General features: G+C 38.4%; 2 protein-coding genes across 4 annotated transcripts; one reads left to right on the top strand and one right to left on the bottom strand.

Annotated features, from left to right (window-relative positions):
• The first annotated feature begins 17,172 nt into the window (after positions 1–17,172).
• LOC110778547 (thiamine phosphate phosphatase-like protein) lies at positions 17,173–24,509 on the top strand. Of its 2 annotated transcripts, XR_008927432.1 has the most exons (5): positions 17,173–17,437; positions 18,201–18,322; positions 18,473–18,674; positions 22,349–22,667; positions 23,882–24,017. XR_008927432.1 is itself a non-coding variant. In XM_021983098.2 (4 exons), the coding sequence occupies exons 1-4, from the start codon at positions 17,300–17,302 to the stop codon at positions 24,164–24,166; spliced, it is 747 nt and encodes a 248-aa protein (XP_021838790.1). In that variant the 5' UTR covers positions 17,183–17,299; the 3' UTR covers positions 24,167–24,509. The 2 variants fall into 2 exon arrangements, 1 of the variants encoding a protein (XP_021838790.1); XM_021983098.2 differs by lacking the exon at positions 22,349–22,667 and having other exon boundaries at positions 17,183–17,437; positions 23,882–24,509.
• A 14,111-nt stretch (positions 24,510–38,620) lies between these two features.
• On the bottom strand, positions 38,621–43,363 carry LOC110778546 (protein NDL1). 2 transcript variants are annotated; one of them, XM_021983097.2, is made up of 11 exons: positions 43,032–43,363; positions 41,636–41,735; positions 41,135–41,232; positions 40,898–40,986; positions 40,351–40,411; positions 40,149–40,235; positions 39,964–40,041; positions 39,826–39,882; positions 39,649–39,704; positions 39,390–39,525; positions 38,621–39,167 (listed from the first exon to the last, which is right to left on the bottom strand). In XM_021983097.2, the coding sequence occupies exons 1-11, from the start codon at positions 43,095–43,097 to the stop codon at positions 38,946–38,948; spliced, it is 1,050 nt and encodes a 349-aa protein (XP_021838789.1). In that variant the 5' UTR covers positions 43,098–43,363; the 3' UTR covers positions 38,621–38,945. The 2 variants fall into 2 exon arrangements, with proteins under 2 accessions (XP_021838789.1, XP_056692372.1); XM_056836394.1 differs by lacking the exon at positions 43,032–43,363 and adding an exon at positions 42,052–42,105.
• Between the last annotated feature and the right edge of the window lie 28,726 nt (positions 43,364–72,089).

Raw genomic sequence — 72,089 nt, 5'->3', positions numbered from 1 at the left:
GCTGAGATCGTCACAAGCAAGAAATGAATACTCCGGAAACGATGATATTGCCGGAAACGGAAATATGGATCGTATCGGAAATATAAATATTATCCAAGTCGTAGATGTTGCCGGAAACGGAAACATGGTACGTATCGGAAAATATTATCGGAAATGGAAATATTGCCGGAATCAGAAATATTGCCGGAAACGGAAATATTGTCAGAATCAGAAATATTATCGGAATCGGAAAATAATTCCGGAAACGGAAATATTAAATATTTGTTCGAAACGCAAATTCATTCCTGAATCGGAAATATTAAATATTGTTCGTATCGGAAATGAATTCCGGTATCGGGAATTTAATCGGAAGCGTATCGTACGAATTAGCATCGGACGAGGCCCGCTAGACGAAGGCCCAGCACGAAGCCAGGCCATCGCCCAGCGAGCCGCACGCACCAACGCACGCCTCAACCAGGCCCAGCGCAAGGCCAGGCCCAGCCAAGGGCACGCGCGCGCGAGAGCACAACAGCGTGGGTTGTGCGCCTGTCGTGGGCCGCAAGGCTTGCGCGGGTGCACGGCTTGTGCAATGCTTGTGCGGGAAATCCTAATCCTATTAGGATTTGTGCAAAGATTAAAATCCTAATCCTATTAGATTTGTTTTGTTATTTAGAGTCCTAATAAAGTTCTAACTAGCAAATCCACATCCTAGTAGGATTACAATTCCTTTTCCATACTCCTATAAATAGGTGCCTAGGGTCACAATTTATGGGTACGATTGAAGTATTCAAAGGGTAAGTTTTTGAAATAAAAATCAGCCATACACTTGCAAACACTAGCCGAAAATCCTAAGCACCTTAAGGGCGATTCTAGTTGGTCTACTTTGAGGCGGATCCGGACGTACTGTGGACTATCTACGGAGGGACGACATTTGGAGTCCTAAAGACTTGTTCTTGTTCGGTTCGGGCGCAGCTAGGGAAGGCACGCTACAACAAGTATGCATCTATTCTATGCTAAATGATTATGTGTAAATAATATGCTTTCCTGGCATTATGGTTTTTCCGCATGATTTATGAATTGTCATATGTATCATAACCTAACAGTGGTATCACGAGCCTCTTATTATTTTCATAATCTAAATTGCATAAACATGGTTAAATATTACAAATTTGCAAGAATTAAAAGGGGTGATTAATTTTCGTAATTGTTAATTAATTGCAAATTGCGTTTATTTAATTATACGTACGCAGTTTTTCGGCAGTTTCTTCATTACTCATCCAAATCGAGTGATTTTTGTGTCAATTCCGCATGTAAAAGGCATTCTAAAATTTTGACAAAAATACAAATTTTTGCCCGAACCCAGAATTCTCTAATTCGAAGCCTAACTATGACTTTTCGGAGGTTTTAGTTTTTCGAACGCAATATTTCGTAAATTTAAGATGTTAAATTAAATATTTGCGATTCTTGTTGATAAATCTTGAATTTTTGATTGACCTACTGTATATGTTTAACAAGTTTGAATGCCTAGCCTTGTTAATTATGCAATCTAATTCGTAATTATGATTAATTTGTTGAAAATAGGAATAATTTAGAATTAATTTGATTTTCATAATTAGTTATAATTTAATTAGATACCTATGATTAAAAACCACCATAAAATTGTAAATTTATGTTAAATTTTAAATTTTTATGACCTAGACTTGAATCCATGTTAATCGGAAATCAATAAATTAATAAATTTTCGATTTTTCGCCCTAAAATTATGAAATTAATATGATTTATTAATTTGTCATTAATTTTGAAAATAAAATTTTTAATTTTTATGCGATTCGCTCATATAACTTGCACGCACAAAGCAATGGACGCTACGTGTTACCCTTAAAGGGCGTTTATAGTGCGGGCATGCGACGACGAGCAAGGGAGCTCGTCCCCCATGCGGTAAGAATGCAGCGAGCAAGGGCATGGTGCACGAGCACAAGGCAGCAGCCCTGCCTTGTGTCGTGGGCTGTGTGCGATGGGAGCTTGGGCAAGGGCGAGAGCAAGGCACGAGCAGTCGCGTGTGGGCAGCAAGCGAGCTGCGCCACAGCGCACTGCCTCGCGCAAGCGTGCGACGAGCGCTGCGCCCAACGATGGTGAGCAGCGAACGCGTGCGACGAGCGCTGCGCCCAGCGATGGTGAGCAGCGTGCGCCTGCTACGAGCGCTGCGCCCAGCGATGGTGAGCAGAGTGCTTGTTGCGACGAGCGCTGGCGCGCGCCTTGCTATGGTGAGCAGCAGCGATGCAACGCAGCGCATGGGCTGCGCGCACATGGCCAGCGATGGCTGTGTGCGTGTGGCCCATGGCTGTGCGTTGCGTGGGGTTGTTGCGTTACGATTAGATCGTTTTAAAATTTTAATTTGAAATTTTCAGTTTTCGTAATTTTAATTAATTTTAAAATTAATAATTTAAATTTTTTTCTTGGATTTTAATTTTGAATATTATAACTATAATAAATTTTATTTATTCTAATTATTTTACTAAAATTAAAATCATGAATTAATTTAAATACGACTGAAAAATAAATTAAATAAGCGGATTCAATTATAAATTTATATGAGCTTTAAATTTTAATTAAATTTGTATGTTTCCGGTTAGACTAGAAATACATTTTTATGTTTAAAATTAGTAAAGCATATGAATTTATTGGTTTAAGTGGGAGCCCTTTTAGTCATAAACTCTTGATTAGGTCTACAAATCCTTAAGGTTAAAACAACTTGATTAAAATTAATAAGGACTGAATAATTTGTAGATTATTGGTGCCCTTGATTAATTGCTGCAAATATTTATGTGATGCATAACATGTTTTACTAACCAGCTATGTGGGACATTCATGATAATGAATGGGTGAATGGTATATATTGTATATGTACTGTTTTGCAGGTTATGAAGTGACTAGTATGGCCCAAATAGGATAGAAAATATGGTCTGCGTACCATTAATTTGAATATAATTGGTCTAAAGTACCAAAATTGTTTTTCAATTCAAATATGGTCTGCGTACCATTAAATAGTTGTAATTAGTTTTAATTATAGCTTATCCTATTTGAAGAAAATGGTGCCTCTTACGGAGATTTTCAAGACGGACTTTGAAGTTGAAGCTTCAAGATGAAGTCGGGCCATACTAGATCACATTTATCTTATGCATGTTTTAAGTCATTTATTGCTTTTAAATATGTCTTAAATATGCATGAGATCAAAGCTTGATTATGTTTCATGATTAAGGATTTTAGTTCACTTAAAATCTAACCAACATAGTAAGAGCCTTAAGTTCCAAACTTAAAAATTGAGTTAAAAGGTGCCATGCCAAAATATACACTTGCTTGGATATCCTTTACATCAATCTAGTAATAGTTTTCGCTCAGCGAGGTGTTACTTATTGGTCCTAAAGGGGCAAGGTACACAAATAATTGTGAGTACATGTTAGTTTTGGTGAAACTCAACGATATAAGTAAGGAGTCCTTTTATGTCGTGGCAAAATCGATAGGTTTACCTAATAAGTTCTTAGACGTACCTATCAACCAAGAATAGTTTCTAGACTATTAGCAAAAGGCTTTTTCTTACCTAAGATGTTTTAGGATTAAGTCGACAAACTGTGCTTAATTCTTCAATGATTTTAGGATCTTGGAATCTTTTTATTCACACCTGCCGGAACACATAACTTGAATAAAATGCTTAATGAACATTGAATTATGCATGTATGCTAGAATTTAAGTTTATTAAGAGAAACTGTGAATGGTTATTTATTTGTTTATTCTTTTCAATTGTAGTTTTAACTATGGCAAACAACAATTCATTCAACATTCGGTCAATTCTCGAAAAGGAGAAGTTGAACGGAAAAAACTTCCTTGACTGGCAAAGGAACTTGCAAATAGTTCTTATGCAGGAAGAAAAGGAGTATGTCCTAGATGAGGCGATGCCCGAAGCCGCAGGCGACGGGGTCACTCAGGCAGCCCTCAATCGTTGGATTGATGCCAACAAGGATGTGAAATGTCTAATGCTCGCCACCATGAGTGCAGATCTGCAGAAAACGTTCATCAACTCAGATGCTTTCACAATCATCAGTGAGTTGAAGAACATGTTCCAAGATCTGGCTCGAGTCGAAAGATTCGAGACTCATAGGCAAATTCTTGAGACCAAGCTTAAGAAAGGCGAGCCCGTAAGTCCACATGTTCTCAAAATGATTGGACTCGTTGAGAATATGAGTCGGCTGGATCAACAATTCTCTCAGGAAATGGCTGTAGACACCATCCTCCATTCTCTTCATAACGGGTATGATCAGTTTAAACTGAACTACAGTATGAATAGTCTGGATAAAACGCTCACTGAGCTTCACGATATGCTGAAAACCGCTGAAAAGACGCTCAAAAGTGATAAGCAAGATGTGCTTATGGTGCGTGGGGGCAAGTTCAAGAAATCTGGAAAGAAGAGGAATGCTAAGAAAGGTGGCAACAAGGCCAGCCCAACTAAGAAAACTGGCGCCAAGTCTGAAAAGAGGAAGGTCAGTCAACCCACTTCTGAATCCGAATGCTTCTACTGCAAGAAGAAGGGGCATTGGAAGAGAGATTGCTTGAAGCTAAAGGAAGATCAGAAGAACGGAACAGTCGTTCCATCTTCAGGTATTTTCGTTATAGACTGTATACTTGCCAATTCAACTTCTTGGGTATTAGATACAGGTTGTGGCTCACACTTATGTTCCAATCCACAGGGACTAAGAAGAAGTAGAAAGTTAAGCAAGGGTGAAGTCGACCTACGAGTGGGAAATGGAGCACGGATTGCTGCATTAGCTGTAGGAACTTATTATTTGTCGTTGCCCTCCAGGCTAGTTTTGGAACTGGAAGAATGTTTCCATGTTCCAAGTCTTACTAAAAACATCATTTCAGTTTCTTGCTTAGATGCTAAGGGATTTTCCTTTTTAATAAATGACAATAGTTGTTCGTTTTATTTTAAAGAGATGTTTATGGATCTGCTAGATTAGTCAATGGACTTTATTTATTAGATCACGACAAACAAGTTTATAACATAAATACCAAAAAGACCAAAAAGGATGATTCAGATCTCACCTATCTGTGGCATTGTCGATTAGGCCATATAAACTTGAAACGCTTAGAAAGACTTCAAAAGGAAGGAATTCTAGAACCATTTGACTTAGAGGATTATGGTAAATGCGAATCATGTTTACTTGGCAAAATGACAAAGCAACCTTCCTCTAAAGTTGGAGAAAGAGCAACTGAACTATTGGGTTTAATCCATACAGATGTATGTGGACCAATGAGTACAAATGCTAGAGGTAGTTTCAGCTACTTTATCACTTTCACTGATGACTTCAGTAGATATGGTTATGTCTACCTAATGAAGCATAAGTCTGAATCCTTTGACAAATTCAAGGAATTTCAGAGTGAAGTAGAGAATCAATTAGGCAAGAAGATTAAGGCACTGCGATCTGATAGAGGCGGTGAATATCTGAGCTATGAATTTGATGACCATCTGAAAGAATGTGGAATACTATCAGAATTGACTCCTCCTGGAACACCACAATGGAACGGTGTGTCGGAACGGAGGAACAGAACCTTGCTAGACATGGTCAGGTTAATGATGGGTCAGGCCGAACTTCCATTAGAATTTTGGGGACATGCACTAAATACAGCTGCACTCACTATAAATAGAGCTCCGTCTAAAGCTGTCGAAAAGACTCCATATGAGTTATGGTTTGGAAAGCCTCCAAATGTGTCTTTTCTTAAGATTTGGGGATGTGAAGTATACGTCAAACGATTAATTTCAGACAAACTTCATCCGAAATCTGACAAATGTATCCTTGTGGGCTATCCAAAGGAAACAAAGGGGTATTACTTCTACAATACATCTGAGAACAAGGTGTTTGTTGCTCGAGATGGTGTCTTTTTGGAGAAAGATCACATTTCCTAAATGACAAGTGGGAGAAAAGTATACCTCGAAGAAATTCGAGTCGAACAACAAACTCTAGAGAATGCTCAAGATGACATTCAGGATGAAACTCAGAGATCTTTAGAAGAATCTGGTGAGAATCATGGTCAATCTAGAAATGTTACCCCGCGTAGATCGCAAAGATATAGATCTCAACTGGAAAGGTACTTAGGTATTTTGATGAACGAGAGCTATGACGTTCTATTACTTGAAAGTGATGAACCTGCGACTTACAAACAAGCTATGATGAGCCCTAGCTCCAAGCAATGGCAAGAAACCATGCAATCTGAATTAGACTGCATGTCTGAAAACCAAGTATGGGACTTGGTCGATTTGCCGGATGGCTACCAAGCCATTGGAAGCAAATGGGTTTTCAAACTGAAAAAGGACAAGGATGGGAAACTTGAAGTTTTCAAAGCTAGATTGGTTGCAAAAGGTTACAGGCAAGTCCACGGCGGGGATTACGATGAAACCTTTTCACCAGTTGCAATGCTAAAGTCTATTCGGATAATGTTAGCAATCGCTGTATATTACGATTACGAAATATTGCAGATGGATGTCAAAACTGCTTTCTTAAACGGCGTTTTAACAGAAACTGTGTTCATGACACAGCCTGAAGGTTTTGAGGATCCAAAGAATGCTAAAAAGGTATGCAAGCTAAAGAAATCAATCTACGGATTGAAGCAGGCATCCAGGAGCTGGAATATACGTTTTGATGAAGCAGTCAGTGACTTTGGTTTCATTAAGAACGCAGACGAATCTTGTGTATACAAGAAGGTCAGTGGGAGCAAAATTGCTTTTCTAGTATTATATGTCGACGACATATTACTTATCGGAAATGACATTCCTATGTTGAACTCTGTCAAGATTTGGCTTGGGAAATGTTTTTCGATGAAGGATCTAGGAGAAGCACAGTACATATTGGGCATCAAGATTTACAGAGATATATCTAAAAGATGATTGGACTTAGTCAAAGCACTTATATCAATAAGGTGCTTGATAGGTTCAAGATGGCAGACTCCAAGCGAGGCTACCTACCCATGTCTCATGGAATAACTCTAAGCAAGACTCAGTGCCCAAAAACACTTGATGAGTGTAGACGAATGAATGGGATTCCATATGCATCATTGATTGGTTCAATAATGTATGCTATGATATGTACACGCCCGGATGTTGCGTACGCACTCAGTGCTACGAGCAGATACCAGTCAGACCCAGGAGAGGCGCATTGGACTGCTGCCAAGAATATTCTGAAGTACCTGAAAAGGCACAAAGATGACTTCCTGGTCTATGGTGGAGATGATGAATTAATTGTTAAAGGCTATACGGACGCAAGTTTCAAAAACCGACAAAGATGATTTCAGATCACAGTCTGGGTTTGTCTTCTGCCTCAACGGAGGTGTAGTAAGCTGGAAAAGTGCTAAGCAAAGCACCATTGAGGATTCTACAACTGAAGCGGAGTACATTGCTGCACATGAAGCAGCAAAGGAAGCTATATGGCTAAGGAAGTTCATAGGCGAACTTGGTGTAGTCCCCTCCATTAAAGGACCAATAGCCCTGTATTGTGATAATAACGGAGCTATTGCACAGGCAAAGGAGCCTAGACACCACCAGAGAGTCAAGCATGTACTTCGTAGATTTCACCTTCTACGAGAGTTCGTTGAAAGAAAAGAAGTCGAGATAAGCAAGATTGGAACTGATGACAACATATCAGATCCATTGACTAAACCTCTGCCGCAGGCGAAGCACAACTCGCACATTGCAGCTATGGGAATCAAGCATATTGGAGAATGGCTTTGATATCCTTGTTTAATGTTTTAAAGTTTTAGAGTTTAAATCTTTGTAAAACATTATTGGTTAATCATTCACAATAAATGAATAGAATTCATTTTTCCATTTAATTTGTGGTTTATCAAATGATGAGTCCCTTCAATTTGACAATATATTCAAGATTGACTGTCAGGACCAGTCTTGTGACTAAGAAATGTCTATCAAGTGAACTTGAATGTCAAAAGTTGAAAATGGTCCCTAGTCGGAGTTTTCTATAAAATTGGACGCATAGAAAACGTTAGACGACTAGAATGCAAGATGACTAGTAGTTCTGTTTCTTGAACTATGTGGACATGGCAATGTCATAATCATTTGCATAGATACTTACTTTGGGAAGACTAGTATCGGACAGACCTATGAAACTTTACTGTAAGAGATGAAAATCTGTCATAAGTAAATTTCATTAAAATTATTAGACACTAAATCCTCAATACCTGAGTGATTTGAGATTACTTGTTTGAGAACTGGTTGCTTTGACGTTGACCAACCGTCGCACCGTAAAAGGAGGCTATAAAGGCAACGCTCAGGTAATCACCTATCAAACGAAGTCTAATCTCAAGATCGCAAGATTGGGATTGTCCTCCCATAAATCGGGATGAGATGCTTAAAAGTTGTACAAGGCCACTCGGAGAGCTAGAAACTGTGAAATGCATGGCCGTGCTCGGATGAATCATAGGCTATGATTATCTGTTAATTTGATCAGTTGAACTCTGAAACCGAGAAACACCTCTGGACATAATAAGGATGACAACTCTTACCTTATGTTCAAGAGCGAGCATCGAGCGACAAAGGAATTAGGAAATGCACACTTGTCCCTAAGGACAAGTGGGAGACTGAAGGAAATAATGCCCTTGGTCCAAGTATGCATTCTATGTCAAGTCTAATAAATGCGGTTCAGTATTAATTAACAAGCTAATAATTCAGTGAGATCAAGTGAGCTGAATGCCTAGCTAGAGGCCGCTTCAGTTCAAGTGGAATTAATGATATTAATCCACAGCTTACTCTTGACTGAACCCGTAGGGTGACACAAATAGTACGTAAACGGATCAAGTATTTAATGGCATTAAATACTCTATCTATGGATATTCGGAATCGACGGATCTTGGTTTCAGTGGGAGCTGAGATCGTCACAAGCAAGAAATGAATACTCCGGAAACGATGATATTGCCGGAAACGGAAATATGGATCGTATCGGAAATATAAATATTATCCAAGTCGTAGATGTTGCCGGAAACGGAAACATGGTACGTATCGGAAAATATTATCGGAAATGGAAATATTGCCGGAATCGGAAATATTGCCGGAAACGGAAATATTGTCAGAATCAGAAATATTATCGGAATCGGAAAATAATTCCGGAAACGGAAATATTAAATATTTGTTCGAAATGGAAATTAATTCCGGAATCGGAAATATTAAATATTGTTCGTATCGGAAATGAATTCCAGTATCGGGAATTTGACCGGAAGCGTATCGTACGAATTAGCATCAGACGAGGCCCGCTAGACGAAGGCCCAGCACGAAGCCAGGCTGTTGAGTAATATAGTATTTTGATGATTATGAACAAATGATGATTATCTGACTAATGTGTGTATTGTTTAGATGTGCATGAACAAGTAATGAAGGTCAATAAAGATCATTTAGTTGGAAATTTCTGAAGATATATACAAGAAGAAGTGAAGTTCCTGAAAGGAACTCAAGAAGTGAAGGGAACTTCAGAAGAGAAGTCTAATTATATAAGTATACCATTAGACTTAGAGTTTGTGTCCTTAACTACTGCATACTTGTTTATTAGTTTAGTTTTCTTCATCTTGCTTGTATTGGTTGTCATCACTGACTTTATGGTTTTGATGACAACTAGCAAACGACTAACCTATGTTTGAGTTCCAATATGTATACGAAACAAATATAGGTTTGATGAAGAAACAAACATGAAGAGTTCAAGTCAATAAATCAAGTATCCAAGCTGCAACAAAGTTCTTCAAAGGAACACAAACAGATCAGTTCCTCAGCAGATCCTACGAGGAACAACGAGTATAAAGTTCCTGAGTAGGAACAAGCATGGAGAAGTTCCAGAGGCGGAACTATCAACATGAGGCTCTTGAGTTGGAGCATCATGAAGCATGAAGAAGAAAATAAGAGTTTATTTTCTAGGATTCATGTAAGTATGTAGAAACTTGAATAATTGAGGAACACGGTGCCAAAAGGAACTTGTCGGAACTTATGAGAAATAACGTCAGTTTATCTTCCTAGAATACTCCTAGTTTTAAGGTAATTTTAAGTGTCAATAACGTGGCTTTTAACACTCCTAGTTGTTAGGGATTTACCTTTGACTTTGAGTATTTATCTCCTAGTAAAACTCTATTTATTTATGTTTTTAAAATAAAAGATAATTTTTATAAAATCTTATTTTAGTTAGGATTCTGATTTTTATATCATATATTTATTTATTTATTATTTAAAATTCGTTTTTAATAATGTCCTATTCATTCTAGGATTTGTTTTGAATATCTTTTGTAGTTTAATGTGTTTAAAATTTTATTTTTAATAAATAAAAAATAATTAATCTTTTTGTAAAATAAAATCTGATTGTTAGTTATTTTATTTTAATAAAATTTATTTTTCTATTTTATTAAAATCAGATTTAAAAGGTTTTGTTTTAGAAAATTAAAATCATTGTTTTACGTTGTTTTGGAAAAACTACATTAGTGGAGAAATAATAGGAGATCATGGAAAACCTGATTATGCTTAGCCCTAACTCCATGATTTTCTCTACTGACTAAAGTCATGGGATCATGCCTAAATTGAAGGGCTTAATGGTTGTTAGTGGAGAAGATTATGGAGAAAGTGGTTGAGGTTTCTTCCTCTATAAAAGGAGAGCTTTCTCATTCATTCAAGAGTGTCTGACTTCTCGGTCATTCCACAGAGTCTGGTTTACGTGGAAGGTAATTAAAGAAGATATATTTGTTCCACGTTTTTTAGTCAGTTCCTGCAGTTCCGAGTTCCTGTCAGTTCCGAGTTCCTTTACAGTTATTCACTCTCTACATATTAGAGTTTAATCAATTATCAAATGTCTATATTTTAAGAGTTGTTCAAGGGTTGAGTGAGCTCTTGTAATGGGTAATTTGTCAAGGGTTTGAGTGAATTCTTGTATAAGTTTTGGGCAGGAACTTGAGTGAGTTCCTGATGTGTATGGGGTAGGAACTTGAGTGAGTTCCTGTTGTATTTGGGGAGGCTTTGAGTGAAGTCTATGAGAGAGAAGTTGATAGGCTTTGAGTGAAGCAAAAGAGTCAAGAGAGACTTCTAGGGAAGTCAGTGAGAGCTTAGTTGTTTGAGGAACAACTATTGGAACTTGAGTTCGTAGAGGAACTCAAGTAATGCCCGAGTTCCTTATAGGTTTGTAACTGAGTTGTTGCCCTATAGTGAAAAGAGTTTAAGTTGAAATCCCTAGTGGGTCGAGGTTTTCTTTCTAGTTGGGCGTAGAAAGTTTCCTCGTAAAATCTCTCTTGCATTGTTTCTCTACTTGCTTAAAGTTTCTTTATAATTCCGCAAAATTGGCTAGAAAGTTCCATACTACAATTCACCCCCCCTCTTGTAGTGTTCCATCCGAATAACACAGGCCATCGCCCAGCGAGCCGCACGCACCAACGCACGCCTCAACCAGGCCCAGCGCAAGGCCAGGCCCAGCCAAGGGCACGCGCGCGCGAGAGCACAGCAGCGTGGGCTGTGCGCCTGTCGTGGGCCGCAAGGCTTGCGCGGGTGCACGGCTTGTGCAATGCTTGTGCGGGAAATCCTAATCCTATTAGGATTTGTGCAAAGATTAAAATCCTAATCCTATTAGATTTGTGTTGTTATTTAGAGTCCTAATAAAGTTCTAACTAGCAAATCCACATCCTAGTAGGATTACAATTCCTTTTCCATACTCCTATAAATAGGTGCCTAGGGTCACAATTTATGGGTACGATTGAAGTATTCAAAGGGTAAGTTTTTGAAATAAAAATCAGCCATACACTTGCAAACACTAGCCGAAATTCCTAAGCACCTTAAGGGCGATTCTAGTTGGTCTAACTTGAGGCGGATCCGGACGTACTGTGGACTATCTACGGAGGGACGACATTTGGAGTCCTAAAGACTTGTTCTTGTTCGGTTCCGGCGCAGCTAGGGAAGGCACGCTACAACAAGTATGCATCTATTCTATGCTAAATGATTATGTGTAAATAAAATGCTTTCCTGGCTTTATGGTTTTTCCGCATGATTTATGAATTGTCATATGTATCATAACCTAACACTTTTACCTAGGGATCTGCACTATTTATAGTGCTAGGGTGTAACACCCCGACCTCTAAATCACTTATTAAAGCATAATTAGCAGCGGAATTAACCTAATTTGGTCGGGACATTACCTGCCGTAATTCCCTCTTGGAAATTACAAGGCAACATCATACATAAGCCATAAAAACCTCCAATTTAATATAATAATCCTTTATATTCCCAAAATACAAGTACATAACTTACTAGAAGTCTTTAATTAAACTACTAAAACATTAAGCATAAACTCGGTGATTAACATTAAAGCGAAATTCCTCGCCACTACTCGTTTCCATCGTTCCCCGCAGTACCTAAATCAGAAAACAAAACGGTGAGCCGAAGACTCAGTAACGACTACCCTAGCAACGTAAATTCATTTCAATTCATTTTATTTAATAACACAGGGAGAATAGAATAGGTAAAACATTTAATAAAACATCACATTTAATTCATTCATAAACTTTTAATTAACATGCTAGTTGTCGGCAAGTACGAACCGTGAAAGAATTCTCCACTGGGCCTGGGCCCATAAGAGCCTGGGCTCATCATCGTAACATGGGCATGGGCCCTGAGCCTGGGCTCATAAACCATGGGAGTCTGGGCTCGTAATCCATGGGTAGACAGGTGTCCGTGGTGCATGCATGACCGATAGATAGGAAGATGGTAATTTATATACCGCCAGACAAACCAGGTCTTTCACTTTCATTTATCATGTTGTATGTAATTTTACCAAGCCTTGGCTTGTATTTCAGTTGAAACAACATAACTCTTTTTAGATCATAAAACATCATTTAGATCCTGGGATCCATAAAACATCAATTCTTTCGTAGCATTGCATAAACATCATTTTATGAGAAAACTCAATCAAATCATATTATAGGAAACAATTCAATCAAATCATATTTCATCCCACAATCCATAAAACACATCAAAACATTTAATTCATAAATTCAATCATAACGTCATAATTTCATAAATCATATTTATAAGGGGATTGCGGGTACTAGCAATAGCCGTTACCTCAACCGTAGTTTTATACTTCCTGTCTGATGGATCGTTCTTCCTGAGCTCCAAGTCCGGTTTCTTTCAGAATATTAATTTATTGAATTAGTACTACAACGATAAATAATCTAAAATCGATATTTTATAAATGATAAATTTTATAAGTAAAGAATTTATAATTAACGAATTTTAACAAAAAGAATAATTCCGAAATTTAATAAAAATATTACTCCCTCCATTTCTTTTTGTTGTATCCGTTTCCATTTTAAGCGTTTCTTTTTGTTGCATCCGTTTCTATTTTTGGACATACATTTTATCCTAAAATACCCTTACATTTCTATCTAATTACCAAAATACCTAAAGATTCTACCCATATTCCCACCTAAATTTCTCCACCCCTATTATTTAATTCTTTTCCCTTCCCCATATACCCACTATCTCACCTCCTTTATCACCCATCATTATCACTCCTCTCTCTTACCTTATTTCTTTATTATTTTCTCTCTTCTTTTTTTATTATAATCTCTTACATACAATCATTTTTCTTACACCCAATCATTACACTTATACCAATACAAACCAAGATTCCAATTTTCTTAAAAACTCCCCACTTTCTGAAATGGATACATCAAAAAGAAATAGAGGGAGTATTATTAAACGAAATTTTAATCGAAATATATATTTAGTTTTTCTTAAAACCGGTTTTCATGAAAATATTATCTAAACTCCATTTTTATAAATAAAACCAGTAACTTATTTTAGGAAAATCGATAATTAAACTTGAAAATAATAAACAATTTATTAGTAAATAATAATAAAAATTTATTAAAACATAGAGATTAATAAGTTACAAAATCTGAAATAGCTAACTAGTTTCTTACCAAAAGCCCAAATTAGAGTGGCCCAATTAATGTGTGGGTTTTAAAGGAGAATAAAAACCAAAAAAACTGCTTTTGATTTCTGGAAGCAAGAGCACGAAACAGGGGAAGGGGGAAAGAACACGAAGAGGAGAGAAGAGGAGGGAGGAAAGGGAGGTGGCGGCTGGCTGGGCGACGCATAGGGGTTGTGCCAAAGGCGACGGTGGTTGTGGTTCGCGGCGGCAGCGCACGGGGAAGGGGGGTAGGGGTTGCGAACCGATGAAACAGGGGAGATCGAGGGGGGTGTTTTTCGATTGGTGCTGGGCGGAGGGAGGGAAGCTCGCCGGGGTTTTCGAGGCGGAGGTCGGTTGATAGAGTGATGGGGTGGCTGGAGGTGGTGGTGCGAGACAGTGGTGGTGCAGGCAGGGCCGAGAAAGGGAGAGAGTCAGGGGAGAGAGGCAGGGGAGCGACGAGGAGAAGGAGGCAGGGGCTACGGTGGGTGTGCGGTGGTTCTGGGTGGTCGGGTGATTGAGTGGTGGTTGTAGCGAGGTGAGGAGATGGTGGTAGTGGTGGTGTGTGTGTGGCGTTGGTGTGCAACGGGGCAAAGAGAGGGAGAGGCAGGGGAGTTCGAAGGAGGGGAGGCAGGGGATGCGCGAAGAGCAAGGGAGGCAAGGGTGGTGCGTGCGGTTGTGGAAGGTGGTCAGGGTGGTTGCAGGCGGTGCTTGATGGGTGGTGAACGGCGGTGATACAGTGGTCGTTGGTGGTGGTTGCTCGAACAGAGAAGATGAAAATGAGAGAAATTGGTTTTTGGTTTTGGTTTTTGATGTTGAATTTCCTGAAATGGAAATGAAATTTGTATATAGGAAGAGTGAAGAACAATGGGAGGTGCTTAGGGTCCAAGTATCTGAATTTGGACTGAATTGAGGGAAGGAAGGAAATTCTTGACTTCCTGCTTTGTACGTGGAGAGCAAGGGAAGAGAGCAAAATGGAATTTTGGTTCATGGAGGGTATTTTCGTAATTTCACTAAGTTAGGCATAATTTCTGTAATTGTTGCTATTTTAGGAAATTAATTAGAATAGTAATGTTTAATTAAAATCAAGTTTTCAAACAATTCTTTATAAACATATTGTTAACGAAAAATAAATTTAGTTTCCGAATAAAAATAAGAACCTTAATAATTAATTTAGTTTCCGAATAAAATAAATTTAGAAATCCGAAAATAATTAAAATTTAAAAAGGTCGTTAAGCTCGTGAATATGAAAATTAAATTATAAACTGAAAAATAAATTGTGTAGCAATATTAAAAATTCAAGTGAAATAAAACTTCGCTAATTAAAATAAAGTTCAAATTTAGGATTTAAAACGATTTTAAGCTAAATAAAAATAATTAAGCATAATTAATCGAGTTTTAAAAATTCGGGGTATTACATAGGGTTTATTGGGAACTGGTCCTGTATGATTGGATGTTATGCAAGAAGAGGACACGTGTCCTGCTAAGTTTTGGAGGCTTAGTTTAGACCAAGTGGGCCTCTTAAGTGTTTGGGCCTTTCTCTTTGGGAAAGAGCAGAATGGGCTCCTTCCTGAGCAGGTGGGTCCCATGACTCACTGATGGGTCTAGGCCCTGCGTGTGCATGTGAGTTCGAGATTTGCCTGCTGATGGGCTTTTGGGCCTTCTTTTTGGGCTTTAATGGTACAGCCAGGTGGCGTTCTTTTAGGCCACATCAATTGCCATAAGTTATAAACTAAATTTTGTTTCCAAACATAAATAGTTTATAAAAAAAAGGTAGAGAATAAAAATAAAATAAAACAGATATTTTTTTGGAAAGTTGTTTTTAACGGAAAAAAAATCGCACCAGGAATTGACACGTGTCATTCCTGGTGTCTCTTTTAGTATATAGTAATAGATTAGATCTACGGTGTATAGGGGATGGTCAGAATCTCACTGCTTGGTATATAGGGGATGGCCAGAATATTAATTTGTGGAATGATAACTAGTCAGGGAAAGGAACCCTTAGAGCATTCCCAGCAAGACAAAAAAACCTTGTTCACGAGTGTTTTTTGGTGAGTAATTAATACTCACGGACATCATTCCCGTTAGTGCTATTATGTCAACAGACATCATTCACTAGATCCATGCCATACCAATCCCAAAGTTTGGTAGTGATACCCCATTCTGCACCCTATCTAAGGGCCAACATTTTGATTCTAAAACTGACTACAGTCACATTTGGAGCTCCAAGTTCCCTGATATTATCCTAGATAGAAAATGGAGCTCCATATGGAAAGCAAGATGCCCTCCAAAGATTAAGATCTTCCTATGGTTGTATTTTTGGAACAGACTCCCCACTGCCCAACACTTAGCTAGTGACAGATCATCCCAATGGGAAACTGCCATTTTTGTCCCAACTCCCAAGAGGACTTGGAACACATTTCCTTACTTGCCCTAGAGCAATTGATTCCTAGTCAAATGTAAAGTTTATCCCCAAAATCAAACAACGACTCCACTTTTAATACCTGGTTTTTGGATAATGTATCTGATAACACTGTTTAAAATGATTTTGATACTAATCATGCAACTATTATTAGTTTCTGTATTTGGAGAATTTGGTTGAGAAGGAATCTTTGGATTTTCCGCATTTTTCCGCTATCTATTTCCTTTTCTCATCACCTTTCTTCAATTTGTCCCACAACAAAGGGAAATTATAGCCTAATATCAGGGATTGGTCAATTCCCCACTACTCTCACAATCTGAGTACCAAAAAACTGATATTAACTAGGTATCCCATACACTCATAGTTCTTATTAGTACAATTATTTAACCCAAGCAAAATATGATTAGACCAAACTTGAAGTTATCCGCCACAAACCCGACTCAAACAGACTCAACAAAATTACAAAACCCGTACATTAAATTAAACCCAAACAAAATATGACTCGATCTAAACCCGACCTGAACCCAAAATGAAGAAACAACCGACATTGCCCAACCCGATCTAGGATAGAAAAGTATCGACATTGCTCAACCCGATCTAGAATAGAAAAGTATTGACATTACCCAACCTGATCTAGGATAGAAAAGTATCCGGCCTGATAATAACCCACGACCCAAAATGACCAAATCTAAAACGGACTCGAGTAACCATTTTGACACCTCTACGGTCTAGCCGTCTAGCCCTCTAGGTCCGAGTTTTAAAATTGGGTATAAGATGAAAAATTATGTTTTGGTTGACTTTTAAAAGCTCCATTAATCGGTTAACCGGTTAGGTTTGGTTGGTTTCCCCAAATAACCAACACCCCTTCAATCACCGGCGATTGAGCGAAGTAATTCCGATCCCCTCTGAAAAAATGTTGAAAAGAATGGTGATTTTCGACTTCGATCGAACAATAATTGATGGAGATAGCGATAGATGGGTTGTAACCCAGATGGGTCTTACTCCCTTATTCGATCAACTTGCTTCCACTTTGCCATGGAACTCTCTCATGGTCAGTCCCCTTCCCATTCTCAATTTTATGTTCTGTTCATCCATAAAGTATATGTACTTCATAGCTTTGTTGGTAATGTTTCTAGGGGTATACTCTAGCTTGGGATTTAAGCCATTGAATTTACTTGCAATCACTTGAAATTAAGTTGTGGGCTATGTTTTTAGGGTTTCTTTTTTTGATTACCAAAATGTTTAGGGATTGTTTGATAGGTCATAGTACCAATCAACTTAATTAGCTGGTTAAGTCGTGAGGGTGGTACTCGAGACATGGGATTGAATCCAATCTAAATTATTGACCTTTAGGCTCCGTTTGGTTCGGCGTACCTCTATTTGGTTTGGCGTAAAACATTTTCGGATAAAAATGATTTTCTATGAAAAACGCCCTTTAAAACTAGTTTTCCTTTGTTTGGTTTCTTACAAGAAAAATAATAGACAAAAGGAAAATGGATGAAGATTGATGGGAAGAAGGAAGGGAGGTAAGGAAGTAAAGTAGAGAAGTGGTTTCCCTTCCTATCAAATGGAAAAATTTCCATCTTTGGGTGAGATATGGATTTTCTTTTTATTCCTTGTCAAACCATGCAACGTAAAATAATTGAAAAGGGGAAAATCATTTTCCACGAAAACATTTTACACCAAACCAAACGGAGCCTTAGTTTGTCGAATTTATGATTTTGTATTGCTTGCAATAAGTTTTTGTATTGGTGTACCATTAAATTCCATGAGTTAACAAATGATTAAGGTTTATAGTATCTAAATTTATATAGAATAAGATGATGGAGGAGCTTCATTTACGAGGGAAAACAATTCAAGATATTGGAGAGTGTTTAAAGCAAATGCCATTACACCCGAAGATTATTTCAGCGATTAAATCTGCTCATTCTATGGGGTAGAAGACTGTTATATAATAATAATGCTCGTATAATATTGAGTTACCCTTTAAGTGGGGTTTTCTTGGTTTAAATTTGATTATTAACTATGGATTTTTAAGTATAATGTGAAGCTTACAAACTTATGGTTGTTACATTTGTGACCTTAGATGTGAATTGTGGATAGTAAGTGACGCGAATCAATTTTTCATCAAGACGATCCTGGAACAATATCAGTTGTTTGGGTTCTTCAAAGAAATAATAACAAATCCAACTTCTGTTGACAATGATGGAAGGCTTAGGATTGCGCCGTATCATGGTTTTGAATTATGTCCTCATGGGTGTACACTTTGCCCTTCCAACATGTGCAAGGTATGTTTTTTGTTAAACAACTTAAGTTGATAACTTGCATAGAATTGTTTAATACGGAGTATAAAATTACACTATGAACCTTTGGTCCATACTTCGTTAATAATCCATGGACAGCTTGTGGAGTCTGGGTTTTATAAACTGGGAATAATATAAATTTGCTTGTATGCCAATGAATGGAAGACTCTCAGGCTCTCAGCCAAATATATATATATATATATATATATATATATATATATATATATATATATATATATATATATATTTTTAATTTGGTAAGTAAGTAAGAGAATTTATTAGAATCAATCAAGCACAAACACATACAAACAACAAACAGAGTACTTGAGGGTGAGAAAACCTTCTAGGAAGGACCCCTCCTACCTCAAGCGTCAAAAGAACAAAAATACAACATAGCCAACAGGCCTAACTAAACCAGACTTAACGGGAACCAGAAGCTAAACACTCATTTTTAGAAAGAATCAAACCATTCCTTGTTGTGATGAGAACCTTCTTACTCATTATACTTCTTATCCTGGCTCTCTTGATCCCCTTAACCTTTTTAGCTACCGTGTTCACACTAGCCACCTTAAACTCCCATAAGGCGTCATTCCTAGCACACCAAATCCCGTACACAGTGGCAGCAACTGCAGCACTAGCTACATGCTTCCAAAATTGAGACTTTGTAATTCTCTTGTTTATCCGCCGAAGAAGAACAAAGAAGTCAGTAGCCATAGCATTAAATCTGCAACCAACCTTTAGCTTCTTGAATGATTTGCTTTTGTGACTCCACCTCCTTATCACAAATAGTACGTAGCTCAGAGTCGTTAACCTGAAGGTGGCGCAACCTTTGTCTTGTCAGCAACCTCCTAAGCATAGCCAGCCACAAAAGAACCGGTGTTTAGGAACATAAAATCCGCACCACACCATTTTACACCATTGCACTCTTTGCCCCTGCACATTTAGCTCAGAGTATATGTTGCTTATGTTGTATTTAGGCCCTGATATCCACCCATTACCTGATAACATCAAGCTCAAATCATGTTTAGCATTGCAAACGCACTTCTAAGCCCAACTAGAGCTACTAGGAGCTTGGTAGTCCTTCCAATCTTTTCCTTTGATGTAAATGTCACTAACCCATGTGACTCATAAGTTGTCAGCTTTCCTCTCAGTGTTCCACACTTGTTTACCCAAGGCTGCTGTATTCCAAAGCATCACATTTCTTAGGCTTACACAGGTTATCCCATGCCATATACCCAGGCTTCGAAGTATCATGATTCCGACCTGCAGATAGCATTAATCTTTTTGTAAACCGACTTAGGCAAAATAAAAATTTGAGTCCAGTACAGAATGATACTCATCAACACCGAGTCCAGTCCTTCAAAATATTCTTGATATGGAGAAGGATGTAATTATGATAAAAGTGTGGTTGTGTCTCTTTGCTCTGGATTGGTTTCATGTCATTCCTCAAGTTGCAGCTAGTGCTTCACTATATTCTTGAATAGCCAAACAAATAGATATTGTCTCTACTGCTACATTGCTATAATTACCGGAGAGCTTTATGTTAATAGTACTGTTATGAGTGTTATCCACTTCTATAGTTTTAGGGTAATCTAGGAATCACTTTAGTAATAAGTAATGACCATCACTCTGTATAATACAAACATATTGACTCATAAGTCATAACTTCAATACCAACTTTCAAGTTTTCCATTTGGGGAAGCCTATTGGGACGCTGGAGTATAACATGAAATTTTGGAAGTAACTTTTATGTGTGTTCGCTACTCATATAGGAGATGTCAGTTTTCTCTTATCCTGCTAATTTTTCTATTTTCTTTAACCTACTTATTTTGCTAAACTAATAAAGCAATAGGCTCAGTAAAACAATACCCTCGATATTTTTTAAAATAAATACATGGGAATAAAAGAAGATACAAACAATGTGACTAAAAGGAAAAGAAACTGACAAAGATGAAAGACTTAAAGTAAGCACAAAATGTAAGGAGGCTGCGGGGGGCAGTAGAACTGTAGAAGACAGAGGTGGTGAAGCAAATTAGAGATTTGAGATTTTTCTGAGCATAGAATTTACATAATTTATTTTAAGAAGAGCTGCCATTAGATCACTAACTTAGAAGCTTAGAACCTGTCACTTCGGCATACCTTATATAGTTATATGTGCATTTTCAAAATCATACGAGGTGGCATGGGCTTTTCTAGCCTCTCCATAGCTCCACCCCTGTTTAGAGTTGTATATAGGGGAGTAAATACATACGGAGTACATGCTGTTAGTTTGTTGGCGAGGATGGAGCCATGCAATGGTATTTTTTTCTTGTTTCTCCTTCACCAGGATGATGTTTCTCTGTCTTTTCTGAGGAGTATTTAGCTTTTGCTAATTTTAGCATTAGGCCATGGGCATAATAGTAACTCAGGCTCTAAGTTAGTTTACAAAAATACTACCTCGTTTCGCAATACATGCATTATTTCTCATTTGGGCACTATTCATCAATCAACTTTGACAAAAAAAATCACCATTATTTAAGAAAAAACATACTCCGTAGTCAAGTGAGATCTTGTTAAATTCGTAACAATGCGAGGATTTCAAATATCAACTTTTTATAATTTTTACTTCTACACGCATTTAGAGATATTAATGTCCAAAGAAGCGTGTTGGAATACGTGCAAAGAAATGTTGCATGTATTGTGGAATGGAGGTAGCACAGCACAGTGAAATTCGATATATATCATAGCTTACCTCAGAACTGTTCCTTTGTTTTTGTTCCTTTGAGTGAGTAAGAGAGTATATATTTCCAACCAAGAAATTACAACCTAAAGGAGCATCAGGTAACAAGCTTCCTCAACAGATCTTTCTTCATCTACAGCCATTCGGGCTCTGTAAAAACAAATTAAAACACGGGAGTTGCAGAATCCAGGTATACAAAACAAACTACAGATCATTTAACCAATCTATGTCAACCTGAGACACCTTCTTTCCTATAATGCTTTTGATTCTACTCTTTATACTGCTTTTAATCTCTGAAATCACTGACTTATATAATCCACCTTCATGCTCTAAAGTGCCGCATTCGTAGTAATCCAAACCATGTTGGCTGTTGCAGTCGCTGCAGCCAACCGAACATTCTTCATGAACTTGGATTGTGTTTTTCTGTGGATCCATTTTACAGAATATACACATTTGTGGTTTCGGCACCAGCTCTCATCTACCCGTTAATCATCTGAATACACTTTCTACTGAATTTACAGTCAAATAAGTGATTGTGTAACTTGTAATCTCTGCCGTCTCAACTAGCACAATTTTTATTGTCACTTATGTGCAATTTGAATAGCTTTTGTCTTGTCTGCAGTCTTCCTAGCATGAAAAGCCCTAAGATAAAAGCCTAAGCCACACAAGCTTGGTCCATTGTTGTGTTTGATTAGGACCCACGAGCTTGGTGAACATTCTGGCAATTTTGTATATATGCTCACACGTTATCCACTTTCTTGGCAATATCCCATACTTGTTTCCCAATGGCTGCCTTATTCCATAAGAAAATATTTCTCACTCCTAAACCACCACTCTTCTTATGCTCACACACTTTATCCAATGCCACATAGCCTGGTTTATTGCTATCACACTGTCCTGACTATAAGAATGCCCTTCACACAACATTTATCTTTTTCAGGACACCCTTGGGCAGAGTAAACAGAACTGTTCCTTTCAAAGCTGTAAACGTGCGGAAATAGTTACTGAAGAAAAGAACAGCTTCAGAAAAGAATGGTGCTTTTGGTTTCTTTTTTCTATGATGGTTGAAGGCTTGAAGGTCTCTTTTCAGTTCTAATGCACTAGGCATAGGGCAAGGGGTACTATTGGTGGGGGATAATTAGTTTGTTATAATTAGCTTGAAGAGGAAGGAAGGGAGTTAGTTCAGAGTAGGAAGGAGGTAAAAAGAAGATCTGATCCTCTATTAGAGAGAAGAAAGGATGAAGACAACAAGAAAATAGGTTGAGTTTATTTTGCTTTACTTAGCATTTTGAGTGTCCAGCTACTCGGAGGTCTGGGATTGTATGCTCAATTTGATGATTTGTTGACTTGTCGCATCAAATTACAATTGAACAGCATCATCCCAAAGTTCTCTTATCATTGCTCATTTCTATATTTTGAATTTCCAGTCTATTTCAGTGTACTACTGTACTCTGATTCTGAAGCAAGAGAATATGAATAGTGAGGATTTAAATGCCAAAGCAGTACTACTCGCATTGAACGTAAAAGATAACACAACAAAGTGAACAAATTTACACCATATGGTTTTATTTGGATGGTTGTCAGTTGCCACACATTAAAATTTGATTTATCTATCCTCTGTCGAATGTATGATTGTGTAGTGATTTGCTCTTACCTTTATGGAAATTCCTAGCCTTTATAAGTGAAGGGAGACAGAGAGAGATCTCCAATTTAACATTGGGATTCTTTGGAAAAAGTGAAAGCTAATTTTCTGAAGTCGATTTCTTGCTTCTTTGGACGAGGAATTGATGATGATGGCTGGTCTTAAACTTTTTCTCCATTTCTGAGTTTCTGAAATCGGCTTTTTTACAGACATAACCATGTACAGTTTGGAAGTTGTTTTAAAACTCAAGGTATTGTAGTTGAGAGTATTTGTGTTACCTGGACTCTTCATTTTTACCTCAAACACCTGTGTCAGATCCTCGACACTTGGACACTTCATTTTGGACCAAAATCTTGCAACTTTTTCACAAAATAGGTGTCGGACACTTGGACATGTAACCGTGTCCAATATGGGTATCCGAGTCCGGGTAACTTTATAGATGGGTTGATTTTTGATATGTTCTTGTCATATTATGCACTCAGGAAATCTTTTCGCCTTTGTTGTCAGTAATCTGAACTTCCTTTTGCTTAGATGTAATTTGCAGCAATGGCTTAATGGCTTGTGCCTTGTATTATAGGAGGCCCTTTGCTGCCTTTTGCTTGGTCTGTACTAAACTTTATGGTACCTTTTCGGGTTACCTCTTAACCTAATGTAATATATCTCTCCGTTTCTGCGTAAAAAATGTGTAAAGACAGACAGTAGAATTACATTAACAGCATGTGTTTTATTTTGTAGAATTACAGACAGTAGAGTTAACTGATATAGAGAATCTTCCTTCAAAAGATAAACTACTGAATTACTGATCTATTAATCTTTTGGAACTTTGTGTAGGGAATGATTCTCAAGCACATACAAACTTCTGCTGGTGAAATTGGAATAAAGAGTACAGCCATCTATATTGGAGATGGTGGAGGTGATTATTGCCCTAGTTTGAAACTTGGAGAAAATGATCATGTCATGCCCCGGAAAAAGTTTCCGTTGTGGAAGCACATTCACGGCAACCCTTCTCTCGTCAAGGCCACCGTCCATGACTGGAGCAACGGAGAAGAGCTCGAAACTACCCTACTCCGCCTTATTAGTGCTGCAACTATTGAATTACGTCAAAGTATATCATAGCTTATGACCCTCGAATAGTAGACATATTCAACGGGCTGGGCCGAGCCAAGCTTAAACGGGGCGGCTGGGCCTCGAATATTGATGCTTTGTTTTATTTTATTTTTATTTTTTATATAATCATCAAATGTAAAGTATAACGAGCAAGATCCAGAATCAACCTGTTGCAACTATTGAAGTACGTCTAAGTATATATAGCCCATGACCCTCGATTAGACCTGTTCAATGGGCTTGGTCGGGCCAAGCTTAAATGGGTCGGGGGCCTTGAATATCGATGTTTTTTTTTCAATTTTAATTTTTATATAATCATCAAATGTAAAGTATAACGAGCAAGATCCAGAATCAACATGCTGCAAATGTTCAAATACGTCAAAGTATATCATAGCCTATGACCCTCGAATAGTAGACCTGTTCAACGGGCCGGTTTAGGGCTTGTTGGGGCCAAGCTTAAACGGACTGGCTGGACCTTGAATATCGATGTTTTTTATAAATATAATTATCAAATGTAAAGTATTTGCAGAAAATCCTTAATGAAGTGATAAAGCTTGTGTATTCTATTATTGCAAGGTTGTTCCCACTACATAACAGAAAGAAAAACACATTGTATGGCTTATTACCTTATTCTGGCTATATCCGCCGCACGATTAGTTTCTCGATATATGTGGTGCGAAGTAAGCAGATGTGTAACGTCGTCCATCTATTACTATATACTAAAAGAGACACCAGGAATGACACGTGTCATTTTCTGGTGCGATTTTTTCCCGCCAAAATGTTTTTTTTTTTTACTTTAAAATAAATAAATTACATTACATTTTTTTAAGGAAACTAAGATAAAAATATATTTTAGTTACCATATATGTGTACTGCATAATATATTATTGGAGGAAAGCTAAATCAATATTATTTTTTCCTTTATGATATAATTTTATTTATGTATTATTATAACTTTTTAATCTGATAAGAAATATAAAAAATATTGATAAATGAACTTCTAATGTTAGTCTACTATTAATAATATATTACATGGTAACTGGTAAGTAAGAATGTTAATTAAAATAATAATACATGGTAAGTAGACTAACATATAAGTTTATTTATCAAGATTTTACTCAATTCAAAATATGTTGTATTTGACTAACTCGGTTATGTTCGGATCTTTTCGAAAATTAGTCTTGAGTCATTCGGGTTTGAGTAACGTTGTTAGATCGTTCTACATACAAGTAAACGACTATAATTTTTAACTTTGTATATAGTAATATGCAAATTTGGTTCAATTGAATATTTTTTTACACAACTTTGAATTTATACTTTTTCATATATCCTTTTTACTTTCATGTTTTCCTAATATCACAAGTGTTTTAGTTACTATTAAAATAATAAATTATTTTAGTAGTAGTCGTGCGTTGCACGGGCCCTAAACTAGTAAACAACTAAATCTTTCACGGACAAGATAAAAAAAAAATTAAGAAATTGGAATAATTAAAGAAAAAGAAAAAAGAAATGACTAGGTCATAATTGATGCCAACTCAGCCAAAAATGAAAGCAGAAAGATGGACCCACCAAAGACAACAAATGATTGGTGGCTACCAAATAAATTCTCCCTCAAAAGAAATAAAAAAGAAATAAATCCATGAACACCAATCACGGCTTTGCCAAAAAGGACAACAATGACAACGCACATTCATACTCCTTATTACTGCCTTCCATGTGAAATATGATGATCAATATTCCAGATAAACCCAAAAAGGGAAATTTTCAAAAAACAAAATTTAAGGAACCTAAATTTTGCATTCATTTCAAAGGTTACAATATTACTTCATCCAAATTAACTTTTGGGACCTACATTTTACTGAGTAATTCCCGTTTATAATATTTGCAACAATTTGACTAATGTTCCGGGTATGGAACTGGAGGAGCCCTGCTTGGTGATGCTGCCCTGTCAGACAGAACGAACGTAAGCTAACCTCGGGGGTTTAACCGAGGAAACCCCCTCCGATGCCTAAGTCAGCAAATGAGATAATGTTCTAGAGAGAGAAAGTAGAGAGGGTTAAGAATTGTACTTGTATTGAACGTGTCCGCAAATGAATGGGGACGGCAGTATTTATAGGCGTACTATTCAGTACTTTGGCCTATTCAGATGTTGCCGCGTGTACGCTAGTGATGTACTTGTTTGTTTGTCCTTTTGCTTAACGACGTATCTATGTTGTCGTCTAGCAGGTCGTTGCCCCGCAGACCTAAGGGTCTGCGCGGTTCTTGAGGACTTGTGGTACTTTCAATAGGTACTTCCTGCGGTTGCTTTGCTTGATCTGTCTTATCTGACGTCCGATGGTCTGCTGTGACATGAATGATCTGCTAGGTCACTTCTACTCCGTACAACTAGTCCCCAAGAGTAGGGCTGACTACTTGGAGTTAGACCTGCTCTTTCAGTGTCCTTTGGCTGCATCCTGTATAACTAGTCCCCAAGAGTAGGGCTGACTACTTGGAGTTAGACCTGCTCTTTCCGGTCGTAACTTGCGCGATTGTCTGTACGTTTTTTTTTTTTTTTTTTTTTTTTTTTTTTTTTTTTTTTTTTAAACCATCGTGGTTTTACTGTAGTTAGCATTTGGAAGGAAAATAAACCGTCATGGTTTATTGCGCCCCACGTGTCCTTCATCCAGGTAGGTGACTTGAAGGGTCTTCAAATCTTGGCCGTTTAATTCTCCTTTTAAATACGGGTTTCAGTTACTTTCTTTTTCTCTCTCCTCTTTCTTACCTTCTTCATTTTCTTACTCTCCTCTAACTTTACTTTGCTTTGAACTTAATTTCGCCATTTCCCGAGCACTCTAACTCCAAGTTCTTTGCTTTCTTGTGTTTTCGTATTATTCTGGTGATTTCGCATCCGCTGGTGGTGGTGTTTTCTTCTGAAATTGTCGAGATTTTCTGGGTTCGTGTTTTTCTTCGAGGGTTTCTAGTCCGCCATTGTTGAACCTTTTTCTTCGCCCTTCTCTTTTCCAGGTAATTCTTTTGCTTTTTCTTTGCTGCATTCTTTGGTTTTGCATGTACATTCAACTGTTTTAGTAATTTTTGTGGGTTTTTTGTGGTATGTGTTCTTTGAATGAAATGTGGGAGTGTTTGTGTTTTTTTTTTTTTTTTTTTGCTTCGCCATTTCTGCGTTTCTTGGAGTTTTTCGTCTTCTTCTTCCTTTTCTCTTCTGTTTTTTTTTTTTTTTTTTTTTTTTTTATTTATTTTTACATTGCATGTATATTTTTGTGTCGTTTTGCTCTTTTTTCTCTGTCGTTTTGCCTTGACTTTTCTCCTTCTACCCTTTGTTTATTCTTCTTTCTTTCTTCTTTTTTCTTTCAGTCAACATGTCTGATACCTCTGATAGTGCCAACCCTAGTAGCCCTGGGTATATGAGCGATTCCTCCGAGCCATATTCTCCTTCTTCCCCTTCCTCTGTCTCTTTACCCTCTGATGAAGAGGCTAGGACAGTAGCAGAGAATAGAACTAAGTCTATGCATGATGTTATCCCTCGTTCTGAGCCTGCGGTGATATCTATCTCCAGTGGGTCTTCCTCTGGGGGTGTGTCCCCCGTCGCTGGCAGGGCTACGCCTGTTGTGTCAGGGCCTACTCCTGCCCTTCGTCAACGTCTTAGAGAACTGCGCCATGAACATTTGGCCAGTGCGGTTCGATTGAACCCTCCCCTTAATGCCCCTATTGGGCTAGACATCCAACCCCTGGCCGAAGTAGCTTGGTTGGACAGTTTTGATCAACTAGACGGGCCTTTTATTGGGAGTACTGATGGGTCGTTGCATGTTTACCGCAGACGTTCTCCGATGGCAAGTGGTCCTAGCAGTGGTTGCGGCGACGCAGGGCATCATCCTGAGAATCCTATTCTCGAGGAGGTGGGGCTTCTCCGACCGTTTCCGTTGTATGTTGAGGAAGATCTGCCCGTTGGCTCCACTGAGAGTTATTTAGCTCCTGAAGTTTCATATGGTCCCTTAAACGCTGCGCCGGATGTGGATTGGCTCAAAGCAGCTCGTCAACATGATTATCCTGGTGTTGGAAGGGAGCTTTATGCTTTTCCCCCTGGATACGAGCTGGTTGTCCCCGCAGATGATGCTCGTATTACTGCTCCTCCCCCTGGTCATATTGGGTTGTATTCATATCATCTGGACTTTGGGCTGCGCTTTCCCTTGGATCCAACCTTGGCCAAATTTTTGAAGGCTTTTAATGTTTGCCTGGCGCAGCTTCATCCGTTTGCTATACGGACTTTGGTCTGCTACTTGTGGGTGGTGCGTTTCAAAGGCTTCCCTGAGACTCTCTCTTTGTGCAAACGACTGCACTGTATTCGAAGCAGTGATAATAAGGAAGGGAGCATTGGTTGGTTTACCACTTACACTGCTCGAGGCAAAATGACCTGCTTGGGCAACCCTACTGGGCAGAGGGATTGGAAAGGTCGATTCTTCTGGCTTCGAGTTCCCGCTGACTTTCCTTTGCCTCGTAGCTTTGTTCCTCCAAATGGCAAGATGGAGGGTGTGGAGGTTTTGGTTGGTCATAACTTGGAGGATGCTGCTTATGAGTGGTTCGACTCAGTGATTAAGCGCGACGCGAACGGAAAGGACGTCGGTCGTGCCCCTAAGAATTGGCTGCCTCAGTCGATGTATATTCTGCGGAATGATGTTCTTTCCGCTATGCACTTGTGCAACACTCATCCTCATGGTACATTTTTTTTTTTTTTTTTTTTTTTTTTTTTTTTTTTTTTTTTTTTTTTTTTTTTTTTTTTTTTTTTTTAGACTCCCTTGATATGAGCTCCCTGGGTTTAAATAACATCTTCTTATGTTTCCTTGTCCTGCTAGGTCGTCAACACCTTGATATGAGCTCCTTGGGTTTAGCTGTTGATGGAACCCCTCAGACTAACGAGCCAGCTGAAGACCCCGCCAATGCTTATCGTACCATAGCTGATGTTGTTGGCGGGCGCAGAGCAAGCTCTCGACGCACTGTTCGAGGGGGGAGTTCTGCTGCTAGTCGTACTGCTAGAGGTGGGGGCTCTGTGGCTAGCCGCATTAGCAGGGGGGGGGCTCTGCAGGAATAACCGCTGGGGCGAGCACCTCGACGCCACGTTCTGCCCCTGTTTCTCGGGCTACCCCTTCTATATCTGCCTCTGCTCGGCGTGGTCAGACCACACGGGGAGGAGGTAATATTGCGGGCCAACGTCGGCCTCGTCCTGAGACGGAAAGCGTTTCTGTTGACGTTACGCGAACTGCTGCAGACCAATTGCAATCTGCTCATCCTGACCAAGTTGTGAATTCCTCTATCTCCGAGCAGGTGGAGATTGTGGCCGAGGAGCAGGACGTCCCTTTTGTGCAGCGCCCAGGTAAGCGCATTTGCACTGGGGAGAGTTCTCGCTCGCAGGAGCAGGCCCAAGCTTCTGCCCCTGCTAACCAGAGCACCGCTTCTCTTCCTACTTCATCTGCTGCTCTTGCTGCTTACTTGGAGGAGCAACTGAGGTTGCCTGAGTCCTCTGTTCCTGCTTTTGTGAATATTAGGAACGGGGAATTTTTGGAGAAGGAGGCCATTGATGTTCGCCCTGCGGTGAACCCTGAGTTGGCTGCCTGTTTCTCCCCTGCGCCGATTAGCGATGACATCTTCGCTCCTCACTGGGATGTTAGAGCTAACGAGTCTTTGTATGCCAGCTTCCCAGAGAAAGGCGGAACGTTGGCATACCGGATGCTGAAGGGGTTAACACTGCCAGCTGACCGCCCCCTTGAGCGTGTTTACACCCCTGGGGCTAATGCCTGCCAGAAAGTGCTAGAGGTAAGAAGCTTTTGAATCTATGCTGTTTTTATACTTAGCCATTTTTTGCATGTTTTTGTACTTAGCTATTTTTTGCATGTTTTTGTACTTAGCCATTTTTTGCATGTTTTTGTACTTAGCCATTTTTTTTTATTACTTGCAGGCTGGGGTTGCTGTGAAGGAGCTCTGTGACTTCTTTTTTTTCTATCAGAGGAAGCATGATGAACATCTTGCTCTTCTTGAAGAAAAGGACAAGCAGATCCGAGACCTGACTTTGGAAAATGAAAGAGCATCCTCCTCCCTCACTATTGCCAATGCCAATGTTCAGACGATATCCGTCGAAAGAGACAACTTGGCTAGTGAGGTTGTAGCTCTGCGTCTAACTGGGGAGAATTTAGCTAAAGCTCAGGCGGAGGTGGAGGCGGAGAGGAAACGCACTGAGGATTTGGCGGAGCAGCTAAGCTTTGTTGAGCAGAGGCATGCTGATGAGCTGGCAGAACTTCGCCTTTCTGTGCAGAAGGAGGTGGCTGCTGCTGTGCGAGAATTTTGTCGCTCTGACGCTCAGTATGCCCTTCTAACGCAGAGGTATGATGGCGGGTGGAAAGCGGCCTCTCTCATAATCAAGCACAAATATCCGCAGTTTGATTGGAGTTTAATCGAAGAGGACTGGCTTGCTGGCCTACACCTTACCATTCTTAAAGAACTGCGGGAGGCTGAAGCTGCTGAGGGTCATGCCGTAGAGCCTAGTGATGTGCCCGACTTCTGCGTCGAGAACATTCACCCTGGAGATTTGCCTTTCTCAGATGAAGATGATGTTGCAGGCAATGACGAATAATGGGTGTGGCGGCTATCCCCCTGTTCTTCTTGTGTGACTGGGCCTGTTATGTAATAGTTTAGTTTTTTAGACAATATTATTTAGGGTTTGCCCTGTTGGGTGGTGGCGTTTGTGCCATTCTGTTTTTGGAACAATTTACAGTTAGTTCATTTCTGCCTTTCTTCTCAGATATTCTTGAGCTGGGCTGGTGTATTTACTGCCCAGAGCCATTTTGTAGGGCTGTACTTTATTTGTTTCCTTGGTTTTTAATGAAGGTATAGCCGCCGGCATTTGATATGCGTGTTTTTTCTAGGTACTTAGCCAATTTTTGATATCTTGTTTGTCTTTTGGAAGTTCTAGCCTTGATCAAAGTCAAGCTTTATAGCATGTTTTATTATTATCTCTCCTTCTGAATTGTCTTGGCTTTTGCCAAGGCAAACTTAGGGACTGCTCTGTGACATTTGTGCGGTATTCTAGCTAGCCTTTTGAGCTACCTTCAACCTTGAATTGCTTTGGCTTTGGTCAAGGCAAGAACTCGGACATTGCTTTGCGTATTTTAAATAGGCTTTTTGGGCTGCTTCCAATTTTGAATTGTCTTGGTTCTAGCCAAGGCAAAACTCGGAAATTGCTCTGCGATATTCTAACTAGCCTTTTGGGCTGTTTCCAATTTTGAATTGTCTTGGTTCTAGCCAAGGCAAAACTCAGAAATTGCTCTGCGATATTCTAACTAGCCTTTTGGGCTGTTTCCAATTTTGAATTGTCTTGGTTCTAGCCAAGGCAAAACTCAGAAATTGCTCTGCGATATTCTAACTTAGAAATTCATCATGACACTGTTCTTCAGCTGACTTGAGTGATCAAGTCAAGTCATCTGTTGAATGTGTGTATCATGACGTATTTCTAAGTTACGTCGTGCTTTGCTTATTACTTTATCTTTTCTTGGAACCGCCAAGCTCATTTTATTATATGTATTCTGTAAGAAGGAGTACAAAGAGGGATAATTTTGGCTTATCCTGCCTTATCATTATATAGGTCATCTGTACTAAACATAGTATTTTTTGAGCATGTTGGCGTTCCAACTATTCTTTAGCTCTTTTCCATCCATTGTCATAAGATGATATGAGCCAGGGGCTATCTCCCTTGTGATCTGGTATGGTCCTTCCCAATTTGCAGTGAATTTCCCCTCTGCCTTGCCCTTTCCTGTAGCTGCTGTTCGTCTAAGTACCAGGTCTCCCACATGCATAGGCCTGTGCTTGACTCTTTTATTGTAAGCTCTGCTCATTCTCTCTTTGTTTGCTGTGAGCCTCAGCTCTGCTAGCAACCTTACCTCTGGCAGAAGGTCTAACGATTCCCTCATGAGTTGTTCATTAGTGCTTTCATCATAGTACTGCACTCTGAAACTGGGCAGGCCAACCTCCACCGGTAATACTGCTTCTGTTCCAAAGGCTAACTTGTAGGGACTTTCTCCTGTCGCCTCCTTCTCAGTTGTTCTATTGGACCACAAAATTTCTGGTATGAGGTCTGCCCATGCACCCTTAAAATCCTCTATTTTCTTTCGCAGAGCTCCAAGGATCTGTTTGTTCGCCGCCTCGGCCTGTCCATTGCTCTGTGGGTGGCATACTGATGCGTAAGCAAATTTGATTCTTAGCTCTGCGCAATAATCTTTTACCGGTGTGCAATCGAATTGTGTCCCGTGATCAAAGACCAAACTTTCTGGGATGCCAAATCTTGTGATGATGTTTCTCCAGATGAAGTCTTTCATTCGTTTCGCTGTTATGCTTTTTGTGGGCTCTGCTTCTATCCATTTGGTGAAATAATCCACTGCCACGATCAGGTATCTTCTTCCTCCACTCGCGGCTGTAAACGGACCCAGGATGTCCATTCCCCACTGAGCGAATGGTATGGGATTGACGATTGGTTGCAGATCATTTGAGGGCTGATTGATTACTGGAGCGAACTTTTGGCATTTGTCGCATTTCTTCACGTATGATTGCGAGTCACTCACCATAGTTGGCCAATAGTACCCTGCCCTGAGGGCTTTCAAAGCTAGTGTTCTACCCCCAATATGATTACCGCATATGCCCTCATGAATTTCTTCAATGATTCTCTGTGATTCCTCCGTTGAGACGCATCTCAGCAGGGGTAGGGAGAAGGATTTTTTGTACAATCTGCCCTGGTAGATCACAAACCAGTGCTCATTTCGCTTTATCTTCTTCTGTTCTGGCTCTGCTGTGGGGAGACCCCTGCCAAGCTTGTATGATACTATACTGTCGTACCACTGAGGCTCTGTGCTGATGGCATTTACCATGGGTCTCTTATCGATACTCTTCTCTTCCTGTACTTCCACCATCACTATTCTTTCCAGGTCTTGCAGCGAAGAGCTTGCTAATTTTGAGAGAGCATCTGCTTGGCTATTCTCTGCCCTGGGGACCAATTGGATCTCGAAGCTTTCCAACTGGGCTACTGCTTCTTTCATCAGTGCCAGATACCTCTGCATGGACGGTTCTCGAGCTTCATACTCGCCTTTATACTGACTGGCCACTAATTGGGAATCTGTTTTCAACACGATTTTCTTAGCATCCGCTGCCTTGCACATTTGAATGCCTGCGATCGCTGCTTCGTACTCTGCTTCATTATTTGAGGCTTTGAATTTGAACTTTATGGCATATTCAAAAACATTACCTTCTGGTGAAGTCATTATAATGCCTGCTCCTGACCCTGTTACTGCGGCTGAGCCATCTACATATATCTGCCAGGTCCCCAGAGGTTCTTCTTCTTCTTCGTACGATGCCTCAGCTATGAAGTCTGCTAATGCCTGTGCCTTTATGGCCGTTCTTGGCCTGTATTCAATATCGTACTCTGAGAGTTCTACCGCCCATTTCAGCAATCTGCCTGAGGTATCCAGCCTTCGCAATGATTTCTCCAAAGGCTGATTTGTCAATACTTGTACCTTGTGAGCGTCGAAGTATGGTTTCAGCTTCCTGGCAGCTATCATAATTGCGAAGGCCATTTTTTCGATCAGTGGGTACCTCTGCTCTGCGGGGTTGAGAATGTGACTGACGAAATATACTGGTTGTTGGGCTTTGTCCTTTTCCACTATTAAGGCTGCTGCTACAGTCTTTTTGGAGGCCGAGATGTACAACTGCAAAACATCTCCTACTTCTGGTCTGGCTATTGTTGGGAGGCTCTTTAGGTGATTCTTTACCTCTGCGAATGCCTTTTTTTGCTCTGCTTCCCACTTGAATGTTTTGTTGCCTTTCAGTACCTGAAAAAATGGGAGGGATCTATCTGCGGATTTACTGATAAAACGAGTGAGTGCTGCCATCTTTCCCGTTAATCTCTGCACATCTCGTATGTTCTTTGGCTCTGGCAAGTTGAGTATGGCCTCCACCTTCTCTGGGTTGGCATCTATTCCCCTTTCACTGACCAGAAATCCCAGGAACTTTCCTGACTTAACACCGAACACACATTTCTTTGGGTTTAGTTTCATGCCGTACTGTCTCAACGTAGCAAATGTTTCTCGCAGGTCTGCGATGTGATTGGCCTCTTTTTTGCTCTTGACTATGGAATCATCCACATATACTTCCACATTCCGGCCCTTTTGTTGTGCGAATATCTTATCTACAAGCTTTTGGTAGGTTGCACCCGCATTTTTCAGGCCGAATGGCATAGCTTTGTAGTTATAAACTCCAGCGTCTGTGATGAAAGCAGCTTTCTTACGATCTGATTCGAGTAAACTGATCTGATGGTAGCCGGAAAATGCATCCATGAAACTCAAGAGAGCGTGTCCACTGGTGGAATCAACCAGCTGGTCTATTCTGGGCAATGGGTAACAGTCTTTCGGACAGGCCTTGTTTAGGTCCGTGAAGTCTACACACATCCTCCATTGACCGTTTGCTTTCTTTACCATCACAACGTTAGCCAGCCATTCTGGGTAATCGCACTCTTCTATGAACTTGGCTGCTAGCAATTTGTTGATTTCTTCTTGGATGGCCACATTCTTCTCTGTCGAAAAATTTCTTTTCTTCTGTTTCACTGGCCTAACTTCTCTGCTGACATTCAGTCTATGGACCATAACACTGGGGTCAATCCCTGGCATTTCGTCCGCTGAGAAAGCAAATATGTCTGCGTGCTCTCTCAGCAGACCGATGAGGTTCACTCTGAGGGATAGGTCTACGTCTGTGCCAATTCGAACCGTCCGGTCTGTCAACCCTTCCTCTAATTCTATCTCCTCAGTTTCGTCAGTTGGCGTAGGTTCCAACAGACCTTCCTCCCGATGCTCGAAGTTTTCCATGCTTAACAACTTGTCTTTTTTGCGCTCTGCTCTCTTTCTTTTTCGAGATTGGGGAAGTTCTTCTTCTGCCAGTGGTGGGGGTCTGGGTGGTTGTTTTAGCGCAGTGTGGTAGCACTTCTTGGCCTGCTCCTGACTGCCTTTTACCTTGGCTGAGCGGCCATCATTTGTCGTATACATCATGGTAAGGTGATAAGTGGAGACTACAGCCCCTGCGTCATGGATGAATGGTCTGCCAAGAATGACGTTGTAGGCTGCGGGGACTTTCACAATCATGAAGTCTACCATGATATCCTTGATATCCTTCCCTTGGCCAATCTGCACCGGCAAACTGACTATCCCCTCTGGTATCACTGTGGCTCCTGTGAATCCGATTACTGGGTAATTGACTGGTTTTACATATTTCTCATCAATTTGCAACTCTTGGAAAGCAGGCCAGAATAAGATGTTCGCAGAGCTACCTCCGTCTATCAGAATACGGTGGATTTTTCTGTTTGCTACATTCAGGGCTAGTACCATGGGGTCGTCATGGGGGTATATTATGCCTTTACAGTCCTCCTCTGTGAAAGTGCACTGCGGGATTTTTGGAGGGGCGGGCCACCTGCCAGAATTATGGTAATTAACCTGGTGTTTGAATTCGCTCACACTGGCCTTGGCCCCGCTAACAGTGGTTCCCGCGTAAACTGGCCCTCCTGTTATGACCAAGATGTCGCCCATTCTCTTTTGGTCTGCTGGGTAGCTCTGCTTGGGTTCCGCCTTCTTATTGTCGGACCTATTATCATTATCTCTGTTCTCATAGGTCCTGCTATACGAGCTTTTTGCTTTGAATTGAGTCAAGTATCCCCTCCGGATCAGATCTTCGATATTATCCTTCAAATGAGTGCACTCTTCTGTGAGGTGGCCATGGTCTCTGTGAAAGTCACAGTACTTTTTTGGGTCCCTGTACTTGTTGTACATTTTGGGAGGTCTCTGCCACTTCTCGTCTTCTTTGCTGATGGCAAAAATTTGAGTTCTGGATGCCACTAAGGGGGTATACTCATTAAACTTCCCCCTTTTCTCAGTTTTAAACTCGTTACCTTTGCCTCTGCCTGGTCCCTGCCAGTCTCTTCTTGGCTGTGGGTTTTCTCTTCTGTCTGAGTATTCTTTTTTGTATGGCTCTTTCTTGCTCTGACTACCGTAATTGTTCTCACTTGCCACATATCGACGTGAGGTTGCTCTGCCAATTTCTTCACTCTTTATAAATTCATTCGCCTTTCCCAGTACCTCTGCCAGGGTTGTGAATGATTTTCTGCCCAGATAACTCTTGAACTCTCCATCCCGCAGACCAGTCATCATGGCCAGGACTGCTACCTCTTGCTGCAACTTGGGTATATTTGACGCCTCCATATTGAATCTGGATATGTATTCCCTCAGAGATTCCTGAGGCCCCTGGATGACTGACATCAGCTCCCCTGTCATCCTTTCTCTGGCAATGTTTGCCACGTATTGGGTGCGAAACAAGATAGCTAGCTGCCGGAAAGATGTTATGGTGCCTTTGGGTATTTTACCAAACCAGCTCTGTGCCATCCCCTCTAGAGTGGAAGGAAAGACCTTACACCACATAGAGTCTGTGTTGGTATATAGCATCATGTGTCCCCCAAAGGCAGAGAGGTGATTCGTTGGGTCTGTCTTTCCGGAGTATTTGCAGGTGGGCATTTTTATCTTTTCCATTCCTTCAGAGAGTATTTCATCGCAGAAGGGAGAATTATCAGGTTTAACTACTGCTCGGATGGGATTGGGCATACCTGACATGGAGTGGTGTCTTTGACTGGGTGCTTGTTCAGTCCTTGCCCGGGGTTGAGCTCTGCTTGGTGTGATACTCTCTGCTTCATACTCTTGATTATCAGCCCCTTCCATGTCCTGCTGAAGATTCCTCCTCCAAACATTCGGACTATGCTGGGGTCTGGGACGTTTTCTCCTCTGCTCAACCTCAACCTCTGGGGCTGTTCTCATGACCTGGGCTTGTGGGGTTGTTTGAGTAAGGAATGTCAGGACTTCTATTGCTGTGCGCATCTGGTCGGGTGAGAACTGTGCCCCCAATCGTGCTAGTGAAGCACTGGTTGGAATTGGGATACCCTGGCCCTGGCTAGGGGTTGCCATAGCTCTGGGTTGTGGTGTCTCTCTTGGAGGACCAAGACTCTGAGGCATGCCGAACAAGGGTACATTTGTGGTTCTCTGGTTGTTTTTTGAGGTGGGTGGTTCTATCTGCTGGATTATCGGTTCGCTTGACTCGGTCATTGCGTGAGAGGGTAGGTCTTTCAGAAGCAAGGTCTGGGTTTCCCCTCCTTCTAGCGCCACTTGTTCCGGGTATGGAACTGGAGGAGCCCTGCTTGGTGATGCTGCCCTGTCAGACAGAACGAACGTAAGCTAACCTCGGGGGTTTAACCGAGGAAACCCCCTCCGATGCCTAAGTCAGCAAATGAGATAATGTTCTAGAGAGAGAAAGTAGAGAGGGTTAAGAATTGTACTTGTATTGAACGTGTCCGCAAATGAATGGGGACGGCAGTATTTATAGGCGTACTATTCAGTACTTTGGCCTATTCAGATGTTGCCGCGTGTACGCTAGTGATGTACTTGTTTGTTTGTCCTTTTGCTTAACGACGTATCTATGTTGTCGTCTAGCAGGTCGTTGCCCCGCAGACCTAAGGGTCTGCGCGGTTCTTGAGGACTTGTGGTACTTTCAATAGGTACTTCCTGCGGTTGCTTTGCTTGATCTGTCTTATCTGACGTCCGATGGTCTGCACTATTGACTATAATTATAGTAATTTTATATTTTTAAAAACTATTTAAAAAGTTGATATTTTAAAAAGAAATGCATTAGGTTAATCCAACTACATAATACACAATAACATATAATTTTTTAATAAGAAAATATAGTCAAAATTAATGTATGAATAGTTCAAAAGTCAAACTGTTGCAAGTATTCAAGAATGGAGGTAATAATATTTAGTGTAGGTGGTGAAGATTTAACTTTAGATCTTGAATAAAAATAAGCAAAGTTGTGAAAGAAAAGCTAAAAAATGATACACATGGAAGCTTAGCTAAATTGGTGGGAATGTTGCTTGTTTATTTGGTAAAACTCAAATTTCTGTTGTCATATTTCAGCCTAATATAGCAAGTTTACCGGTTGAGTATTTGACACCAGCCTATAAACTTTGAACTATTCTGTGGAATTTGGAAGTGATTTTCCAACTAACTTATAGGATCAGATTATTGGCACCTTTTGTTTGACGATTCACCATTATAACACTAATAGGAGATTAGGCCTTGTTTTCTTCACCTGATCTGGTTTGATTTTTTTTTAATTTTTGGTATGATTTGAATATTTTATATAAGTAATTTTGCTTTTTCTGATCTGCTCTAATTTTTCTAATCTGATCTAATAAGCAATAAGAATAAGGTGAAGAGAACAAAGCCTAAGTGATCGGTTGGACACTAGAAGTTGAAAAATTATCCAATTGACGAATGGAAATAGAAGGTAAAAACTAATTTGACACGAATGAAAATAAAAAGTGAAAAAACTAATTTGGGACAGAAAAAATACATAAATATGCTCTTTTCATTATTAATTGCTCATCATCAACAAAGGTGTTCTAAGAATTTACAAGCAAATAACCAATGTCCGGTCGTTTTATGAATGACAGACTACAAATGAATGAATGATCGATTCCCTCCCTAAAATAAAATGTCCCTTTTTCTATCAAAAACAATCCTACATTACATATCTACAAATCTTCCAACCCACCACCCTTCCTTTCGCGAATCGCGATTCCAAAAAATTATGATAAAAATTACAACAGAAAAAGAGTGGAAATTGCTGGTAAAAATACATCTTTTACATTACATCATCAGTTCATCACCCATTGCTATGACTGCAAAGAAATGCGAGTCTTTATCGGTTTCAGCTTCAACCCCATGCTTTCCGGAGAAAGCAACTCCGGGGAAATGCACGATGGGCTTAACGGGCTTCTTGGGCTTCCACTTAGCTGAGATGGCCGGTAGAATCCGTATCCCATGAGGAAGAATTCCAATGGTATCAGCATCGCATGGGGTTGCTCCTCCGTCACCATTGATCCACAAGCTTGTACCTACCAACACATCAACCCCATGTAAGCAACATCCTTGGCGGATAATGAAGGGAAAGATGAACAACATCTACATCACAAATGACCAGCTTAACTGATTCCTAAATGGACAGAAAATGTTCATGCAATCTACCAAAATTAGATAATCTTGAAATGAAAGACTCATCAAACTAGGTTAACCACAATGAAAGCGAGTTTCAAGTGAACTTAGTTCCATGCACATACCTCAACCAATGCACTGCATCTTTTATCTAGTTTTGAAATCATGTGAAGAGCTTCTGCGTGAAAAGAAGATTCATCCCCAACAAAAATCAGTGTCCGACATCTTAGTTTTTTCAATCCTTCGCTAATGTCGGGTCTTCTGCTTGTTTAAACAAAACAGGAAAACAAAAGGATTAAAAATATGCAAAAAAAGAAAAGTGTATAATAAATTAATTAATAAAAGGTGGGAACTTGAAATGCAAACTCTTGCAATAGAACTTACCCATTCATTGTCTCAAGAAACCGTAAAACATTGATGCTTTGCCTCTCATCCAACAACTGAAGCGATAAGCAGTCAGTTAACGCGTCATGGTCCAATTAGAGGGGAAAACAAGAAAAAATGCACTAGAAAAAGAAAGAACATATTTTCCAAAAAAAAATAAAAATAATTAACACTAACCCTCCTGCATGCTTGAACTATGTCTGATTCCGGGAGTTCTGCACTGCCACGAACTTCCTGTATATAGTAAAAGTTCAAAACAAACTACCACAAAGGCAATTACTGGTGTAAACGAGAACCTAAAAAGTTAAGTACTACCTTACTGAAGTAGCGCTTCAGCAAACACTCCTTGACCAAGCCACATATCCCGTAAAAGTAAAGCAAATTCGACAAAACCTATATTAATCGATAAATTAACAGATTCAGAATTTATAATACAGTACATAAGGACACAATTTTTTTTCTGTGGAAAATATAGTATAGGACAGAGAAAGGAAAAGGACCTTATTGTACAACCATTCAGTCCATGAAGGTCCTTTGCACAGAGGTGAAACAAGTATCAAACCAACAACACGCTCTTTGTACTTCAGCTGTAACACCAATAACCTTTGTCAATTAGCCAATCAGCTAAAGAACTTATTCAAACACATTAAGGAATTAAAAACAATATACAGCAAATTGGGTAAGGAATTAAAAACAACATACAGCAAATTGGGTAAGTATGTAAGCTCCTGCGGTTACCCCCATGCACATTACTGCACCAAGCCTAAACAAGGAAAATTGCTGTCAGAATTAACTAACATAAAGCAACTAAATAGTTACCATTGTCAAAAAAAAAACTAAATAGTTACAAGAAACAGCACCAATGATAAAATATCAGTTGAGACACACACACTCTTGCTTTTGTTTGTATTTGAATTTACTACTATGGTGTATGTACCGAAATTACAATATCAGGAGCATGATTTTAAATTATTTACAGGAAAAAAGGAAAAAAAATCAATTAGGAGTATAAAGTAGATAAAAATAAAAGATGAATTAAGAAACCCCAAAAAACCGGTTCACTATATAAAATATAGCTAGTTTGGAAAATAGATTTTTAAAATAGTCATTTTGGTAAATAAATTTTAGCTAGTTTGGAAAATAGACTTTTAAAATAGTCATTTTGGTAATTAAAATTGTAAGAGTAGTCACTTTGGTAAAAGATCCTAAACAAACAAAATGAATTGAATCCCATTTGACCCTAGCTTACCCAAAAAAGTTGAGAACCTCAAGGACCTGATCGGCTAAATCTTCTGTTGATGGCACAGGTTTATCTGGACATAAAGCAGCAGCTCCCAACTGCAAGAACTCTTGACAAGAGTTTCATAAGGTAAATGTGAATAATTGAACAAAGTCGTCTAAATAGAGCAGAAAAAAGAAAGATTTCAGAAAAAAGAAGACCAATAAAGAAAAAGATAAAGGAACCCATATACGAAGATTTACAGACCTCGTGTCCAGGAGGGCTAATATGGTAAATGCAAAAGTTGTGGAGCAGCAAAGAAGCGGCCTCAGGAAAAAAGAATAATCCTTGGAAACAAGACATTTCTGTTCAGTAGTCACAAGGAATTAGTCAAATAGTACCAAAGGCAGGAAATGAGAGTTATGATTCTTACGAATTAAATTAAAATGTAAGAAGAAAGAGAGAGAAAAAAAGAGTATAAATCATGAAATTCAACTTCAAAGACTATTCGTAATAGTAAAACTGAACAACTACCCATCCGACCTTGAAGAACACCCATGCTTGAACTTAAATCATGATACTCAGTTTGTGAATCTTTACCAGTTCCTTATATCACAACAATACATGATCAGTATCAGTTCACAACTTGCATGTTAAGATAGCAGCAAACAACTTTATGTTCTAGGTTGTGCAAATCCCGTCATTACAATGATACTATCGTTACCAATAACTTCAAGTTAAAAATGAGAATTCATCAATATCACTTACGATTTAAAGCTAAATCAGGATATGTAACCAATGCTGGCTTGTCTTTATCTCCATAAACAATGACAGACACAGGGCCACAGCCTGTTTGTACGTGGTATTCCTGCAATCAAAAATTGACATAATACATCATTAAAAAGCAGAAAAAAAAACTCATAGAACGTGGAAGAACGATAAGATATCAGCATCTCAATTCAGTAAACGGAACTAATCGCCAGAAACTCACTACAGAAAAATGCATAATCTATGATCTTATTGCCAAAAAAATGACACTTAGATAAAGTCAAAAGAGATGATTTGTCATGTTATTACTTCCATTAAAAATGAATAAAGTAAAGCAATATCCATAGCTTCTTGTTATGTGATAGACAACAAAAGGAGGAATAACAGATAGAATTTCAACAAAAAAAGTAGCTTGCCATGTGCAATATTGCAACTAATTCTCTGACTTCTTTCCAGAAACAAAAATAAATCTATACAACTTCAATCCCTTCTATAAGAGGCTAAGAATCTAATTCAAACCATATGATGCTTTACTTCAAGTTCTAACCCAACAACTACAAAAAAAGAAAAAAAATACTTTACTTTGCCAATTAAAAAAAGTAAAAGAGGAGAATAAAAGTGATGATGACAGATTCTACAAAAAGCTGACAATAAGTTTTCAGGGGGGAAAACATTTACTGAAATGAATAATTATTTAGAAAGTCAAAAGCATATAGGAATATAAGCATAAATCATGTAAATTCAAGAATATTGACAGTTTAGTGTCTTGTGTACTAACATCAAGCATAATATTACTCCCTCCATCCTTTGTACGCGTATTATTAAGAGTAAAATGGTAGTAATTATGAACAACAACCCCATTTTCCAAATGTAATTAGACTGACAATTACAACAACAAAATTAAGAATTTTCAATAATTACCAACCACATTTAGTTATCCCAAGATGACAAACAAGAAAGAAAAGGCAGCAATTCAAGAGGGTAAAGCTACCCTAGCAAAATTCAAGTAGAATACTAGTTAAACAACACAAATTGAATTAAAATTACACAAATACCACTAAATTAAGAATTTCAAAGACCCAATTATCAGACATAGAATTCCAAAAATGCTGGAAACAATCACAAAATTGCAACTCCTTACACTATCATGTTGCCAATCATAGGGGAAAAAAATTCTAAATTAGGGGTTTTCCAATCAAACAATTCAATGCATTTGGGGGGGGAAATCCAATTAAAAAAAACCCAGTAAAATTACAACAAGATCTGTTAAACCAATATTAAAACCCCAGAAATTCAAGAACAGTAACAAAAACCAAAATTTCCCCCAAAAAAAATAAAATTGAATCAAATTGCACATTGGGCTTGAAATTCGATGAATTAGAGCAAGAATTAAAACCTTTCCACCAAGATAAATAGTTTCCATATCAACGGAAACTGAATCAGTGCTGCAAAATTCCCCCATTTTATTTGTTTATTTATTTTTCAATTGAATTTTTTTTGGGGGGCTCTGAAAGCCGCTTCAAATTGGTGCCACCCCAAAACTTTGCACCACTTTCTCTCTCCTCTTTTGTTGTTGATGGAGTTTGGAGAAATTCAGACCTCAAGCTTTGATCTATATTATATAGAAATACCTCTAAATTTTCTCTGTTTCTCAACTTTCTCTCTCTAACACTCTCTCTTTCTTTCTCTCTCTACAACTCCGAAGATCCTTGCGGTTTTATCTCTCACCGACGCCTTTTTGTAATTTTTCTTTCTTATAATTCCTGCTTTCGTAAAAAGAACTAATATGACGTCTTAATACTCCGTATTCCGTAATAATACGGAGTAATAAACTAACACTGATGTGCACTTCTCTTTAGGTTTGTCATAAACTGACCCGAAATGATCGCGAAAATAATAGCTTCACACATTCAACCGCACGAGTGTATTGATACTGCACAAACATTATACGGTTGTACCCGAATCGAGAATACTCAATTCGTAACAGACCGATGACTCGATTTGACAGCCCTACATCTTTCTATAACCGGAAAATTTTACCCGTACTCGAATGATCCGACCCGAACTTAAACCATCACAGATAGAGCTGGAAGGAAACTTAACTGAACAAATGCCTTGTTCTCTGCACCTGATATGGTCTGATATGTTCTAGTTTTTGGTTTGCTCAGTCTGGTCTGATATGGTTTGAATGTTTTAGGTGAGTGTTTTTTGTTTTTTTCTAGTCAGGTCTGGTCTGGTTTGGTTTGTAATGCTTTTAGCTTTTTTTGGTCAGTTCTAACCTGATTTTTCAGGTTTTGTTTTAATAAGCAACAAGAATACGGTGAAAATAACATAACATGCCGTCAATCCTACCAGAACCAAATATAGCTAAGGGTCTTATTTCAACTTATGCTATTAAGTTTTCATATTACTTCGTATTTCAGATAAGTTGTTGATCCAGACTAATACATACATACACATAAGTTATCAAAGGTGTATTTTTTTTTTTTTTTGATAAAAATTATCAACAATAATTGTAGTATTTATAAAGTAATAAATTTAGTATTAATACAAATTTTTGTAAAAAATCATTTCATATTTTCATATTTTAGTAAACAGTCCCATCAAATATCCTGCCGCTCAATTTTTACTCAGTTGACAAACTACTGAACATAATTTAATAATTATGTACTACGTAATTTGTAAGCGTTAGACGGTATGATAGAGAACATACGGTATTACGGAGTATAAACATACTAAGAGTATTTGGAGGATATAGAGAATTAATGGGCTTGATAAAAAAATGTTGACCGTTGAGCTGGAGGCATCAAAGTATTAATCCTTTTTCGTTTGTGTTAAAAAGGGAAAATGACATGATAATATCATATGGTCCAAACCCAAGTTATTTTTGGCTTGATGAACTGTTTACAGTGAGTATTTTTGGATGGATTTATTAAACACATTTTTGATGGATTTTATGCCAATTTTCTTGAATTTGTGGAATGTCTTGTCTCTCTCTATATACTATATCTGTTTTAAAATAATATTTACGGTTATAATATTTGCACAAATATTAATAAAAGAGAGAAATAGTGTGTAGAAAAGTTGATGAATATAATAAAAATATGGGCAAAATTGTCAAAAAATACATTTTTTTTGCCTCACTTTGTGAACTAGTACCTTATATTTTCAGTTTTGTCAAATAGTACCTTGAATTAAAAAGTTGTATTAAAAATGGTAACTTATACTCCCTCCGTCCCGGAATACTCGACCCGGTTTGACCGGCACAGAGTTTAAGGGACTTGGATTGACTTATTTAATTTAATAGGTAGTAGTTGATAGTGGGTATTAATTTAATGTAGTTAGTGGGAAATGTGTAAAGGGGTGGGTTGGTGGAGAGTAAGGGTTGAATTTTTAATTATTTTTTGTATGGAGTAGGGGGTAGGTGGGTTAATATGGGTGGAGTGAGAAATAAAATAATATTGTTAGAATATTTCCATTTTTAGAAACAGGTCAAGTATTAAGGGACGACTCGATAAGGAAAACAGGTCAAGTATTCCGGGACGGAGGGAGTAGCAACATTTCCGCCAAATTATCAATTTTCCGGCGATTGATTCAAGCTTCCCTCAAAAAAATTGTGCGTGTTGAACAAACCAAGCCAAAGATCACACGCCTCTGTTACTCTTCTTATAAGAACAACAATACCCACAAAAATTTTAGATCTACAATACCCACAAAAGTAACTGGTTTGCCAGAATGTTCATAATTTGGCCGGAATGTTGCTATAAGGTACCATTTTTAATACAACTTTCTAATTCAAGGTACTATTTGACAAAACTGAAAATATAAGGTACTAGTTCACAAAGTGAGACAAAAATAAGGTACCTTTTGACAATTTTGCCTAAAATAGGGATAAAGTAAGATAAATGTATAAAAATGTGGGTGTGTGTAAGAATTTTTTTTAATAAAGTACTCCCTCAGTCCCGGAATACTTGACCTGTTTTCCTTATCGGGCCGTCCCTTAATACTTGACCTGTTTTTAAAAATGGAAATATTCTAACAATATTATATTATTTCTCACTCCACCCCTATTAACCCACCTACCCCCTACTCCATACAAAAAATAATTAAAAATCAACCCCTACTCTCCCCCAACCCCACCTCTTAACCCACCTCCCACTAATTACATTAAAATAATACCCCACTATCAACTACTACCTATTAAATTAAATAAGTCAATTCAAGTCCCTTAAACTCTGTGCCGGTCAAACCGGGTCGAGTATTCCGGGACGGAGGGAGTAAGAAAATTTGAGTGGAAAATTGTTAATGTTGTGGCGTAAGAAGGTAAGATGCATGGTAAATTTTCATGTCAAAAAATATATAGTATAAAGCACCATGTAAAAATTATTATGAAACGGACTAAAACGGTAAGTGAAAATACCATTTTGAAACGAAGGTAATATATAGTTTGAGTCTTGATCAATAAACTCTAGGGTTAATGTAACTATGACAATATAACACATCATCACAACAAAAACTGAGGAAACCCGACACTAGATATAGACCCGTACTCGCACCAAAATGATAAATACCCGGGTTCAACCGGGCTAGACATTGATTGCATGTATCAAAATCGAACGCCTATCTCTACCATTATAGTTGTGGCTCTCTGTTCATATAAAAAAACATGTTGTGCAAAAACGTACTCTAATTGCTCTCTGTTCATATCAAAATAGTATAATGTCAAAAACGTACTTCCTCCGTTCCGCAAATGATGCATCATTTCTATTTTCACGTATACCAACATGCTTATTTGATAATTAATATCTCTAATTGCGTGTAAGTAAAAATTATAAAAAATTAATATTTGAAATCCTTACATTGATACGAATTTAACAAGATCTCACTTGACTATGTTTGTTTTTACGTGAAAGAATAATTGTCAAAGTTAGTTAATGAATAGTGTCCAAAAGAGAAACGATGAATCTATTGTAAAACGGAGAAAGTAGTACATAATATCAAAAGGTCTTGCGCGCACAAGGTGTACAGTAAATTTATTGTACACCAAGATAACTTTTATGAAATTTTTTGTAACTTTAACCTATTTTTCTGTAACTTTTATATTATAAAATTAAAAAGTTGATAGATAAACATTTTAAAGGGTTAAATGATTAATTTATACATTATTAGTGATTTTGAAGAAATAATTTTTATTCAAATGAAAAAATTTATCATTAAAAAATAGATAACTTTTAAATATATAAATGTAACTTTTAAGCATTTTGAATCAACTTTTACTCCGGTGTACAATATTTTTATTGTACACCCGTTATAAATAAGAATTTGTGTACATAATATATCAGGGAATCCCCTTTTTTTAGTCATGTTTTCATCGGATGGTTAGTTTCCTATGGAAATTAATTTTCGCTCACTCCTTTAAGAGTTAAGCATAGAAAACTTGTTGTGTTTTTGTTGTGTCAAAATTACTTTCCGTTAATTAATGAAAGGTGTTGCATTTGATATTTCGTACGGTACACCTTTCAATTTTCCACACGTGTTTCCCGTGCAAGGGCTGAAGAAGAGTTGCAAATTGCAAAGTTAACCTATTAATTTCACAACATTCTCTCTCTAATTGGATTACAACTATTTTATTAGATTTAGCTTTTATTTTCCATTTATTTCTATTTTAGACTATTTAGAGATAATTGGTTGATGATGATGATTATTTATGCCATGTTCTGTTCACCTTATTTCCACTTATTTCAGGAAAAATAAGTTCAGATAAGTTGAGTTAAGTTCAGATAAGATAAGTTCAGGAAAAATAAGGGTTGGTCAAGTACAATTTATAACTAAAATAAGTTTTGATACGTTCTAATAAGTCCAGTTAAGTTCAGATAAATTCAGGAAAAATAAGTGAAAATCAGGTGAATAGAACTCAGCCTTAGAGATTATATTTAAACTAGCTCCAAATTAAACTATTTAGAGATTATTGGTTGATGATGATGATTATATTTCTTGCCTTCTTGGCCTCTCTCATTTAACATGTGAGCATAAGACTTGGACAAAACCAATATAATGTGGGTTTGACTTAATCAATTTGGAATGTATATATTGTTTATTTTGAATTATCAAAGATTTGATAATGGTTCTATTCTCAAGCATAATACTTCGTATGATAATATACATGAATATTAGACATTCTTTTAGTGAATGAAGCCCGTTATACGTGACACTGATGCAGACACTGTTTGAAGCCCGTTCTAGGTATTGATGTTCATCAACATTGTTTGAAGTAGTATTTATTGTTTGGCCTAAATCAAAACACTATTTAAGTTGAATAATTGTGGTTAATAAGTATTTTTTCTTTTCGTGTCAACGTTTCATAAAAATCGATAAAACTAAGTTTTGGAGTAGGATAAGTTTTGATAAAATTCTACCAAATTTAGATTGAATATGCCATTTTTAGAAGAAAAAATTTGAATACAGATTACTACATTGTTTTAATATTTCAACTAAATTGTATCGGACACCTATATCAAATATCTACATTGACAACTATGTATGTTTTGCCGCCCAAATTAGAAGTATTGATTAGATAATAAAAAAATAAAAAACAATCCATCAAAATATATATCCTAATATATCTAATTAAGCTACATCCCATTGACTCTCCCAAACAAGTGGAAATAGGGTGATCCTCTCACAATAATTAAGCAACTTAGGAACTAAAACATTGACCAACAATTGTTTCGTTGTTGTTGTATAACTTAGGTATCCACCGCCGACAATAGTGACTAACTTTCTCGCCCTGTGTGTTTCAATTAAGGGTAAATAGCTGGTCAGTGATCTGTTTTTATCCGCAAAGGTTGGGATATTCGAACCCCCAACCTAATGGCCAGACAAAATGAACAACCGTTATGCCAAGACCAGTTTGATTACCTATAATTTGTTTTGTGATCATGTGTTACATGCATCTCAAGTGTGAACATTAAAAAGAATTAATTGTAGCACAAAATCCAGCAAATGTTTGCTTCAAAGTTACAAAAGTTATACTTATATATTGTATTTAGCAAGTTATTACAAATTAATATTCTTTATTATTATAGAAAATGAACCAACATCTTCATGATTGCTTCAAATAGACCAAATTAGAAGGTAGCTAGGCCTTGTCTTTAAGCAAAGTGGCATTTTATGTGTCATCTTTTACTACCAATTAAGAATCTCTTCACCCTGAGGTTCCCTTTCAAATTTTAGCCACCTTATTGTCATCTACGTAGTAGTTTATATATGTTCCATTTTTTTTCTTTAATGAAGAAAAAGAAAGATTAGAATGAAAAACATGAGACTTTCCTGATAAAGTTCCACTAAATTAATTATCATTATCATTATATATTACTCCCTCCGTTTCTTCCTTAAATTCATCACCTGTATGGACACAATTTTAGTAACCTAACACGAAAATATTATTAAGAAAAAATTGATTCTAAAAATACAACCTTTAAGCGATTTGCTTAAAAAGGGTCGGCTTTATGTTTATCTAAAAATAACACAACCTTTTGGACCTATCTTCTTTTAAAAGGCTCACCTCTTTTACTTTCCCTTTCACAATTTACCTTCCCTTTTTACCTTCTTCCACCTCCAACCTTCCCACCATATATAACTCCGGCCAGTTCCAAAATCCCGCCACCACCGAACCACCATCCGATATTAATTCCAACGAAATAAATATAAGAGCGGTATATGAATAAATAGTGATGTTGTTTTAAGGGAAACGAGGCCGCGTTTAGCAAACCCCTTTATTTATTCTAGTGAAACAATAGTGTTACCATAATAGGGATATCATTTGAGAGATGGTGAGTTTTTTTTGAAATTATTTTAGTGCAGACCACGAGAGAAAGAAACAATTAATATTTTGAGTAGTGATTAATTAAAGAGAGAGAAATAATAAAATTTTAGTAGACTGTTTCCAAATATAGAAGTGCTAACATTTAAAAATAACCCCCGATAAAAACAAGTGATATATTTAAAAAGAAATGAAAGTAGTATTAATTAAAAATTAGGAATTTTTTTTTCCGCAAATGAGCCAATAATGGCATATACTAAAATTAGGATTTTAACAAGTAGGGACTTGTCATATTGGCATATACAAGTAAAATTTTCAGCTCAGCTTCATTTGAGGTGGCAGATACATGATACATCACTTATCAATAGAATTAAATTAATTTGAAGTTCATTTTGGTGAACATTTATGTTGGTAATTATAATGTAATACGGATCCGTTTAATTGTGATAATGCTTGTGGGCCTGTTTCGATGTTGTCGTGGGTATTGGTTTTGGAGTATTGTTTTGGAGTTGCGGTTTATACCAGATTCCTTATAAATACTCATTTATTTATTCCAATAAAACAACTCAGATATACGCGGAGAAATGAAAAAACTCTAAAAACATTATCTATGTCATTATTGTCAAAAAGAGATCTGAGCAGTTCTTGAAGTAATTCCAGCCTTTCGATCGGGGTACAGAGTTGGAAGGTAGTTGTGTTACCCTTGGGGAGCAATCGTCACTGAAAACCTTGTACCGGTGGTGGCGAAATACGCTTCTAGGGCAGGCGTAAAACCCGTCATAGCTTTTGAGATCAATTATTAAGTATTGTGTTCTTCCCTATTATTTTATTGTTAATTTTCATGGTTACAACGCATTATTTCCAACAATCTAGAAGCGTATTTTGATTGTTACCATGATTTACAGTACCAATAAATTGACTACCTTCCGATTCGATTTATGCGGTAGTTTTTCTTGCGTGTTTTTCAAATTGAATATGCAAGGTGTGATAATATCAAACAATATATGTCTTATGATCAAGATGTGTGATTGGTTAAATTAACATGGTGTATTGGTGTTTGCCTAATTTCTGATTTGTACAATAAGTCATTGGCGATTATTGTAGACACCTAATATGTGTCTCCCCTTTAGGATGATGACGATACCATTATCCTTATTAGGCGGTTGGAGCAACTCCGTGCGGAAATCCCAATTGCTAAGAACATGTCCAAAACCCAAGAGCCAAAATCCAATCCGCGAGGCCGTTCCCATTCCGGAACTCGGTACAAAATACAAATTCCAAAAATCAATTTCAAAATCCAAGTACAATCTCACCCAATGGACTATCCCATTGGTTTTACAAGGCCTTTTCCAGTCAAAATGACACTAAGCAATCCAAATTCGGGCGCCGACCCACAAAACCGAGCGAGCCGGGCCTCGTCCCGTAAAACCGAATTCAAAAACCCGGAAACGGCTAGTTTTTAGTCGCAAAATTCCTTAATCATCAAGCAAACACTACGTGCCAACTTCGTACAATTCGTACGAAGGTACACCAATACAAGCAAAGACAAGGACGACATCTTTCGTCCTTTTTGGCAGCTTCTGCACCACGTCAGCAGCGCCTGGCGCTGGCTGGACGCTGGCGTGAGCTGGCGTTTAGCAGCAGCTTCTCCTATTTAAACCCCTAATTCTAAGCATTATGGGGGAGGCAAAAATCAAAACACAACGTCGGAATACAAAAATTGCCACTCAAATCAAAAATACAAAAATCCTCCAAAATCACATACAATTTTCAAGTTCTAAGCAATTGGGAGCTCTAAAAGGAATTCTTGCCTAAACCTAACTAGGTAATTCCGAATCCCAACCCTAATCAATCATGTTTCTTTTATTTTCTATTTCAAAAATTATTAGTAAGTTGGCATTTTTAATCCTAAAAGTGTCACTTACAACAATCATACATTTCTTACAAAATCCAAACTTTATGTGATACAAAAATACAAACTTTCAAGATTCAATGATGTTCAAAGTTGTTTGTAATCACTTCTTTGAACTAGAATCACCTTCAAAACATGGAGTAATCAAAGATGATGCCTTTCTAATGTTTAGAGGTTTAATATTTGAGATTCAAGACTCCATTTTTCAAATTTCAAGTTCAAGTTTCAAGATCCGATAATGTTTAGGGTTGTTTGCAATCACTTCCTTAAACTAGGATCATTTCAAAATAAGAGCTCATCAAAGATCAAGCCTTTTTGTGAGGGGGTCGAAAAAGCGCGAGGCTAATGCGTGACCTTGTCCCTCGTGGGTGTGACGATTCTTTTTATTCAATCAAGTGTAATTGGATTTCCTGTGAGTATACACCCAATTGACTAGTAATATAGGAGTCGCCATTCAGTTTTTAACGACAATGAGAAAAACTGACAAAACCCGGTTATCGTGACATAAAGGGAGTGCAATTATGTTTGACCACGACGGCCGTAGGTTCCCTTGTGATCCCTGGTGTGGGGATCTCTCAATATACACCCGCAAGGTAGAGATTGAGGGTTCGGGGGACTGTAACTACCGAGAGGAGTAATTCGCTCGTCGATAACTCCAGAGGCAGGATATCCTTACTAGCTCAGCATAAATAATTGAAGGGACATGTGTTAACTATTAAACTAATCTGAGTTGATTTTAGCAATATGCAACATATAATACTAATTCGATCGTGATTATCTGATTTAAGTAGCATTAAGGGACCTAGCATGATAATCCGATTTCCCAAAAATATTATATTTGTTAGGCGTGATAGAACAATCATATTAGGTTAGTTTAACAGTTCATAAAAAAGGCGAGGAAAGCAGTTAAATCATCGAAAAGGGACACATTACGACGCACCCTTGAGAGGTGCGTCACGGTTCTCAGAAAACTAACCACTTTGACTTTGCTATTTCTCCTTTTTATTTAACGAATCTCAATTATGGGACAGGATACGTTCTTTTCGATTTATGGATCGATTGCGACAGAACGCGTGAACAGTTTCGCAGCGAGAGGCTTAGGCTAAGGGGGTTTAGAGTCAATACTCAGAATATATTATGTGTTGTTGTGTGTTCTTTCACGTCGAAACTAGAGGCCTATTTATAGGGAAGAGTTCGTGGAAAGATAGAATTGCAGAGTTCTAATCCGCAAAGAATTAGGAAAAGAGACGTACCCAGGTATTTTCAGCGCCCAGGCCTGGGTGCCGAAGATTTCGGCGCCCAGAGCCAGGCGTTGAAAATAGGGTCTGGGCAGTTTTGTTTAGTCAGATTCGGATTCCTAAAATCCGTAGAGTTTGAGATTAATTCGAGTCTTTTAGCGCGTATCAATTTTATGACGGAATGCATCTGGGCCCGTTACGAACTCTAGGTTCGTTAGGATTTTAATTAATACGTGACTCCTATTTCCGAATCCTATTAGGAATAGGATTCTCGCGGTTTTCTATCTCACTTAGGATTTATGTTGGAATGCAACACCTAATTCTGACAGGTTTCTATCTTTTATGATTTGCCACTTTTAGAAGCTACCTTTTACGGCAGTTACTATTTTTAGCAGGTTTCCATAAATAGCAGGTTTCGGGTGAAATGAAATGGGGAATCGAGATTCGTTTATTTTATAGGAGATGCGTTGTCAAGTGGAGTTTTTATGCTTTCATCATCGAACCTTTCCCTTGCGGGAATGGGGACAAAAGTAGGTGTCTACAGGTAGCCCCCACTTTGACTGAGTCTTGGAGTAAGACGATGGTCAAAGTGAAGGAAATAATGCCCTTGGTCCAAGTATGCATTCTATGTTAAGTCTAATAAGTGCGGTTCAGTATTAATTAACAAGTTAATAATTCAGTGAGATCAAGTGAGCTGAATGCCTAGCTAGAGGCCGCTTCAGTTCAAGTGGAATTAATGATATTAATCCACAGCTTACTCTTGACTGAACCCGTAGGGTCACACAAATAGTACGTAAACGGATCAAGTATTTAATGGCATTAAATACTCTATCTATGGATATTCGGAATCGACGGATCTTGGTTTCAGTGGGAGCTGAGATCGTCACAGGCAAGAAATGAATACTCCGGAAACGATGATATTGCCGGAAACGGAAATATGGATCGTATCGGAAATATAAATATTATCCAAGTCGTAGATGTTGCCGGAAACGGAAACATGGTACATATCGGAAAATATTATCGGAAATGGAAATATTGCCGGAATGGGAAATATTGCCGGAAACGGAAATATTGTCAGAATCGGAAATATTATCGGAATCGGAAAATAATTCCGGAAACGGAAATATTAAATATTTGTTCGAAACGGAAATTAATTCCGGAATCGGAAATATTAAATGTTGTTCGTATCGGAAATGAATTCCGGAATCGGGAATTTAATTGGAAGCGTATCGTACGAATTAGCATCGGACGAGGCCCGCTAGACGAAGGCCCAGCACGAAGCCAGGCCATCGCCCAGCGAGCGGCACGCAGCAACGCACGCCTCGACCAGGCCCAGCGCAAGGCCAAGCCCAGCCAAGGGCGCGCGCGCGCGCAGCACCGCACATGGGTTGTGCGCTTGTCGTGGGCCGCAAGGCCTGCGCAGGTGCACGGATTGTACGATGCGTGTGCGGGAAATCCTAATCCTATTAGGATTCGTGCGAAGATTAAAATCCTAATCCTATTAGATTTGCTTTGTTATTTAGAGTCCTAATAAAGTTCTAATTAACAAATCCACATCCTAGTAGGATTACAATTCCTTTTCCATACCTCTATAAATAAGGGCCTAGGGTCATTATTTGAAAAGACGATTCAAGTATTCAAAGTGATTTTTGAGAGCAAAAATTCAGTCATATAATTGCCTACAATAGCCGAAAATTCTAAGTACCTTAAGGGCGATTCTAGTTGGTCAAGCTTAAGGCGGATCCGGACGTGTTGTGGACTATCTACGGAGGGACGACATTTAGAGTCCTAAAGACTTGTTCTTGTTCGGTTCGGGCGCAGCTAGGGAAGGCACGCAACAAAGTGTATGCATCTAAACTATGCTAAATGATTATGTGTAAATAACATGCTTTCCTGGCTTTATGGTTTTTCCGCATGATTTATGAATTGTCATATGTATCATAACCTAACAGTGGTATCACGAGCCTCTTATTATTTTCATAATCTAAATTGCATGAACACGGTTAAATATTACAAATTTGCAAGAATTAAAAGGGGTGATTAATTTTCGTAATTGTTAATTAATTGCAAATTGCGTTTATTTAATTATACGTACGCAGTTTTTCGGCAGTTTCTTCGTTACTCATCCAAATCGAGTGATTTTTGTGTGAATTCCGCATGTAAAAGGCATTCTAAAATTTTGACAAAAAAAAAAAATTTCGGCCGAACCTAGAATTCTCAAATTCGAAGCCTAACTATGAGTTTTCGGAGGTTTTAGTTTTTCGAATGCAAAATTTCGTAAATTTAAGATGTTAAATTAAATATTTGCGATTCTTGTTGATAAATCGTGAATTTTTGATTGACCTACTGTATATGTTTAACAAGTTTGAATGCCTAGCCTTGTTAATTATGCAATCTAATTTGTAATTATGATTAATTTGTTGAAAATTGGAATAATTTAGAATTAATTTGATTTTCATAATTAGTTATAATTTAATTAGAAACCTATGATTAAAAACCACCATAAAAATTGTAAATTTATGTTAAATTTTAAATTTTTATGACCTAGACTTGAATCCATGTTAATCGGAAATCAATTAAATAATAAATTTTCTATTTTTTGCCCTAAAATTATGAAATTAATATTATTTATTAATTTGACATTAATTTTGAATATAAATTTTTAATTTTATGCGACTCGCTCATATAACTTGCACGCACAAAGCAATGGACGCTACGTGTTACCCTTAAGGGGTGGTGTATAGTGCGGGCATGCGACGACGAGCAAGGGAGCCCGTCGCCCATGCGGTACGAATGCAGCGAGCAAGGGCATGGTGCACGAGCACAAGGCAGCAGCCCTGCCTTGTATCGTGGGCTGTGAGCAATGGGCGTGTGGGCAGGGGCGAGAGCAAGGCACGAGTAGTCGCGTGTGGGCAGCAAGCGTGCTGCGCCACAGCGCGCACTGCCTCGCGCAAGCATGCGGAGCCTCGCGCGCAGCGAGCGCAAGCTCGCGTGCCACGAGCGCTACGCACAGCGTCGATGGCTCGCGCGCAGCGAGCGTCAGCTCGCATACTGCTGCCTCGTGCGATGAGCGCAAGCTCGCGTGCGAGAAAGGCAGGCGCGCAGCGAGCGATGGCTCGCATGGATCGAGCGCTGGCAAGCGAGAGCAGCGAGCGATGGCTCGCGTGCATGAGCGCTGGCGCGCGCAGCGAGCACTGGCTCGCCTGTTCGATTGGCGCCTTGCGATGAGGAGCAGCAGCGATGCGACGCAGCACATGGGCTGCGCGCACATGGCCAGCGATGGCTGTGTGCGTGTGGCCCATGGGCGGGCGTTGCGTGGGGTTGTTGCGTTGCGATTAGATCGTTTTGAAATTTTAATTTGAGATTTTCAGTTTACGTAATTTTAATTAATTTTAAAATTAATAATTTAAATTATTTTCTTGGATTTTAATTTTGAATATTGTAATTATAATAAATTTTATTTATTCTAATTATTTTACTAAAATTAAAATCATGAATTAATTTAAATACGACTGAAATTAAATTAAATTTATGGATTCAATTATAAATTTATATGAGCTTTAAATTTTAATTAAATTTGTATGTTTCCGGTTAGACTAGAAATACATTTTTATGTTTAAAATTAGTAAAGCATATGAATTTATTGGTTTAAGTGGGAGCCCTTTTAGTCATATACTCTTGATTAGGTCTACAAATCCTTAAGGTTAAAACAACTTGATTAGAATTAATAAGGACTGAATAATTTGTAGATTATTGGTGCCCTTGATTAATTGCTGCAAATGTTTATGTGATGCATAATGTGTTTTACTAACAAGCTATGTGGGCCATTCATGATAATGAATGGGTGAATGGTATATATTGTATATGTACTGTTTTGCAGGTTATGAAGTGACTAGTATGGCCCAAATAGGATAGAAAATATGGTCTGCGTACCATTAATTTGAATGTAATTGGTCTAAAGTACCAAAGTTGTTTTTCAATTCAAATATGGTCTGCGTACCATCAAATAGTTGTAATTAGTTTTAATTATAACTTATCCTATTTGAAGAAAATGGTGCCTCCCACGGAGATTTTCAAGACGGACTTTGAAGTTAAAGCTTCAAGATGAAGTCGGGCCATACTAGATCACATTTATCTTATGCATGTTTTAAGTTATTTATTGCTTTTAAATATGTCTTAAAATGCATGAGATCAAAGCTTGATTATGTTGCATGATTAAGGATTTTAGTTCACTTAAAATCTAACCAACATAGTAAGAGTCTTAAGTTCCAAACTTAAAAATTGAGTTAAAAGGTGCCATGCCAAAATATACACTTGCTTGGATATCCTTTACATCAATCTAGTAATAGTTTTCGCTCAGCGAGGTGTTACTTATTGGTCCTAAAGGGGCAAGGTACACAAATAATTGTGAGTACATGTTAGTTTTGGTGAAACTCAACGATATAAGTAAGGAGTCCTTTTATGTCGTGGCAAAATCGATAGGTTTACCTAATAAGTTCTTAGACGTACCTATCAACCAAGAGTAGTTTCTAGACTATTAGCAAAAAGGCTTTTGCTTACCTAAAATGTTTTAGAATTGAGTCGACAAACTGTGCTTAATTCTTCAATGGTTTTAGGGTCTTGGAATCATTTTATTCACACCTGCCGGAACACATAATTCGAATAAAATACTAATGACTTGTTTAAATTGCATGATTGCTTTCATTTTCAAGTTATTATTCATGATAAATGTTTAGACTTTGCATGCTTCAATGTATGTTTTTAATTATTGTTTATAATTAAATATCTTGCACTGCAATAAATCCTTTTAGAAAGGTAACAGTAAATTTCCTTGATTGGTAGTGAATCCAAGAACGATTCACGGAAATGAGAGAAAATGAGCAATTTAAAATGTACGTTTCTTTTAGCGACTTTTATGGTTGTTTTCGAATATCAAAATCGAATGGCAAACCAATTGGTGCTTGTGAATTCAAAATACAATGTAGTTTTGAGATCATAAAGCATTGAGTTTAAACGCTCAGCTTTACCAATGGTTAACAACCTAAAATCTTTTTTCCATTTAATTCTCGAATGAGTCTAGTCCCTAGACATTCGAATAGATCGATGCTTAGAGAACTTTAGAAGCTTCTGGTAAGATCATCTAGTTGAAACAAAATATTCAACATAAATTAAAATGGTAAAGAACCTTGTTGGTGACATTGGACATGTCTAACAAAGTATAAAAATCAACACTAAAGAATTCAATTCTTAAGACTATAAGAAAGGGTACAAGAAATAGGAAAACAAGGAACAAATGAAAGGAGTTTACGATTCCGTTTCTACCTATAAGTTTATGTTTAAAGAAAAGTGACCTAGCAATCAAACTTCCTTGGTATCATATACCGCTTGAGGTTCTTACTTCGGTAATAACTCAAACAATGGAAGCTAGGCTACACTAATGACCTACAAGTGGGAAATGAAGCATGGCAATGCTACATTAGTTGTAGGGTCATCTAGTTTGTTTTAAGTCCTTTCAAGGCTGGAACTAAATGGCTATTTTGTTCCATAATCAGCATACCTAAATTTCTGCTTCAAACACAGAAAGACTCACATTCAGAAGAACAAAAACAATGTTTGTTTGTTTGTTTATTTGAATGAAATGGTCATTTACGGGATGAGTCAATATGCTTGATTAAAACAAACAACTCTTTAACAATAAAAACTTTACTAGGTTCAAATCAACCCCTTGATTTGAGTTCCACTAATCTTTGGCACTGTTGCTTAGACCATATCAACAAGTTAACATTCAAAAGCTCTATTTTGATAGACTTTTGAAAGTTGATTGATTTCTAGATCAATTTAAGACAACTAGTCTTACTTGTTGAAAGTAACAAAAGATATGAACTATTATTAGAACGCCTAGACAATAGAGTTCAAAGCTAAAGAAAGATTTTATGACTTTATGGATTTGAGTGAATATAGGTTTATTTACTCAAATGTGATATAAGTTGAATCTGTTTGGCTAGTTCAAAGATTCAGAAGTTTAAAATCCACTTGGCAAGAAATCATAAAGATCTAGGTTAGATCATGTTGATGATTACTTAAGTCAAGAATGATCATCAATGATTGTGTGAAATAAAATTCACAATCTAGCTCCATAAGATATGGCATATCTAAGTTGGAATGATCGAAGTCGATTAGTACTTGATTCGATCAATGATGAATCATAAAGACTTTTCCTATAATTTCTAAAACAAAATGCTCAACTACCACCAAACTAAACCAAATTCGTCAAAGCTATTGAAAAGTAATTTCAGAATATCTTTTCATAATATATCTAAAGAGTTCCTAAACTCAGTGGGAGCTTAGTGTTTGTTATTCAACAAACTAAGGCCCAAGTATAGATATATGTTTCATTGTGATTTATTCAAATGAGACACAAGGGTATTGTTTCTACCACGAATTTTTGAGAACATAATGTTTGTTTGCTCGAAATAATGTCCTTTTGGAGATTCATTTCCAAAATGACAAGTGGGAGAAAATAGACCTCGAAAGTCTTCGAGGCGAACAACAAACATAAACGGACATTCCGGAGGCTTTTCGAAGTTCTTTAGAAAATCCGAACACGTATTCTTTAAGGACTTTAGAAGTGGCTTTAAAGAATAGACATCTCTTAGAAGACTTTACAAGTGCTTCAAGGAGAACAGAATATTCAAAGGACTTTCAAGTGGCTATTGATATTCTATTGTTTGATGTTCTATACCCAAGTAGGCATAGAGTTCAGGTCACTGAATCTATGCGATTCTTCTATTAGATAGTGAAGAAACCTACAACTTGCAGTCAAACTATTATCATGTAGGTTAATGAGTTTGTGACCTGTAAGAAAGCTATGACGAAACCCAGATTCCCTAAAATGGTTAGAGGCCATATATAGACTCAAATGTTTTAAATGGTTAGAGGGCATAAAACAAACTCAATGTTTTGATGACAAAATTGAAATTTTGTTGATTTGCAAGAATAGTTTCACACCTATTGGTTGCAAGTTTGTTTTAAGGATAAAAACCATCAAACATGAAATTGTGTTCACACACAAAGCTAGATTAGTTGCTAAAGGTTACAAGCAAATTCACGGCGTGGATTGTGTTGAAACCTCATGCATAATCGTAATGCTCAAGTCTATAACTCAAGCAATGATTGCATATTGGTACATATGACAATTGGATGACAAAACGTATTCCTCAATCAAATGTTGGAAGAAAACTATGTACATGGCATGTCATAGGATTTGTGGATCCAAATAAATGCTTGAAAAGGAATGCTAACTTATGAAATCTAAGTACAGATTTAAGCAAGCAATTGGGAATTGGAACTGTATTTTAGTGAAGCTAATAAGCATTTTAGTTTCATAAAATATACATGATTCTTATAGATATATAATAAGTTTAGTGGGAGTACGTAAAACTTATTTGGTCCTATGTGTATCACACATATCTCTCTATTGTGAAATAACATTCAAATGCTAATGACTTAGGTTTGAAATTATTCATCAATGATGGACCAAGGCGAAACTTAGTACATACTGGGTATTAAGATCTATTTACAAAGATCTTATGATATTGTTTAGTAATGGCATTTACTAAATCAAACACGAAAGACTCCATTGGAGATATTCGATCCATATGAATAAATCTAAGTAATGAATGTTTGAACTATGTATAAGCATTTACTAAGTTAAACATCAAAGAATCTAATGAGATTCTTCACCTATATTATATGTAAAAGAATTTAGTTGGATTCAGTATCTACTGTAACTGAATGAGCTAAAGTTACATGAATAGAATTCAATTGGGAATTATTCTGCAAAAGAATTTATCATGTATATAATATAATATGAGGATCGCCAAAAACGTACCGTATGACTTTAGGCATGACGAACATATACCAATCTCTATTGATCTAAGTAAAGATCAACTAGATTGAGATCAAGAATACTTATGGTACTTGAAAAGGTACATAGGAATAGTTCTTGATTCAAGGAAATAAAGATATGCTAAATATTGATGCTACACGCATAAACACTGGCAAAGGATCAAGCAAGACCCTTTGGAGTTAACCATTGATAAGGACGAGCTATAGAGCATCGTGTTTTGAAATGGCAACATGGATTGGAGACCATGAGTTGTTGCGTGGGAAATTAAATATTAATTTCTATGTTCTAAGATACAACTGGAAAGTCTTCCACATATCTGTGAACTGCTTGGATAAGTAAATCCAAACAAAGCATCACTAGCAACCTAAACAGTTGAAGTAAAAGTACTTATTGCCTAAGAAGCAATAAAACATGGTTGTTTGTTTATGTTAAAGAGTTCTTCACTGAACTTGGGTAGATCATATGTCTTCTGACTTGATGGTTCTTCATTGCAAGATGCGTAGAACTACTCTTGTAGCTAGAAGGAATAGATCACAAAATAAACACACTCAAAAGATCTTATCATCATATCTCGAAGAACATTCGATGAAAAGATATTAAGATTGGCAAAGCATGATAACTAAACCTATGCAACAAGTGAGAAACAACACTCACATTGTGGCACTGGAAATCAAGCATAGCTTTGAATTCCATGAACTGTTTTAAGGATGGGTTCGAGGCCCATGGCTGTAGAACATTAGGGTTGAACATTTATCATATATGAAATGTATTTTCATATTCCATTTAATCTTGGTTTAGTATTAAATGATGAGTCCCTTCAAATTTGACGATATATATTCAAGATAGACTGTCAGAACCAGTCCTGTGACTAAGAAATGTCTATCAAGTGAACTTGAATGTCAAAGGTTGAAAATGGTCCCTAGTCGGAGTTTTCTATAAAATTGGACGAATAGAAAATGTTAGACGACTAGAATGCAAGATGACTAGTAGTTCTGTTTCTTGAACTATGTGGACATGGCAATGTCATAATCATTTGCATAGATACTTACTTTGGGAAGACTAGTATCGGACAAGACCTATGAAACTTTACTGTAAGAGATGAAAATCTGTCATAAGTAAATTTCATTAAAATTATTAGACACTAAATCCTCAATACCTGAGTGATTTGAGATTACTTGTTTGAGAACTGGTTGCTTTGACGTTGACCAACCGTCGCACCGTAAAAGGAGGCTATAAAGGCAACGCTCAGGTAATCACCTATAAAACGAAGTCTAATCTCAAGATCGCAAGATTGGGATTGTCCTCCCATAAATCGGGATGAGATGCTTAAAAGTTGTACAAGGCCACTCGGAGAGCTAGAAACTGTGAAATGCATGGCCGTGCTCGGATGAATCATAGGCTATGATTATCTGTTTATTTGATCAGTTGAACTCTGAAACCGAGGAACACCTCTGGACATAATAAGGATGACAACTCTTACCTTATGTTCAAGAGCAAGCATCGAGCGACAAAGGAATTAGGAAATGCACACTTGTCCCTAAGGACAAGTGGGAGACTGAAGGAAATAATGCCCTTGGTCCAAGTATGCATTCTATGTTAAGTCTAATAAGTGCGGTTCAGTATTAATTAACAAGTTAATAATTCAGTGAGATCAAGTGAGCTGAATGCCTAGCTAGAGGCCGCTTCAGTTCAAGTGGAATTAATGATATTAATCCACAGCTTACTCTTGACTGAACCCGTAGGGTCACACAAATAGTACGTAAACGGATCAAGTATTTAATGGCATTAAATACTCCATCTATGGATATTCGGAATCGACGGATCTTGGTTTCAGTGGGAGCTGAGATCGTCACAGGCAAGAAATGAATACTCCGGAAACGATGATATTGCCGGAAACGGAAATATGGATCGTATCGGAAATATAAATATTATCCAAGTCGTAGATGTTGCCGGAAACGGAAACATGGTACATATCGGAAAATATTATCGGAAATGGAAATATTGCCGGAATGGGAAATATTGCCGGAAACGGAAATATTGTCAGAATCGGAAATATTATCGGAATCGGAAAATAATTTCGGAAACGGAAATATTAAATATTTGTTCGAAACGGAAATTAATTCCGGAATCGGAAATATTAAATGTTGTTCGTATCGGAAATGAATTCCGGAATCGGGAATTTAATCGGAAGCGTATCGTACGAATTAGCATCGGACGAGGCCCGCTAGACGAAGGCCCAGCACGAAGCCAGGCCATCGCCCAGCGAGCCGCACGCAGCAACGCAGGCCTCGACCAGGCCCAGCGCAAGGCTAAGCCCAGCCAAGGGCGCGCGCGCGCGCAACACCGCACATGGGCTGTGCGCTTGTCGTGGGCCGCAAGGCCTGCGCGGGTGCACGGCTTGTACGATGCGTGTGCGGGAAATCCTAATCCTATTAGGATTCGTGCGAAGATTAAAATCCTAATCCTATTAGATTTGCTTTGTTATTTAGAGTCCTAATAAAGTTCTAATTAACAAATCCACATCCTAGTAGGATTAAAATTCCTTTTCCATACCTCTATAAATAAGGGCCTAGGGTCATTATTTGAAAAGACGATTCAAGTATTCAAAGTGATTTTTGAGAGCAAAAATCCAGTCATATAATTGCCTACAATAGCCGAAAATTCTAAGTACCTTAAGGGCGATTCTAGTTGGTCAAGCTTAAGGCGGATCCGGACGTGCTGTGGACCATCTACGGAGGGACGACATTTGGAGTCCTAAAGACTTGTTCTTGTTCGGTTCGGGCGCAGCTAGGGAAGGCACGCAACAAAGTGTATGCATCTAAACTATGCTAAATGATTATGTGTAAATAATATGCTTTCCTGGCTTTATGGTTTTTCCGCATGATTTATGAATTGTCATATGTATCATAACCTAACACAAAGTATTAGACGGAGTGCGTCACACAAGTCATGGTGTATGTGACCTGTTTTGCGAGGGTCTCACGAGCCCCCGAGTGATAACATTTGACTTAAGGGTCATCACTTGAAGTGTCGACATATCCCTCACGTGTCATTGGGATTTGTCAACTGATAGTATAGAAACTTCCTCACTTTGTCATTGGAAGAATCTAAAGGTGCGTAGAAACTCCCTCACTTTGTCATTGGGAGTAGCTACAGATGTTTTCGAAATTAAAGCTGTAAAGTGTAATTGGGCCTGGCCAAGCCCAATCACGAGGTAAAACGTTTTTAAAGATTCTCATTTTCAAGGCTAGCTAAACGAGAAAACCCCCTTGTTTTTATAGGACGTAAAACGAAGGAAAATCCAGCACATCGTTCTTTTTTGGAAAAACGGAAAACCAATCTTTTAATTTTTGGAAAAAAGGGAAAACCAATCCTTTAATTTTTGGAAAAAGGGAAAACCAATCCTTTAATTTTTGGAAAAAGGGAAAACCAATCCTTTAATTTTTGGAAAAAGGGAAAACCAATCCTTTAATTTTTGGAAAAAGGGAAAACCAATCCTTTAATTTTTGGAAAAGGGAAAACCAATCCTTTAATTTTTGGAAAAAGGGAAAACCAATCCTTTAATTTTTGGAAAAAGGGAAAACCAATCCTTTAATTTTTGGAAAAAGGGAAAACCGAAAAAGGTTATCGCTGCAGCGACTAAGGACCTGCGCGGTTAGTGACGCAGACCCCGCCCGCTGAAGGTGGGCGAGCCTGTCCGCTGAGGGTGGACGCCCCGTCCGATAGAAGTGGACGAATCTGTTTTGATGTTTTGAAAATAAGGACCTACGCGGTTTGTGACGTAGACCCCGCCGGCTGAACGTCCGCTGAGGGTGGACTCCCCGTCCGATAGAAGTGGACGAATCTGTTTTGAAATTTTATTTTGTTGTTTTTTTTGAAAATAAGGACCTACGTGGTTTGCGCCGTAGACCCCGCCGGCTGAAGATGGCGAGCCTATTTTAAATTTGAAGACTTTATTTTTCGAAAACTGAGGACCTGCGCGGCTAGTGACGCAGACCCCGCCCGCTGAGGGTGGGCGAGCCCTGTCCGCTAAAGGTGGATGCCCCGCTCGCTGGAGGTGAGCGAACCTGAATTCGTCTTTTCGATTTGGGATTCGTGTGCCGCGATCTTGCCCGATTGAGGTGGGCAAGTCCCTATTTCATTTCTTTTTTGTGATTTCTTTTGAGAATTTCTTTTTATTCATTCTTATAGGAGCGAATTCTTCCGAGGGATGCTCAGATTTAGTTGCAACCTGAATGTGGGTTGACAATGTGTTTAGACGGACCATTGTCTTGTGGTCATCATCTTTCATGGTTTGAGCTAGTCTTTATGGCTCAATCTTGCCACTACCTGGGTCCTTGATTAGGGGACTATGTATAAGTATCAACGGCGACCTTTGTCTTGAGGTCGTAATCCGGTTTTTTTTTTTTTTTTTTTTGAGACATCCAAACATGGGACTTCGTACAGCGTAGTCTGGGAATATTGTTTTAACTTTGCACACTTTCTTTTGAAATATATATTTTCTTTCGAGCCCCCAAGCATTCGTGCTTGACGGTCATTTCTTGTCAAAGAGGTTCCTACGCATTTTGTAATATCTTTAATCGTGTTTGGGATCGTGCTCGTAAGTGCGAGCGATCTTTGTAGTGGTGTGCTACTTTGACAAAGTCGTGAGGTGCGACTTTCGGCAATTTTCAAGTCGAATGAGTATGGCAGGGCCCACTAGAAGTTAGGGCCTTTTTTGAGCCTGGGTACATTTTCGGCGCCCAGGCCTGGGCGTTGAAATAATTCACGCCCGGGTGGGGCGTTGAAAGTGTTGTTTGGGCTGGTCTTTTGATGACAAAGTTGGCCTCTTGTTCATTCGTTCTTTTTCTTGGAAGTTCTATGTATTCTCTTTTCTTTTCTTTTGTTTTTTTTTCTTTGTTTTTAGAACGTGATGATTTTCTTGAGAAGTCGTAGCCGATTGGTGGACTACGGTGCTTGTCGCTTTGGGGCGATTATTTTAAGGAAATGTTGCTCTTAAGGCGTACAGTTATTGCGATAGTTGGGCAAGTCTATATGGCCCGAGGAACATACCTTGAGGCGTAGGACTTTAATCGCTCTTGTATATATATATATATTTTTTTCTTTTGAATGCGTTCGTGAATGATGATATGTATGTGCGAACGAGTGTTCATAGAATGGCCGTTGTGTGCGGTCCATTAATCAGTTCGCTTGAATTTTTTTGAGCAATGACTGATTTTGAATAGTTTGCTTTAGAAGCTTGATAGGATTCAGGCCCATTCATGAAGTGGGCTCAGACATCGTACGCTTTCGATTGTTCAAACATTTGCTTCGAGATTTTTTTATTTTGTTATGGTTGTTTCGTAGCTTGGAGCCCCCAAGTATGCATGTTGGGATGCTTCCTTTTGGCGTACGATTTTTGTAGGTTCTTTTTGAAAAAAGATGCCTTGTTCAGGTGCTTGAATAAGTGTGGCACCTTCTGCGTGGGTTTGCACGGCTTATTACTTCGTTCGATGCGAGGATTTATAGGTGTTTCTTTCTTATTTTTATATCTGGGCAAAACTTGGCTAGCAGAAAGATTCAGCGCCCAGGCTGGGGCGTTAAAGATATCGGCGCCCAGCTCTGGGCGTCGAAAATTATCTCTGGGTATATTTTGACAGTTCTTATCTTTGATTTTTCTTCTTTCGCTTTTGCTTTGGAACGAGGTAGACTGTGTAACGAGCGCTTGTAGGGCGAGCGTTATGTGCAGTAGTTTGATCGGAGTTTTGGTGACTCGCGATTTTCAGTTACCCTTGTTAGTGGGGTGACTTTATATATTCTAAGTAGTGCTTAGAATTTGGGAGGGGTTGTAGCCATTCTAAGATTCGTTTTACATGATTAAAGCTTAGGATTGTGCCCCTATGATGTATGTATAGCATTAGCGTCGAGAATTTGCGATAAAATCGTCATTTCGAGCATTTTTAGAGTGTTTTTCTCAAGCCCCCAATTGTGGCTATGGGATTGGCTTGGTGCTATAATGCTTTGCATACGTCTTTATGCATTCATGGTGACATGGATCATGAATAGTTTGAACCAGACTCGTTTGGTGCGAGGTACGTTCGAGTAGTGATTTTGCTGCTTCTCTTGTAAATGTCGTATTGTGCGACATTGCCATGGTCAAGGTAGTCACATGTTGAAGTGTGCCTTGACCAAAAAGCTAGGTGCCTTTCTTTACCCATAATCATATTTAGAAATATTTTGACTCATTTGCAATATTGAGATAAACGCATACTTAGCTTAAACCAAAGACACTTTATTATGTTCGAAGAAGTCTTTGAAAATCATTTGAAAATTATTTAAAATCCGAGTCCTATTGTGTACAATCCGAGGTGTCCTAAGTAGGTTGACTTATAGAAGGGTTCGTATAGGATTACATGAGTGAATCAGAATACTGTTACGATTTTTGGAATGATGTCTAAGGATTTGCTGGAAGCCAGGGTGCATGTGTCAAGATATTACTTGTGCCCGTTTGGCATATGCTTTAGGCTTTTAAGGCCATCTTTTCCAGAATTGCGGGAATATAAATCGTTGTCAAATTGACTTAGATTTACTTGGTGTATGTCTGCACAAAAGGTCAAGGTATACTTAGTTCTTTCCCTAGCTCTTTCAGTTCAATTTTTAGCCCCCAGTTGCTGTTATGTCTTCCCATTAATGATGCTTTCAGATTTCGATTTTAGATGCCCGTGTCGTATTCCTGAGTAGGGTGAGCCTTGGTTAAGTGCCAAGTCCTATTGACAATGTCTGATTTTTTTTCAAAGGGGATTCGCAAGCATTTGAATTACCATGAACGGGTGCCCTGAGTTCGAAGGAACGATGGGGCGATGCCGTAGAACAATCCTCTTTATTGCAAGCTTACTGCCTTTACTACTTGTTGGCGATCATGACTGTGTCTAGTGGTGAAAGAAGGTCTTTAAGCGAACGACTATGTCTAGTGGTGAAAGAAAGTCTTTAAGTGAGTTAGTTTGCTTTTAGGGAGGGTCAAGTCGAGTACTTTAGAGGTCATGGACGCTTGCGCTAGCCCCCCATTCAATTGAGGCAAATCGATCTTTTGAGTCTTGGCTAAGTGCCTAGGAGTGTGAGTGCTCCTTCTGGCAAGGGTACGTGCCCTTATTATTTTTCGATGTGTGCTCATTAATTTTGGCATCTTTATGACTTGGATTCTTCTTTTGACTTAAATCTTTCTTTCGACTTGGGTTGCAAGTAATTAAATTTCAATAAGGGACTTCTATTTTTATTCTTGTTATTCTATAGGCTTTAATATTTTTGCAAATTGGTTGGACCGAATCATGGATTGCCTACGTATCCGCCTTAAATAGATTTAATTTGGAATCAGGTCTTGCGTAGTTCTTAGCCTAGAAAATGGTTTCATAGAATGCCGATTTTAAACAAGTATGTTCTGAGGTGGAAACATATTATTTGAAACGGTAGAATAAGTGAAGTTTATTATTATTTAAATCTGCTGCCTTGCCGTAAGCCAAAAAATTTGTTTTATATTTTTGAGTACATGTATTTTCTTGTGATTTTTCCGTGATTTTTTTTTTTGGTATGTATACCTGAATACGTGTTGTACCCCTCCAAGTGTTCGTTATTTTTCCGTGCATGTGCGGATAAAATGACGAGCACTTCTGGACAATTTTTTCAGCAAGCAGAGAGATTCGGCGCCCAGGCTTGGGCGTTAAAGATTTCGGCGCCCAGCTTTGGGCGCTGAAAATGGTTTCTGGGCGGATATTTTTTGGTGCGCTAAATGCTTCTTTATTTTTCTTTTTAGACTAACTTTAGAGGCGCTTTTGCAAAGTTTCTTTTTTTATTATTTTTTTTGCACTTTTCATTTCTTTCCTTTTTTTGTTTGTGACTCAAGACGGCTTGAAAGATGGGTTGAATGAGATAGGAGAATTTGTATAGGTGTTGGTCAAGCATGAGGATTATATCTGCTAGGGCTCACAATTTGCAGCTTCGTGCTAGGGTCATGAGCTTACATCAACCAAGGCCAATGAGTAGCATGGGGATGGCTCAAGGGTATATCAACAGGATGCATCCAAACAAGGTATATGGTCATTACGCTAACGGTGATGTAAGGTTTTGGAAATAATGGGTATGACGCACGTGTCAATGGCCGTACGTGGTTTGCAGTTGATAACAAGTTCATGAACAAGGGTCGAGGTAATGGTTTCTTGGGTTATGGCAATGAGAACATAGATGGGTTAAATGAGCTGACCAGGGGCCCCGGAGCGAAGGCGTCTAAGAACATAAGGATTGGAAAGGGTAGACATCGTAGAATTTTATGATCTGGATTGGTTGACTCAATTCTTTTCCTTTGTTTACTTGGGTAAATTTTGCACTTTGGGAGGTACGGGCTAAGTATTTCATGGCTCGCTCTTTTCGCTCTCCCTTTTCTCTTTTTATTTTTTCTTTCTTTTTTCTTGGGATTCCTCCCCAACATAAATTCTTCAATTTTTTAATTTGGGCTAAAAGGTAGATGGTTGCGGTCTTTGAGTCACGAGGCGAGACTGAGTGAGCCTCGTTTGGTAGGCCTATAGTGGACCTTTAATTTTAGTAGGCCTAGGGTGGACCTTTAAATTGTCTTACTTTGCAAGCGTATTTAGTCGTTTCTTTAAAATGTGCAAATAGCGTAGATTCAAAATGTTATTTTTACCTTATTGAAATTTAACGAAAGAATTACATCGAAAATAACTTTTTTTGCTTCTTTTCAGATTCCAGTTTTCGGGATTTAATTGGAAGTTGTGATTTAGACTCGAACTTTCCTTATTTTTCTGATTATAACCCGTGTATGAATACAAGGAGGTGGCCTAGACTCAAAATAATGACGTGGCGTAAGCCTATAATACTTGACCAAGCAACTCTCAGACTTAGGCTAATTGGACCATAACTTTCGTTGGTTGACACTTTAGATTTTAACCCTTGGGTGTTCATTTGTCATGCGCCATTTTGTTTAATGTTGGCAAGTTAGTTAATTGGGGAGATCGAATTTTTATTTTTGCAAGACTAGAATCATTAGTGCGGCTTCTCTCTTAGTGTGCATTGCTTTACCCCAATGGTAGCCCTATTGGTATGTCGATTTGGGTATTTTCATGGTTGGTCATGTTGCATTCATGGAAAATCTTTTAGTCCGTACTTAATAGTATTTCAAGGAGTGAGTGACTCGAGAGGACTATGATAGTCGTGACCCAATGTGATTATAAGCCTTGGGGCCATTAATTTTTTCTTTGCCAATGGTATTAACACCTTAGGTTCACTTTGGGGGTTGTGCGACTATGGGGGAATGATTTCCAGAATGTGACCATTTCCATTTTGCAAATACTATAGTATATTCTTTTTATTGGTGAGAGAGTATTGAGGCCGTGGATTCTTAGCAAGGGATGACAATTACATATGGGTGCTTATTGATTTAAATGTTAGGAAGGGAGACTCAATATGGTTTAACCTTTTAACTTGCGGATCGACACCAAGCATTAGGACCGATTCTATGGATAAGACAACTAAGACTTAGGATTTGGATTGTATTTTGGCATAGCCTAGTCTAGACTCGGATTTATTTGAACATTTATTTTTTTTGAAGACTTTATTCGAACATTATTTTTTGAATATTTTGCCCATGTGACATTCAAGGTCGTTTAATTAGCATACTCGGTTTTGGTGCCGAGCATTGTCGTCGTAGGAGGCCTAACAACGACACAAAGAATTATTTATTTTTTATTTTTTTAGTCGCCTTTAGAGTCGAGTGCCTTTTCATACGCCCCTGCAGCAATTTTTACGAAAAGTTTTTTTTTCCTACGTATATTTTTTTCACGCGCGGGCACCGAGGCTGCTGTGCCTGACCAAAAGGCCAGGCAGCAACTTCAGCGCCCAGCAGTGGGCATGAGAAACTTTGGCGCCCAGCCAGGGGCGTTGAAAATGCGTCCCTGGCTGGTTCTCGTTTTCTGTTTGCGTATACTTTTGTTTTTGCGACTTTAGTTTTGCGTGCTTGCCTTATAACGTCCTTTACGCGTTGTGCAGCGTTTGTGGGATTCGTTACAGGCCATCCCGAGCGTCGCTTATTTTTGTGGCGATCGTTCGGGCTTGCGGAACACGTATGTTGGTATAACTCTTTGGCCAATTGGTTCATGAATGTTTGGGCAATTTTTAAGGTCGTTGGTTTTCTAGGATAGTTTGTCACACACAATCACATATTTCGCTACACATAACTACATTACAAACATGGATTTGAAAATTAAATATGCTACGTAGTTTATGATAGGCCTCTATGGGTAGTTTATTTGCGCCTGGCTTGGTACCGCTTCTATCGTAGATCCAACACATGCCCCGGTCGAGGTAGTGTCTTCAACAGACGAATTTCGCTCAAGAGGCCAACCCGCAAGTGCAAGCCAAGGGGGCATGCAGGCGAGAGGGACCTAATGGGCGAGCGATTGGGTTCGGGATAGGTGTACTACCTGCACAAGTACCGAGTGGGAAACATGCGCGGCGTATGCACCCCCCTATTGGCGAAAAAAGGTATCCTTAGTCCCAAATCCCGAGGGAGCCGAGATTCGTTATGATGTTCTGCCCGTTCACATTAATATGCTGATTTTCAGGTCGTCCCAACTTGATGGGGAAATAAACGCGGGGTAGGATCGTTTCACCCTTCGGCTATTTTGATTACCTACAAACAGGAGTATTTCCTTCACTATCCCCAGTGGAGTCGCCACTGTGAGGGGGTCGAAAAAGCGCGAGGCTAATGCGTGACCTTGTCCCTCGTGGGTGTGACGATTCTTTTTATTAAATCAAGTGTAATTGGATTTCCTATGAGTATACACCCAATTGACTAGTAATATAGGAGTCGCCATTCAGTTTTTAACGACAATGAGAAAAAATGACAAAACCCGGTTATCGTGACATAAAGGGAGTGCAATTATGTTTGACCACGACGACCGTAGGTTCCCTTGTGATCCCTGGTGTGGGGATCATATACAATTTTCAAGTTCTAAGCAATTGGGAGCTCTAAAAGGAATTCTTGCCTAAACCTAACTAGGTAATTCCGAATCCCAACCCTAATCAATCATGTTTCTTTTATTTTCTATTTCAAAAATTATTAGTAAGTTGGCATTTTTAATCCTAAAAGTGTCACTTACAACAATCATACATTTCTTACAAAATCCAAACTTTATGTGATACAAAAATACAAACTTTCAAGATTCAATGATGTTCAAAGTTGTTTGTAATCACTTCTTTGAACTAGAATCACCTTCAAAACATGGAGTAATCAAAGATGATGCCTTTCTAATGTTTAGAGGTTTAATATTTGAGATTCAAGACTCCATTTTTCAAATTTCAAGTTCAAGTTTCAAGATCCGATAATGTTTAGGGTTGTTTGCAATCACTTCCTTAAACTAGGATCATTTCAAAATAAGAGCTCATCAAAGATCAAGCCTTTTTGTGAGGGGGTCGAAAAAGCGCGAGGCTAATGCGTGACCTTGTCCCTCGTGGGTGTGACGATTCTTTTTATTCAATCAAGTGTAATTGGATTTCCTGTGAGTATACACCCAATTGACTAGTAATAT

The sequence above is a fragment of the Spinacia oleracea genome, chromosome 2 (assembly GCF_020520425.1).
Source record: "Spinacia oleracea cultivar Varoflay chromosome 2, BTI_SOV_V1, whole genome shotgun sequence".
Classification (NCBI taxonomy): domain Eukaryota; kingdom Viridiplantae; phylum Streptophyta; class Magnoliopsida; order Caryophyllales; family Amaranthaceae; genus Spinacia; species Spinacia oleracea.
Note: the sequence above shows the minus strand (reverse complement) of the source record. Positions and strands in the feature narration are given on the sequence as shown.

Coding starts and splice junctions, on each gene's coding strand:
- LOC110778546 (XM_021983097.2), bottom strand. CDS start 43,097: ATGGGGGAATTTTGCAGCACTGATTCAGTTTCCGTTGATATGGAAACT. Junction 39,883..39,963: donor TGAAGCGCTACTTCAGTAAG/GTAGTACTTAAC, acceptor TACTATATACAG/GAAGTTCGTGGCAGTGCAGA. Junction 39,526..39,648: donor TTTCTTGAGACAATGAATGG/GTAAGTTCTATT, acceptor TTAAACAAGCAG/AAGACCCGACATTAGCGAAG.
- LOC110778547 (XM_021983098.2), top strand. CDS start 17,300: ATGTTGAAAAGAATGGTGATTTTCGACTTCGATCGAACAATAATTGAT. Junction 18,323..18,472: donor AAATCTGCTCATTCTATGGG/GTAGAAGACTGT, acceptor TTGTGACCTTAG/ATGTGAATTGTGGATAGTAA. Junction 18,675..23,881: donor GCCCTTCCAACATGTGCAAG/GTATGTTTTTTG, acceptor AACTTTGTGTAG/GGAATGATTCTCAAGCACAT.